Source organism: Centroberyx gerrardi, chromosome 21 (assembly GCF_048128805.1).
Source record: "Centroberyx gerrardi isolate f3 chromosome 21, fCenGer3.hap1.cur.20231027, whole genome shotgun sequence".
NCBI lineage: Eukaryota > Metazoa > Chordata > Actinopteri > Beryciformes > Berycidae > Centroberyx > Centroberyx gerrardi.
Genome location: NC_136017.1, coordinates 4,329,183 through 4,390,130, shown reverse-complemented (window position 1 = coordinate 4,390,130; position 60,948 = coordinate 4,329,183). Strand labels below are relative to the sequence as shown.

At 44.9% G+C, this 60,948-nt stretch overlaps 1 protein-coding gene across 1 annotated transcript; it reads right to left on the bottom strand.

Moving 5' to 3' along the window:
* Nucleotides 1-2,411: 2,411 nt before the first annotated feature.
* On the bottom strand, nt 2,412-36,241 carry LOC139918865 (zinc finger protein GLI2-like). Its single transcript, XM_071908396.2, has 11 exons — nt 36,145-36,241; nt 31,912-32,091; nt 21,701-21,902; nt 20,635-20,827; nt 17,961-18,071; nt 15,428-15,568; nt 12,264-12,413; nt 10,184-10,348; nt 8,764-9,042; nt 5,821-6,169; nt 2,412-5,580 (listed from the first exon to the last, which is right to left on the bottom strand). Exons 1-11 carry the CDS (start codon nt 36,224-36,226, stop codon nt 3,323-3,325), a joined length of 4,110 nt encoding a protein of 1,369 aa, XP_071764497.2. The 5' UTR covers nt 36,227-36,241; the 3' UTR covers nt 2,412-3,322.
* Between the last annotated feature and the right edge of the window lie 24,707 nt (nt 36,242-60,948).

Below are 60,948 nucleotides of genomic sequence, written 5' to 3'. Positions count from 1 at the left end.
GTGACAGAGAGTAACAAATTGAGCATTTATTTATATAAAAACGCACAGATTATTACTTTAACTGCTTTGCTCAATGTTTCCCCACCCATATTTGCGTCCTGGATTTAAATCGCCAACTTTCTGGTCCCAAGCCCACTTCCCTAACCTTGAGGTGACTTGGTTCCACTGCAGCTCTTGAAACAAGTGTCAGTATCTTGAAATAAACCAACTCACTCTGCCACTTTGTTCTAATGGTGGATCTCTCATTTTGGAAAGAAACTCTTCGAATGTTAACCAACAGTGCTGGCTTGACACTCGGCCACACAGGGCGGGGCTTGTGTCACAGGGCAGCAGCAGGGGGTTGTGGGAAATCTCAGGGCGACAGATGTGTGTGAGCCGTAGAGGAGAGGAGAGGGCAGTCGGAGAGTCTGCCCATTTGTCTGTCTGTCTGTCACCTGACCTGTCAAACTGAGATCTAGAGGTGGGCTGTCACCCTGCTGTCTTTGAAACATGGGAACTTTTCATTTGGGAACTTTTCATTACCAACTAGCCTTTAATGCTCCCCCTCTTGTATTTGCCTAGCTTTATGGTCAAATGGATTATACATACATTGATAGTAAAGGGACAATAGATTTTGATTGCTCCATAGCACAAAATAGCCATAATTTATCTGCATGGGTTTGATCAAATAATATGGCCAAAAGCCTCTAAGAGGAAATACAAACTTCTTAGTTGTTGATAGTTTGTTTAATATAATCAAATTGATCAGGGCTTTCTCGTGCACCAAAAAGCTTTCAAGGGGAGAAATTTGGGTTAATAATCAGGTTTGAAAAAAGTCCTCTCTACCTGTCTCCTTAGCTCTTATTTTATTTCTTTTCCCAGCACTTCTCTATCACACATTAAAATGATTTGGTCACAGGAATATTACCAGGGCACTGCGGCTCTGACCCTTCTACTCTCCTTACTTTTGGTTGCTTGTTATTTTGGCAAACCAGGAATTCAAGCGTATTAAAGCTCCCACTGTTGCACTGGGTGAAAGCGTCAGCTGAATGCCTAAAAAGTAAATACAGGGCTTACAGACAAAGTGGAGGCACAATAGGAATTAACTGTTCCTAAATGAAAAAATGTACTAGCTCTGCTGCAACATTTCCCCCCAAAAAACGTCCAGTGCAACAGCTCCTTTTTGGATTTTGGGACATGCCTTTTAAAATTTACATGATAGCAATCTATTTTTCTATGACCATGTTACATTTATTATCTATGAATCTATTGGCAGAGTGCTGAAAACCCTCTTTCATCTTTCTCACCCAATTATCTCCATCAATAAATGGAGGTGTTGCTAATGCATGATCTTTGTGAGCCTTATCTCCACCTCTTGTTCGGGGCCTGGTTGGATTTCACACCCCGGGGCTATTTTCTCTCCCACTTCACATCTCTGAGAGAATAAGGAATTCCAGTGGCAAAAGCAATCACAAACTTCAGATCAAACGTATCCTCAGCTGAATTCCCTGACAGACTAAAATCATTTGTTCCTCTCGCTAACGCTCAGCGCTGCGTCCCTGGACCTCTCGCTCTCTTCAGCTGCTCTGTTTTATGTGGTTTCAGCAGCCGTGTCCTCTGGGCCACACTGTCAGTGCTAATATTGAAGTACACGCAGGCTAACTGCAGCAGCCGTTCTGCATGCGTCTAGCCTTTTCCCCCCCTGTTAGCGTCCTTTTTCATCAGTTTCTGAGTGAGAATTTACATTATGTCAAGGTTGTTTTTGCAGGCGAGGTAAGACGAGGTCAGGGGAAGTTATTTCAAAGCCGCCTTGAAAGATATGCGGTCGTGCAACGTCTTAAGAATGTGTGGCGCCATGGTCTGACATGCAACAAGAAAGGTTTGGGGAAAGTGCATTGTCGGCAAAGAGTGCAGTATCGTGGCTTCAAAGACAAAAGTTTTGCTGTTGAATTATTGAAGCAATCAACACTCCTACTTCTAAGGGAGCGATCAAGGGACACGCTGTTGAATAATATTTACTTAGCTACACAAAGAAGCAGGAGATGAAATGACAGCACATGTTGGAAAATAGACCATAGTAGAGTTCATGGTCCATGTGTGAATTTGTCTGAGGCAGTATATATTTCTAGAGCAGATCTACATTTAGCAAAGACCATGAACATAGGTATAAACAAAATTGATTGCATCCAGGGATCAAATTCAGGATATATTCCATATTTTTACTTATATTTTAATCATTTAACTGCCACTTTGAAAGACACTTAGACATGGCACATGATGCAGAGATTGAAGCTATGATGTTTGGTTTGCAGGACGATCTCTAACCACTGGGTCACCCTGTCAGCCCGACCCAGATACAACCCTCAAAAACATCTGTATAAAGGACAACACAAACAATATTTGTTTAAAAAATCAATGTCAATATTGTATTTCTTAAAAATGTACAAATAATATTTACATATAACCAGCACAACAAACTGGCATAGCAATGTACAAAAGAAAGCTTGATTCTCTCTTCAGAAGTTCTGCATTCAGGGCGGACATTGGAGTCTTTTGCTCTTCTCACTGCGAGAGAACGACTGCTTTTCAATGCATGGTTTCATAATTCCAGTCACAAATCAAGTCTCAGATGCCTGACACTGAGATGTCACAATTAATCTCAGCAGCAATGCAGCAATCAAATAATGGCTCGCCGAGGACAGTGACAGTAAACTTGAAATGATGCGATAGTGGAAAAAAAACTGGTTATGATTTAATTATTTTCTCCCCCTTCGCTGTTGCAGTGTTGCTAACAGAAATGAGCGACTTACAAACAAACTGATGTGAAATAAAGTTTAGCTCAAGTAATTTCTTAAAGTTTACAATGTGAAATCTCTAAACAACTAGGTGATGATAGTACATTCCAAATATGTAGGTATCAAATCGGTACCTGGTTGCATTTCCACATTAAATTGTGTCATATGCACAACATGCATATGTTTTGGCTGAGCCAGGCACTTAGTAAACTGATTTTACTGCAGATCTGTACAATCATGGCCAACTAAAAGAATTGTGCTGTTGTTTACATTGTATTTACTACCTAAGGCAAAAAATATGGCTTTTCAAAAAGATAGAAAATTGCCATTTTAAATAATTAACAAATGAGACTGTACAAGAAAACACAAGTCACACACTGCAGAGGCGTTTTGGCACACAACCATGTCTGGCTCTTCTACCAATTTTAAGTCTGTGGTCAAAAGTTTATTGTGGGGCGTTGATTCCAATCATCGGGAATTCAAAACTTCTGCAAATAGGTTAATAACTTTTCCTTCTGTCTGACAAAACGGTTGGCTATAACATGTGGCTAAGACATCAAGTTGAGGAACTTGCTCTCTTCTGCCAGAGCGGTCAGCAAGGAGCTCATGTCCCCGATGGCCATGTTTCCTGTCCCCGCCGGCACCAAGGGTAGCGTGACCGAGTTCCTGGGCGTTGTCAAGCGAGAGGAACTCTGGGACAAGCTCTGGAGAAGACCTGGACTCAGGGTTCCTGACATGAGGCTGGAGTGATCCCCATCATCCAGCATGCTGTCAAAGTCTATCTGTGTCTGCTCCAATGCCGTGTTAGAGTCTACAGTTCTGGATACCTGGCTGTCACCCGCCCTGGGAGAGGCTGTATTGTTTTCAGTGCCACCAGCGACGAACTGAGATACATTCACCACAGGAGAAGTGTGATGGTCCAGGTTCCCGTTGGGCTCAAACACTTGAATCTGCCCTGTGTAGTACATGGCATTGTCGTCAGATTTGTCATTGCAATGCTGCTCCGTAACCCTATTGTTGGATGCTTTGGACGCAGTATCTGGGTTAGCACAGCCTGGGTTTAGGTTGGACTGGACGAGTCCTGTTCGCTGCATTGTGTTTGGCCCTGAATGGCGCCTATTTAGAGACTTAAATTCTGTTGGTGGCCTTGGCTGTCGAAGTCCTTGATTCCCATTTTGCATAGGATGCTGGGAGGTCATGTTACAGTTGTGCTGATCTGAGATCATAGGTGATCCATCACAATCCTCAAGTTTGACTTGCACAGGCTGAAATCCCACATCACTGAAGTGCATGTCAACAGTTTGCATTGTCTCTTGTTTGCAGCTGGGGCTTAGCATGCTCAGATTGACTGCTGTTGGGTTATTACAAGGAGGATGATAACTGGTATTACCGTTATCATCATGAGGACTAACGCCTTGGTTGAACCTGTACTGAGAGCTAATTGCTTCATTGAGATTTGATGTCTGTTGAAACCTCTGCTGGTGGAAGCAGTTTGTTCTTGGGTCAGCATTCTGCTGTGTACATCTCTGCTGCGTGGCAAGTGCGAGGTTGTGAATCACCTGTTGGTTGGAGTTGAGATTGCTGTGGAAAGATCCAAAGTTCTGGTTCTGCTGGAGGACAGCCAGGTTCCCTCTGACCTGTGGTTGGGACTGGTGCTGGGTGGCCTCCATGGTCCCTGAAGACACTTTGTTCCACTGGACGGGCATGTTGGCCCTACTGTGCATGTGTGAAGACAGACACATTTGCCGTTGCTGCTGCTGTCCTGGGCTCATGCTGGAAGCGGCCAAAACCTGGGTGGGTGGGTTCATGTTGGCATCCACAATGGCCATCCTTCTCTGGTAGTACGACTGCTGTTGGAGATTGGGGTTTCCTTGGAGGCCTCGTAATTGTTGGTGATTCGCTGACCCTCTGTGGGCCGTGTCACCATTCTCTGTACTGAGGTAATGCGCCATGCCATCAGGCAGCATCATGTCTTCCTCAGGGATGTCGCCTGCCATGGTCTCCATGGTGATGTTCTCTGAAATGCTAGGCGGTCGCAGGCCGTAGGGGTAGCGGTGAAGGCTACCGTCTGATCGCACGCAACCTTGCTGGGCTAAATGTCGCCGATCTGCTGTAAGAGGTGGCTGGGGATGTATGCTACCCCTACCACCCAATGTGCCCATGCTGTTGTAGCGCTGCATTTGAGGCTGGCCAAGGGACTCTAGGGCCGACCGTCTCACAGGATCACTGGCTCGGCGGGGGACGTTAGACGGGGCCTCGTGGGGCATCATGCTACGACCTGTGTAGTCACTGCACCACCTGGGAGAGAGGCCTTTGGAGCTGTTGAAGGTGGAGTCCCCATACAGTGCCATGCGGGTCTTCAGAGTCATTCGCTCCATGTTCGGGAGGGGCGTGGGCGGTGCGCCCCCAATGGCGGCAGCGTACTTGGCCTTGAGGTGGTAGTGCTGGGCTGGGGTCAGACTGAGGAGGCTGGGTAGGCTCCCCCCTCCTCCACACTGGCTGGTCTCACTGGAGCGTCGGGAGAGGTCAGCGGAGATGGGGTCATAGGAGTCGGCCGAGCTGATATTGTTGTGGCGGTTGGCACCGTATTGCGAGGCTTGGCTGGAGCGCCGGCTTGAGGAGCAGGGGGAGATGCCGGAGGACCTGCGGCTGAGGGTGTAAACGGAGCTCAGGGTGCTGGAGGTGCTATCTCGGCGCTCTGATAGGTGGCCCAGCAGTGTCATCTTACCAGAGCCTAGATCACCCAGGCCGGAACCAGGGAAGGGCACAGGACCACCACCCATACCTGGACTCTCCAGGAGGGACCCTGAGAAACGCAAAGAGTGAAGTCCCCAGTGAGAATTAACACAAAAAACAGAGAAAAATAAATCAAAATATTGGGATTTAAACACATGCTAAAAACCTTAATGCCTCTTAAAATAATGAAGGATAACACAAAAAGGCAAAGACTTATTGTCTTAGTCATTAGTCTTCTTTAACTTAAATATCCTCAGGATGATGATGTGACCACCATAGGTGAAAAAATCCCACTATTCTGTCCACTCACCACTTGCTGGTATGGGTGGGAGCTTAGTGCCGTTGGTCAGGAGTGTTGGGTTGCTGGCCCACAGGCACGAGTCCCTCACCGTCTTCAGCTTCTCCTTCTTCAGGTGCTCCAGGCGCTGGCTTGTGCCCAGCTGCTTGCGGAGGTGGAGGCCCACTACCGCGACCCCGCAGGGGGACTCTCGGTAGCCCATGGAGTCCACAAAGGGCAGGTCGTCCAGGGTTGTGAGGTCCCCCAGGCTTCCCCCGCTGTGCGCCGCCATCTCTACTCCACTGTCATTGTTGGCGGCACTGCCAAGTGGCGATGGTTCGCTGCTACATGATGACTGACCGCCAGGGCTGGACTGATACATCTAGAGAGAGGGATGGATGGAGGAGATGGAAAAAGCAAGAGGGGAGGAAAGGAAAAGAGGATAGGAAGGAGAGGGAGAGTGGTAGAGGCCAGGCAAGCAAGATAGGAGGTATAGAATGGAAGTAGAGGGTAGGCAGAGAGAGAGAGAGCAAGAAAAAATGAGAGTGAGAGAAGCAGAGAAACCATGACTGTTTGTCCTAAGAAAACATTTTTCTCTACCAGGACAAAAGTGGAACAGTGGTTAACATGGCACGAGGAACAGTGAATCATGCAGACTTTTATCCTCCCCCAGCTTAATTGTAAATAATGAGTGTTTTTTGGGATGGGGGTGAAGGGGTGGGGGTGTACCACAGATTACAGACCGTCTTAGTCTGTCTGTGAATTAGAAATGGGCAGGATGAAAGGGTGCTTGAGCCAAAGCAAGAGCGCCGGGCCAATCGTCACGAGATGTTAGATCATCGTTGCGCTTTTCCCTCTCTAAAAACTCAGCTGAGGGTAGAAGTTGTTTTTACATTTAGGTGAGTATGTGTCTTTGCTTGTCACATTGACTTGTTTCTGTTTGCTTGTTTTTGGGGTTTGTTTAGAGGTGATTTTTAAATAGCCCTTGGGGTTTTTCTTTCACTCACCTGCAAAACTTGAATTTCTTTCTTCTCTTTCTTCCTTCTGTGTTTTATCATTCATGTGAGAAAATAAATAAACTAAACCAAGCTAAGCAAAGAATCATCACCCACAACTTGGGCTAGCTTAGAAAGCCTTATCTGGATAGTTAAAGGGGTGGTAAAAACACATTTTCTCCTACTAATTTTCATTAAAAACTTGGATGTTTTGGATCATCTCTGGCCATCCTTTCCTCAAAAATGTCAAGACATGTCAAATTAATTTATTCATTTTAGTAAGCAGGTTTGTCACAAAGTGCTTTTAAATTTCAGTTCAGTGTTCAAATCAAAGTTTGACAGCTCATAATTCACCATTCGCCGCAGTCATCTTCTTACTAATTACATATGCTTGTGTAAATGTGAGTCAGTGCTTTGTATGTTGTCCACCGCTGTAGATGATGCGCGCTATTTTCTGTACTGGCTTTGAAAACTGAATTTCCCACAGGACAATAAGCGGTATATGTATCTCTCTGAATCGGCCCTGCCCAGGTCCTCGGTTTCCCTGACGACACTAATTTATTCGGAGCTAAAAAGCCGTCTTGATCACAGCTTGATAGTTGGCACTGCTTGCTCAGCGCACCAAAACCAATTCCCAATGTTTGAATATTAATCCTGGAGTGGCTTTTATCATGTTTAGGCTCTCAGACGTGTGTGTGATAGGTCTGTTTAGGTTTCGATTGCATGTGCAGAGCAAAAGGGACAGATCTGCTCTCATGGGTGACATGCGTAGGCAGGATCAGTCGATGTGTTATAGCAGCTTTACATGACAAAAATATCTAGATAAATCAAAATTTCTAGAGTATGACCGAGCAATAAGTTTAAAATGGACACTTATCAATGCTTTGACTGATCAATATGGGCTTCTAGCACAAAATCCTTCTACACCACAATGAAAGGAGTTGATGATGAAAGAAGAGGTGTGTTAATATAAGAAGGCTTTGATTCCAAAATCATATATCTACATTTTGAAAAATAACTGCCACCTGGAATTCACAAGTCGATAGTTAAGGAAAGTTGATTTTATCCCCTGAAGGGTAAATTTAGTCTACTCTCAGCAAAGGTTTTAGGTTGGCTATTAGCTTCAGTAGTATCCCATAATGAGTTATCTTTTTAAGTCAGCATTCATTTTCTAAGAGAAGGTGCCCATTATTTCAAATTGTGGATATCTCATTTTGGAATGAAACCTTTCATTTGATGAAAGATGGCATAATAAACTGTAGCTGGGCTCACCTTAGCAAGGTCTGTCCTTAAGGAAAGTTAGAAAAGGGAGAGAAATGAAGACAATCAAGCAGCAAGCAGAGGCTCTTAGAGAGGAAGGTTAGCATTTCTCAGAATAAAGAGGCATGCCATTGTTAGTTGAAGGAGGACACAAATTGTTATTTGACTGACTAAAGACTACATTGCATGTGGGTAAATCACAACAGTCTGCCTGGTGGTCTGTTGCTTAACAAAGAGTATGGTTAGAGGTTGTTAGAATAAAGAGGCATTGTTAGTATGGAAGAACCAAAGCATGATTTGATTTGACCAAACATTCAATTCCATGTGAGTCACAATCACAATCCATCAATCAATCCGTCTCTGTGTTTTATTCTGCTACATTTCTAAGACTCGGTACATGTTAATGCACAGCAGCAGCCGCTCCATATACTAACAGTGCCAAAAGTGCTACAATATTGGGGGTCCTGGTGTCTTTGTACGTATGTTTGTCAGTATGTACATGAACCTCGACAAGTAGTTCATGTCATTGCGTTAATGTCACCAAGACAAACATTTGTGCATTTATTGAACTTAGCGAACAAGGCGGTTTTGATTTTGATCTGTTAGGTACAATACAAACACAAACATAAATCCAAACCTCATTCTTTGCCCATTTCCTTATTTAACTCCAAAGCATCAAGTTTTTCTTATTTCTTGAAGGGAATTCTGATTGCGACCTTACCACAGAGTTTTCTGTCTTGATGGATTTGACGTGCAGGTAGTCCTCCATGCCTCTGGGGGAGCTGCTGTCTGACATCTTGTCTTCCCTCTGGATCCTCTCCCTGGGACCCGTCTCGTTCTCGCCGTTCTCCCTGGGCGCCGGCGGCCTGGGCGGCAGGTCGTTGCGCTGCTTCTTGGTGACGTGGGCGTCCGGTCCGTGGACGGTCTTCACGTGCTTCCTGAGAGAGCTGGGGTCTGTGTAGCGCTTGGTGCAGCCGGGGATCTTACATACGTAGGGTTTCTGCAGAGGCAAATGAACAAATGGATGAGCTGTGCAAGTTTATTGATATGTGTAAATGTTATACAAACAATCCTCTTTTTAGTTATAAGTTATCTTTAAAGCTGCACTAGGCAAGATTTTCATGCCAAAATACACCGGTCTTATCAGCCTAAATTATACAGCAACGAATGAGCGCTACATACAAAGAAAGCTGGATTCACCAATGATGGCTGAACCATCATCTCCAACCCCAGCAGACACTAAGTAGAAGACACTTAGGTCCGAGGAGTTTTCTGATGTCACGTTACATGATTTCTGGGTGTTGAAGTCAATCAAAATTTGAAATGTTACCTCTCACTGCCATGTGGGACGGCAAACGTGCCTAGTGCAGGTTTTAGGTCAGCTTAAACAGCTTGCTTTATTGAGATACGTGTGTGTGCATATGTGCCTGCATACAGGTATGTGTAGGTGTGTGTGTGTGTGTGTGTGTGTGGCTTCAGTGCCTCGGTGTGTGCGTGGGATGTTGCCGTCACGGTGAATTCCCACACCCGGTCCCACTGATGGATAGGCAGTGAGGCTTCTGAAACGCTTCCAGGTTTCATTTTCTATTCAGCGTCTGCAGGTGGTCCCACTCGGCGGGGGGGTGAGCATGATTCGCCCTAATGCATTGTGGGCCGCCGCGCTCATTAGATCTACACCTCATTATTTACTCACGAGCGTGTGCAGACACACAAGGGTACTGAAGTAACACACACAATTACTCCACACGTACTGTACATACACATTCGCACAATATGCACACAGACACCTGTATGGAGGCGCACACATGCTGGAAACAGGACAGGAATTACTTTCATGCAACAATCCCCCTGTGCAACCTGAGACTGTAAACAGAAACCGTCTCGACACTAAGGAAATTTGGGACACGGTGCTCCGCAGACAAAGGCAAACCCCCGTCACTTTCCTCGCCGCCGCAATTTTTCAGCTCGGCCACTTCAATCGCGAAACCTCGTGCAGATTCCTGCTCCGAGAAAGTCTAAGAGAATTTCTTATGGAGCTCTATAAGGGAGTCTGTCTGAAGTCTTGGGCGAGCAGGGACGGCGGTGGAGTGCAGCGTTGGTGGAGGAGGAGGGAGGGCGACGATTGCGAAAGCCTGGCGTACCTCGTTGGAGTGCGTCCGGTTCTGGTGTTTGGCCCGGTCCGAGGCGTTGGAGAAGGCTTTGTTGCATCCTTCGTGCTCGCAGACGTACGGCTTCTCCCCCGTGTGCGAGCGCAAGTGGGTTTTGAGATTCTCCAGACGTGAGTAGGCCTTGGAGCAGCCTTCAAACTGCAGGGAGAAAACAGAGGCGACGTTAGTCCGCTGCGGCTTCTGACTGGAACCGTTTCAACATCTATTATCACAATTCCCTTGCAAACATTCATTTTTCATCATTCGAAACTTCATTACTACTTGGTCTTACTGTTATTTGTTAAATACCAATAAACAATAATATGTTCCTTTTAGGTTTTGAGGTGAGTGTTGTTCTCATATCTAAGTGTTGTGTACATTTAAAGGCAGTAGAGACATTCACGTATAATTTGGATTGACTGTTAAGCTGCTAAGTACATCAGATGTTCAAAAAATAAATTAAAAACAGGTTCTTTTAATGCTCTCCTACGTCACCATCAACCCCCCCCACTCTCCTCTCTGGTTATATCAAACACAGTCCAGTGGGGGTGTTTCAGCACAGCCTTGATCTGACATCGAGAGCTGAATTCATTCTGAGAGCCCAAGATGTTGCTCAGTTATTCCTTATCCATTCCCTAAACCCGCCCTCATGTTTTTCTCACTCTTATCCCAATACTAATATGAAGAATCTTGAACTGGCCAAATGGAAGTAGGATGATCGTTCAAAAAACCATTAAAAACAGACATACAGGTCTTCATCTGAAGGGTCAGTTGGATGTCAAGGTTCCCTAGTGGTTAGAGAGACTGTCCCATAACCAAAAGGTCTTGACTGCAAGAGCAAACGTATCCAACAACAGTGTGTCAGCAGCTGTTCTGAATGGCCAAACTCTTTGCGGAAAGTCTTTACGCCAACTTTCAAAGGATTTGCATGACCTCGCCTACAAGTAAATATTATATGGGCAAAATAATGACATTTACATATAATGTACTCATGCATGACCATGACAGATGCAAAGAGGCTTTATTTTATGACCACTGCTTCCAATCCTTGTGCGCAGTTAGTGAATAGCATGGCATTCTGATGATTAATTTGGTGATATAGCGCACAATCGTCCCAGTGCAAACCATTAGTGAATATGGGCCTGAATCTCTACCTGCTTGTATGTAAAAGGTCACTTTAGACAAGAGGATCGGCTTAATTCCTGAAATCAAAGTATTTTGGAATCCTCCTCTGATCTGTTTGGTCGGAGACTGATGATTTGAGGGCCGCATTGTGAGCTTATCATTGGTCGAGGAGAAGCAAATACTCAGAGGTTTTCATTAGGGCTTCCTTAACAGCTAAAGCCATACGGCGGGTCTTAATAAGGACCCAGGGCACGTTCTCTCCTTTAAAGTCACAGATGTAGTCCACAGCATACTTCTCATAAGGAGGTGAAGAGTTTCGTTCCAAAATGAGGCCTAAACCATTGGATAAAAAGTGGCAACTACTTTTGCAATATGACTGAAAATTTAAACAAATTATGGAATAGAAAGTAAGTAACTTCAGTACCAAGTGATGACATTTTTACACGTCTTCTGTATTTTTTAGAGATACTGAATGATGACACAAGTCAGGATTTTTTTCCTCCCCAAAATGGATATAGAGCATTTTGGAAGAGAACTTTTCAACTGCAATCTCAACGGGAATTAAAATACCAGTACTAAGAAAGTGAAAGAATCGGCCTGGCAATATTTTTATATTTATTGATATTTCACTTATAACACTGCAGATCAGATGGTTGCTGTAAGATTTATGTTTATGTGTAATGGGCAATGAGTACAAGAAGCAAGAAAACTCCTATCTTGCCATCCCAAGGGGTAGCGTGTGTGTGTGTGTGTGTGTGTGTGTGTGTGTGTGTGTGAGAGAGAGAGAGATGTATATGTCCATGTTGCAGGCCTGCACTTACATGTGTGAGTATGTGTGGATTTATGTACGTGTGTGTGTGTGTGTGCATGTGTGGATGTATGGGCACGTGTACAGTGTTTAGAGCGTGTGAGCGCCCGTCGGGGCCCGCCGTGGCCATCCGTTACCCACCGTGCACTTGTGTGGTTTCTCCCCTGTGTGCCGGCGCATGTGAACCACCAGCATGTACTGCGCTTTGAAGGGCTTCTGCTCCCGCGAACACTCCTCCCAGCGGCACACAAACTCCTTCTTCTCTCCGTGGATGTGGTCATTATTGATGTGCTGTGGACGCACACGCACACACACACACACACACACACACACAACACACACACAGAATTGAATGTCTTTCTAGAGGAAGGTTGCCAGTAAGAGGCTCTCATGTTGTACTTGTTCAAGCTGCACTAGGGTTTTTATGAAGATTTTTATGCAAAAATACACCCGTCTTTTCAGGCCAAATCACAATGGGAGGCTGCAACAGTCGAGAGCGCCCCATCTCTACTAATTGAGGCCGCGTAGACTCTGCCTGTTTGCCCAAATTCTGGTGTTCAGTGAGGTCACGTCTCCACCCACAGGAGGTGATGAATCAAAACTTAAGAATGAAACACAAACTGTCTCCTAAACAGCAGTGAGCAGCGCTCCGTCCAGAGAAAACTGGACTCACCAACGTTATTTTTTTATCTCGATTCGGTGATCAGAACGCCCCCCAAAAAAGAAAACACTCATGGCCAAAATGTCTAAAGGCAGATTTAAGACATACGCTATATGACCTAGTGTTTTAAATACTGCAAAAAACTGGACTCCCACTAGAAACACTAAGAAAACAAAGCCGTTGCAGCGAGCGACGGCCTGTCTTATCAAAGAAATCAGCGGTAATGCCATCAATCAGAGTTTGCTGTTTACTCTCCTCATGCCAGACAAGAAAGAGGAAGGGAGATGTGATTGCTCTCTTGGTATGTAACAATTTTGAGTGTGTGTGTGTGTGTGTGTGTGTGTGTGTGTGCATGTGTGTGTTTGTAAGCCTGCAGTCTTTGATAAACGAATTCCGCCTCTTTCATGAAAGAATCCACCGGTCGACACAATTAAGGTCAAATCAATCGTCTGTCAGAAGGCCTGGTCCTGGCTCTGTTTGTATATACGTCTGGGGTGGAGCGCCTTAATTTGATGGAATTGCAGCCGTCTCAAGCCTCTCTCCAAAGATTGATGTGGTGTCCCGCGGTCTTGGCCCCGAGGCCTTTAGATTTGAGCAGGTAGCAGTGCACTTTCAAGCGTTTCCTCATTAGCGGCGGTAGTGTTTTGAATGCGCATGAGGACTGTGTCGCGGCAAACTGTGGCGGGATTAACCAAACGTTACTGTTTCCCGGGGTCTCTTAAGTACTTTTATTTTGTAGTACTTCACCTTACAACGGCTGTATTCTAGTGTACAAGCTATCTGTGTTATCACAAGTTTTAAAGCTGTATGAGGCAAGATTTTTATGTAAAAATACAACAGTCTCATCAGCCTAAATCACAAAGTGGGGTTGCAGTACAGAAGAGCGTCCCATCCCCACTAATTCAGACACTGTAGATTTGCTCTATTAGCCCCACATTAAATTCTGGTGTCAGGTAAGGTCTCCTCTCCGCACAGACAGTTGCTTAGTGACCCAAATGTTAATACAGATTTATCACATGAGTAAGTGAGTAAGTGTAAACCCATGTAAATGTCTTTCCAAGAAACTTCATGTCCTCATCTCCCATGTCTTTCTCCTCTAGCTGCTTTTTACCTCTCTAATTTCCCTATTCCCTATTCTTAACACTTTCTGATCTCTTCCCTATTGCATGTATTCATTCTAAGGTTGCAGGAATATTGTCAAGGTGACTTTGACCTTTGACCTCTTTACTATTGGCTGCTTGTAATGTTGATCTACGAATTCCAGCTTTCAAGTTGCTCCGGATAAAAGCGTCAGTTAACTGCTTAAAATGAGCCATGTGAAAGTGCGGAGGTGTACTCTGAGGCACACACACACACACACACACACACACACACACACACACACACGTGGCATGCGGTGACAAGAGCCGTCATTGTGGCAGAGGAGAGCCGGCCAGCACTGCCTTGTTATTTTGCCCTCACGCTAATCAAAGCTGAATCACACACCGCTGGTTTAACATGCTCTCATATTTAAAGAAGTCACGTTTCTCATTGCCTTTAACCCAAAAAACTTTGTGCTAAGATCATTCATTCTGTTATTCAAATGTTAAAGTTAAAGGACTAAGGTGATCTTTAAGATTGAGTATTGAAAAATGTCAGCACTGTATCGATTTTAAGGCATCGCAGGCTATCAAAAAGCTTCCAGATGTTGGATTCTTAAAATACAGAATTGGAGTTTCTTCTGTTTTTTTCTGGGAATTTGTACTCAGGAAATCAACTGTGTGGTCTAGTCTTGACCAATCGTCTCCCCCATGGTCTTATTTGTTTATAGAAACTGTACCAAAGTATCACAATTAATTTGACAATGAAATACTGATGTTTAAAAATGCTACACACAGCTCCTTTAAACTTAGTTCATACTGACTCAATAAATTGTCACGGAGGCGACTTGGTGTGCGTGGGACTTTCTTCTTCTGTATCTTTTTAGACAGAAAGAGGAGTCTGAATGACAGACAGCAGCCCCCAGCCTCCCAACCCGCACTAATCCCCCCCCACCCCGTTCCCACCCCATTCCCACCCCTCTCTCTCTGTCTTTCTCTCTTTCTCTTTGCTTCACTGGAAGTGTGGAATGCCGAAGACCCGTTTCACCAAGACTCTGCTTGTTGTGATGGGAAGCTCTGCACAGCCTGAACTGGCAAAGCCCATAATTGATAACTATTTGCTGTGCTGGCGTGTGGAGTTAAGATCGTCAAGCGGAGGACGGGATCCTCCGAACGCGGCTAGAAAGACGATTATCGCTGTTGTCGGACAAAAATAAAACATGTTTCTGCAAGAATTACGTTTTTTTTTTACGTTTCCTCACTGACGCTCATGTTCCTTTGAAGTTGCACAATAGGGTTTTCACGGGCTCACGGATCATGAAACTCTCTCAACACATACATGACCCATATAAACTTTGAATTCAAGTATGAAAAACGCCAATATTGACAGAAATTACTCTTGCTGCAAGTGTCTTACCCAGCCGAAAATAGTTTGACAAAAAGTTTTCTTTGCAAGCTGCTGGTTTGCTTTTGCCACCGTCACCGAAAATCTCATACACACATACACAAAAGTACCCCACTTCACCTCCACACACACACACACACACACACACACACACACTTACATGAACCAGCTGGTCCTGTGTGTCGTACTCCTTGGTGCAGCCCTCCCAGTGGCAGTTGGTCTCATACACCGCCTCCGGCTCCTGCTTGCAGTCGTCCCGGTCCACATCCTCCTTCAAGTCCATCATGCTACCAAGATGGTCCTGTGGAGAGCCAAGACCCAAACATTAGGGAAATAAATATCAGTCATAAATATCAGTGTAGTAAGTTAAATTAAGTTAAATTGATTTCTTGACCCTGCAGACATGCATTTGGATTTGGATTTGGATCTATCTCTTTCATAGTTATGGCTAAAAAACGATGATTGTCTAATGGCAGAAATCACCGAAATCACAGATTTGGATCACCACCAAAATCTACTCAATTGTTCCTTGGCCCAAAGCCGATCTGTCCACCAAACTTCATGGAAATCTGTTCATAAGTTTTTGAGATATTCTACTGACAGACAGACAAACTAACTAACAGGGACAAAAACATAACCTCCACCAAATGCTGTGTCATATGTCAAATTGCAACTATTTCCAGAAAGTGAACTAGAGAAAACCTCAAAATGAGATGAAACCGAATTGATTTTCTCATTGACTCCCATTCATTTTCTTTTGTTGATGCTCACATTCAGCTATTTCTTCACGTGTTCTTAACTGGATTGAACACCAGAGAAGAAGAGACAGACGAGTCCATCATGCTGAGCTGAAGTTACAGGGACTGGAATCAGATTTATTATGGTCATCCTCCCACTTGTGAGTCACGAGGCTTCTGTTTACAAGCCCTGATCGACTTCTAATTAGACTGTGTGAACCTAAACAAACCAAACACAAAACTCCAACAGAGTAAACTTTTCAACTACGATTCAGACCAAAGAAAACGATCTCTAAGTGTGATCACACCCCGAGTCAGATTCCAGGTTCATGAAACATTTCCAACAGGTGGGGGGACCGTCACCGGCTGTCAACACTTGTAGTAAAAAAAAAGTTCCATAACAGAGACCTTTGCTCTACTAAAACCACAATGCACTGCAAAACTCCAGCGGTGTGTTTTCTCTCCTGCCAGTAAGAAATAAACACACACAAACACACACACACACACACACACACACACACACACACACACACACACAGATGCATTGTCTGAGACACAAGCTGATCCCGGTCTCTTATGTTGACATGTAGCCTGTCCCACCCGGCTTTCAGTGTACCCACACAGACAAAGACACACACACTCACACACACACACACACACACACACACACACACAACGTGCTGACTACAGCATGTTTGTCTCTGCCCCACGCACGCTATCTTCATCAATTCTGGTGGCCCCAAGACGACTGCGCACACCGCCGTCCCCATGCATCAAGCCCAAACCTGCCTCGCTATCGGAGAGGAGCCGCAAATTTGTCAAAAGACAGAGAACGAGGCGAGAGAGAGAGAGAGAGAGAGAGAAAGAGAGAGAGAGAGAGAGAGAGAAAGGGAAAGGGGGGGGGGAAAGGCTCCTCAGATGACAATAACGGCCAGCCAATATTTCATGAAAATGAAGTGCTCTGGCACAGTTTACAGTGGCCAGGGAGAGAGAGGGAGAGAGGGGAGAGGGGGGACCAAACGAATGGATGCAAAGCTCTTATCATGTAGAGTTTTTCTTTCTCCGAGACGCACTTTAGAAGGGGGTCATGGGAGTCTGCGGCTCCCTGGGGCCGCGAGCCACGCCATTGATCAGGACAGAGGGGTTGGGAAGGAGTGCGATAGGAGCAAGATACAGAACAGCTGATGTTTTATTAATTATACAGTGATCTTTCTTTTTTTTATTTTATTTTAAGTGTTCATTTCGATAAACGTATAAATCCATTTCGGAAAAAAAATAATTATCTTATTTCTAAAATGATTCAACCTTTAAAAGTCTTATTTTGTCAACTAAGGTCTCAAGTTACCTTCCATCCTTGTAAAAGTGATGTAATTTTTCGCTATGAGTCATTTTCTTAAGAGTCAAATGGTGTTTCTGTCTTTTTCAAACAAAACTGCACGTAACTTCTGGGAGATTTTATCAAATGTTCAGACTGACATAGTAAATAATTTGGGACACCATCCCGTAATTGAGAGCTCACAGGTTTGACCCCGAAACAGTCAACGTGTGTCCATCAACTCCCATAAATCCTCTCAAATGTGACTCTGACGCCCTATCCGCTCACACGTTGAAAATCACCCATAAAATGTAAATGTAAATGTGTAAAACTGTAGTTTACCATCCTGAATCTGTCCCGCATTGCTGCATTTTCTTTCTCAAATGCAGTAAAGTAGAATTAAAATAAACTACTGATCACCTCCCGATGTTTTACCATATGCATAATTCGCCCAGTATGGGTACAAAACAGTAGTGATGAAATGGAAAAATCCTATGCATCTGGCCTCAATAAGCTCCTCTTTATCCAATTTGCCGAAGATGATGTTAGTACTGAGTTGCTTTTAAGAATCGCAGTGAAACATTTTTGATCTTTGATGTGGGTGATTCAGTGTTTTTTCTTTTTTTCTTTTTTTGTCTTACCGGTGAACAAGGAGATACCGGCCTCAGTCCCTCTGCTTCCATCTTAACCTTTGACCTTTTGGTGATCATGGGGTCAACTGTGCTGCTGACTGCTGAGTCACCACTGGGGATCTGGGGAGAGGAGAGGAGAGGAAAGAGAGAAGAGGAGAGAGAGAGAGATTCAGTCATGGTAAAATAACAATTTAAATCTATTCTGTGACATCCAAGTACTTAGATGATCTGGTGTCTCAGTACCTGTAATGCACTTGTGACCTGCAACACGCACAGCTTGTCACATCTCTATCTGCCCACTATCTTGTCTCATTTCACTGTATCCATCACAAAAAGGCAGCGGTGGCCTAGAGGTTCACAAAGCGGGTTTGTGACAGGAACGGCACAAATCCGAATCCCCAGACAAATCAGAGTGGAAAATAATGCGAAATCCTGTCCTTTCATGAAAACAACTAACACCCCAACTGCTCCAGTGGAGCTGCTCAGTGTTCAATAGAAGACTGTGGCTGCACTGGGCAGCTAAATCTCCATCTCCACAAGTCATTTAGTCTATTATTGAATCCTAAAATCGTAATTTTCTTAAAACAAGTGAATAAGGCCAGTGGCGTTAGATAATTTCACTTGTTCCCAATGCAAATCAACTTTTTTCAAGAATTTAGTAGAATCAAGAGTCATTTTCTTGACAGCAGTGCAGTGATCTGCCTTATTCTGACACTCATTTCTAGAAAACTCCTGAAACAAGTGAAGCTGCATTGGAAACAAGTGGAGTTATCTCTCCTCACTGCAGAATGTTTCTCTTGGTTTAAGATAAATCAGATTTGAAGGCTGAATATGAGACTAAATGACTTGTTAAGATGGAGGTTTTTTCGCAGTGCAAGGTGTGAATGAGTGTAACTCCATGAGTGTGAAGCGGGACAGTGCTGGAACACAGCATGCACGCTCAGCAAACCTTCCCCGGATAAATAAAGGTTTAAAAAAAAATAAATAAATAAATAAAAAGACTCTGGACAGGAGACTTCCCACGCTCCTTAAAAACAAAAAGAAAAGGCTCACTCACCCTTTGTGCTTCACTGTTTGCTGATGAAGTCAGTATGTGGCATTGTAATTGGTTCCTGTGTAGCAGTAATGCTGACTCTGATTGCGCAGAGCCGCAAATATTCCTCCTGGTCAAAGGAGGAAGAATCCGGCTTGTCCCTCGTGTCCCTACGCTGCAAAAACTGTCCCTGCTAACAAGTCATTTACTCCAGCGTTAAAATTATACTTCTCTTCAACCGAGTGAAGAAATATGACAGTAAGGGAGACAGAAATTCAAATCTTTCCAATCCGGTTTCTAGAATTCTTCTGAAATAAGTGACAAAATCTTGAAATTAGGAAGATCACTCCACTTATTTCAAGATAAATTCCTGGAACGAGTTGATTTGCACTGGAAGTAAGATTAAATGACTTGTTAAAATGTACAGTTTTAACACTGTAGGGACAAACTGGGTCAAGCTGGATCCCCCCTGCCTCTGCACCCGTTGACCTTTTGCACACATTTGTGTTCCAGGGCTCAATAAGAGATTAAATTACTAGCTAAGATGTTTTTCTTGTATTGTAGTGTTTATCATGGAATAAGAGAGAAAAACCGCGCGTTGGGACTGCGTGGGTTGAGGCAAATGACGGGTCTCCCTGCGAGCCTGTCTCCCCCACTAAGAGTTTACCTCAGAGGGGACGTTGCACTGTGATTGCGAGTGCGGAGGCAGACGCCGCAAATCATAACAGACGTGCGCTGCGGCCGAGGGAAGGGGGTGATAATACTGACATCAAACGGAGTGATGGCAAACAAAATCTGCTGCGAGAACAAACAATTGAAGAATTGCAGCGGCGAAATGTCAGGTTCTGCTAAATGGTTGTTTCAGGATTTGCCAACGCAAAAAAATACCTGGAAAGAAACAGAGGGAATTTCCTTAGGCCAGAATCTAGGCCAAAGTCTTTCAAATGACAAAGGGAGGATTGAATCATCCCAAGAGCGTGAAGTATACAAACCCCGAATTATCTGACAGTCTTAGCGGGTTCTCAAACCTACTGAGGAAGCTGAAAAGAAAGTATTTAAAGTCGGTGAAGAAGGTATGGCAGACGCTCCTCTTCGTGTCACCTTCTAGCTGGGTGCCGTGCCAAAAACTGAAAAAACTGGCTTGCAAGAAAATCCATGGAAAACAAGGGAATGGCGGCACTCCAAAAGACTTTTTAACACCAGAAGCCGTATCAAATGACGCCTGTTTTGAAGTTTAGAACTGAAACATCTCCGCTTTCAAAATGTTCCTCCATGAATGTTTCTACACACACTTTCCGTATAAACCAGTGCTGCAAGATTTTCAAAATCATGCAAGAAAATAGTAGTTATAATTATATTTATGCCATTCAGTTGACAGCTTGCTGGCTTTCTTTTAGACCCCCAAAATCCATTGGCCTTTCAACTATTATAAATATGGCAAAACTCACCCTCATTTATATCATATTTTTTATTGATGGCCACATCAGGCTAACACGTTTTGGCATAAGCATTAATGAAAGCATGATGTGGCAATCAAAAACTGTATTTGCCCTATTTGAAGACATTTCATCACTCTTAAAAAGGATGCGTCGTTTGAAGCCATGTTTGTGGGCCATGTTTGTCGGCCATGTTTGTGGGCTATGCCTCTACCTTGGACGGCAGGTCGCTGTTGTGGGCGGAGGTGGGCAGGGTGGTCAGGCCGAGGCCCGGCTGGCGGCTGGAGAAGGTGGGCGAGGGCTGGATGAGGGGCGGGGTGTGGCCGAAGGCGCTCAGCCCGCGCTGCTGGGACAGGAGCTGCTGGTAGGCCATGGGGTTGATGGGGTGGGGGAAGGGGAAGGACGGGCTGCAGGGAGCAGACAAGAGCAAACATGAGGACGGAGATGGAGGCAGTCAGATGACCTCCATTACTGTTCATTTCTTTGGATTAGACGATTATGAGACTCTATGTGACACACTTTATCTGTAAAGCCTGGGAAAATGTCAGCTTACTTTGGTTAAAATCTTAATTAGTGTTAAGTTAGTTGTTTCATTAAAACAAGTGAAAGAATCTGCCAATGGGGTGAGAATGGGGTGTCTTGGGAATTTTCTTGAATCAAAGTGAAATCAAGTGAATCAAAATAATGAATCAAGATTCAAGAAAAATTTTTAAACAAGTTAAATGATCTCACCCCACTGGCAGATTTTTTTCACTTGTTTTGAGAAAAATATGATTTTAAGACTCATTACTAGACAAAATGACTTATTAAGATAGATATTTTTTGTCGTTTATAGTGTTCACAATTTCATTGTGATGTATGGATGTAGAGTGATGTTACGTCATGTCAGTGATAGTTTTCAAATACTAGTAATAGTAGCAAAATTGATTGATTATCAGAAGAGGAATCTGACTTTACTTTGTTTCTGCACTTTATTTTGTCATTTCTAATGTTTCCAGTTAAAAGAATCTAGTTTGAACTCTGTCCTCTCTCCTGTTAGAATCACATGGAAAAGATCACAGCTGACAACTTTGTCTTTTCTAAAAAGAAGGAACTTTTACTCTGAGGACATTTTAAATCAGACACTTCTTACTTTTACTTCAGTAGATTTTTACAGCAGTACTTTGACTTCTACTTAAGTAAAATATCAGCACAGTCACAGTACTTCTACTTGAGCGGGACATTCTAGTACTCCTACAAACATTGAATTTGGGTTTTGCGGTGTGTTTTCAGGACAGTACCTGATCCCGCCGACGGACAGGTGGCCGTAGGAGCTGCTGGCGGCCGAGCTGGAGCGGGAGTTGTTGATGTAGGCCACCAGGGAGTTGGGCGAGGTGCGGATCATGGTCTGCAGGTCGATGCTGGCGTCCGACAGCGGGGAGATGGACAGCGCCCGCTTCCTGCTCAGCCTGGGGGTCAGTCTGGGGCTGGAGAACCGGGACACTGCGGGACACACACAGGGACACGGGTAAGGAAAAGTGGATCTGACTATACATGCATTTGTATTGTGTATATTTACTTTTCCAGAATAACATATGGATAAGCAAAAGAGCATTTACTGTGTAGTTAAAGGGAAACTCCTCTAACACTGTTATCAGTCTGTGATGTTCAATATGATGAAGTGTTGCTATTTACCGGCTTTCCCTCAACCTGCCTCGTCTACTTCTATGGCAGTTAGTGATTTCCTACGTTTCCCAGAATGCCTTTCGACAACCCCCAGAGTTTTCTACATTTAGGTGGAGACAGTTTTTTCCAGTTTTTCCAAAGTGGTAATCTGCAAAATCCTCATTTTAAAGTTTAGTCTCCATCTTTGTTGTTCAGTGCTCATTGCTGTGGTGTTTCTGCACTGCACTTCCCAGAGATCACCTGTCAATCAAACAATGTGGGCGGAGCTTGGATTTTCTGTCGATGAAGTGCCTATGAAGTGCTTATGTGACATCTTACAATATTAAACGGGATCAATATATCTCTGCTGTTGGGCAAAATTGGGTAATTAAAGTGTGTTTTTTCTGAATGACACATGACCCTTGAGCCATTGAAACCTGTTAAAACCCAGTGTATAGTTTCAAAATATCTTGGCCGTCAACCAGAAAACAAGCGCTGTCTTCTTCACCTTCATGAAAAAACTTTTTACAGATACATGGTTTCCATCCGACAGCGGTGATATATGCTCTACATCCTCCTTCCTGACCCCAAACCCCTTCTCTTCAGATCCTGTGATCCAAAGCCAAGACAGCAGCACCCCCCCCACCCCCACCCCCCTCCATCCACTCACCAGCGGGACTCTAAATATTTGCAATCTAAAAGAATGATTCCCCACTGCAGAAATCTATCGAGTCACTCCTCGCCTCATCATTTTGTTGTTTTCCCCGTCCCGTTGCCTGCGCTATTTCGGGAGCGGGGCGTTGAGCGGCGGGGAGAGAGGGAGTTAGAAAGCCCTAACGGTTCGCTCCGCTCCAGCCCGGGACCGGCGTGATTGATGCTGGCGCAGCCTCCCCACGACACTCAAACCCCATGGATATAGAACAACCCTATCAATAAGTGCTCAAGATTGATTCACGGCTAATACAGTAAACAATTTGTACACGGTGATGGAAAGCGAGCCTGGCAGAGGATATTGTGCGGCGGAGATAAACTTGTCTCTCGGAGGCGCTGCGGCACAAACAGCAGCCTCCGCTCCGCTGACGTCTCAGAGAAAGGGAGTGAAATTTACAAACGACTGACCTGGAACTGCTTGAAATCCGTCCCGGTGACACAAATTTTGAACAGAAGCGGGGTCAAGAATTGGGGTTTTTGTTTTAGCGGTCGAATCAAGCGGGAAAAACCAGGTTTGATCCCGGGAAAACCGAGTAATTCCACGTTTTAAACTTTGCTTTTGGTTAGAGAGAGCAACTGGAAAGGCCGGGTTCAAGCCGCCATGTTGGCTGCTGAAGTGTCCTTGAGCAAAACACTGTCCACTCTCACATTATAACCAATTTCTCATACTCTATTGCGACAAAAAACCTTATTGCGGTAAGGTTTCCCGAGTTCAGCCTCCACTTTTGGGCCCAAAATGAGTCAACGGAGTTCTGTGGCTCTGACATCTTCCCACATGTGGCGACCCCATTAAGATTCAGACATAACCAATCAATCTTTCCACAATAATTCCCCGTAATTACTTCAGATAAACATCAGAGAGTCTGGGTTGTACTTCACTATGTTAAATGAGGGCAATTTACAGAGAATTGATTTCAACTGCGAGGAAATGTATGCAGAACGATCTGAATCGATCTTGCGCTCGCGGTCTTAAATGTAAATTTGGTTAAGTACCTGAAATCTAAACTCTTCTCCACACAGCAGATGGGTTAAAGACGTTAAAGACGACATATTTTCTGTTCAGTAGTGCAGTGCCAGTCTGGTGTTAAGTGTGAGGTGAGTGGAGACTTGAATTTACTTCATGCAGTTTGATGAAGACCACAGCATGGCCGAAACTGAATTTTATTTTGAAAAAGCCATGAAATAAAGGCTTTTTTTTTAATTTATTTTGGAACTCCTTTTTTCATTAAGCAACAACAGCAAGTTTCCAGCAGTGGGAGAAAAGTATGGGAAATGTGGTATATTATGATTTAAAATAAAACAAGTCTTACTGGTAGAAATTGAGTTTTTACAATTGAAAATGACCAAAAAATGCCTCTAAAAATAAAATCAAGGGTGCAAAAAAATTCCCTCTGAAACAAAAAGTGAATTTCTTCCCTCCATTGTTCAGTGTTTTCCTCAAAGACTCCTCAGCAGGACACATTGACTGTTTTTGGGGTTTGTGCCTGTGACTTTTTCCTTAGAGGCCGGTCTCTCTCTCAACACTCCCTTAGCATTAAGATAATCTTTTCCGATCAATTTGCACAGGAACAATAACACTCCCGCCGTCGAGTTAATTTTTGGGAAACTCAGACCGGGGAGCCAAACCACATCTGGCGCGGATCAAGCTCCAGTTCCTGCCGCAGATCCTCTGAAAAGCGAGCGGCGAATAACGCAGCTTTACTCCAGCGACAGGGAGAAGCGCCGCATAATCTCCCCGGCCTATTAATTCTGCTTTGTTTGCTTTTACTGCTATTCTTAATGGCAAGGGGCTAAAAGGTTGTTTCTAAGTATGTCCTCCAATACAAATCTGTAGCATATGTTATCTGTTCAGAAATTGGTGCTTTGAGACTTGTGTGTGTGTGTGGTGTGTGTGTGTGTGTGTGTGTGTGTGTGTGTGTGTGGGGAGGGCATCTTGGGAGATTTAGTCCAGGACATATGGAATTTGAATGATGATATAACAAATCCACGGAAGAGAAAAACATCAACCCTCATTTCTCGGGGGATATCGCTGCTATGGGAGGTTTATTACGTTCCCCATGAGCGGAAGACATTACCGTTGAGTGTGTGTGTGTGTGTGTGTGTGTGGTGGTGATGGTGGTGGTGGTGGGGGGGGTGTGTTGCTGTGGCGTAGGATGCTAATTTGGACATTTAACTAGCTCCTAACAGGAGATGTTCCTTGGGATGAAGGGTTGGGTGGGGGGGGGGGTTTGGGGTGGGGGGGGGTTTGGAGGGGGGTGGGGGTGGGGGTGGGGGTGGGGGGGGATCAGGTGTGTGTGCGTGGCGTTATCGCAGAACACGGTGGCTTGACTTGAGCGGGACGAGCCATTCACAAATGGCAGCCTTATTCATCTCTGTTACTTCCCCTCACCTCTGGGGAGATGTGTTTATTAATGTGCCACTTCCCCTGATAAATGGACGAATGGAAAAGCCCCGGCCCGACTCGCTCGCTGCAACCCCCCTCCCCCCCTCAAACTCCCCCTCCGCCCCCCTCAAACCCCCCCCTCCGCCCCCCTCAAACCCCCCCTCCGCTGTGATTTATATCAGTAGCCGCCACTGGGAGGGCTGGATGAGAGAGAGAGGGAGAGAGAGAGAGAGAGAGAGAGAGTGTGTGTCTGTGTGTGTGGAGGTGGAAGTGGAGTGGAGTACTTTTGGGTGTGAATGTGTGTGTGTTTGGAGTTGGGGTCAGGTACTTTTGTGTGTGTGTGTTTGAGAGAGAGAGTGTGTGTATAGGTGGAGTGCTTTTGTGTGTGAATGAATGTGTTTGTGTGTGTGTGTCTCAGTGTCTGTGCATGTGGATGTGTGGATGCGGGGTGGGGGTACTCATGTGTGTGAGTGTGTGTGAATGTGGATGGAGGTGGCTTGAGTGTGTGTGTGTGTGTGTGTGTGTGTGTGTGTGTGTCCAAACTAGCCAATGACTGCTGGTTTCCCTGAGGCTCTTGGTTCCACTGTGGTTTGTTTGTATCTGGACTGTTTATAACCAGACGGTTGCCGGTTCAAATGCCAGACCAGCTGGGAAAAATGTAGAAAGTGAATCAGAAATACTCGGCTTTCATTCAATATCTGCCATCGGTTTGCTCTTGAGCAAGGCACTTCATCTGCAACTGCTGGTGTTAAAGGAAAACCACACTACTGTGTCCTGAGTGACTGAACGCACATAGTGATTGAATCCTGAATGTATATTTGTGGAATGCAACACAGTCTTAAATAGCTTTTGTGTTTTGTGAAATGAACACAAACTCTGACATGCAGATTAGGTGTAATCCTGACACAAATAATGTTGAAATTGCATTTCTCCATCATGAAAGGATGATGGGACAATTGGACATAACATTTTCACCTGTTCCTTAGCTCATGGTAAAGTTTATGCAAGGAAAACAACTTTGGTGAAGGTTGGGGTTGAGGCAACAAAAATGACAACTTCCCTCACAGTATTAAACTCCTCCATGAGTTGGGAAATGAACCCAGGACAGCGGAGATGAAGGTACGTTTGTCGCTCACGCCCCATCCACACCCCTTCACTTTCCACCGTGCAATTTCAGTGTCAAACTACCTCCTGTTTCCAGTCGTGTCTCCTCTCTGCCTGTAATCCTTTGCGTTGTGGGGAAACGTATTGCTCTCTCTTCGCGTGCATGGAGCTCGTTATTTGCATTTAAAGCCTTCGTACTCATTTCACAAAATCTCACGCGACCAGGCTGTGGATTGACATGTATAGTCTGCTGCCTGCTGCGTGTCTTTGTTGTCCCAGTACCATGTGTGCCAGCATGTACTTGCGTTGCCGTGTCAGTTATCAGTATGTCTTTGCAACAATGGCACAAACTCAAATTTCCAGACATTCACTGCACTTGGCGAATGCAATTTTTCTTATTCTATGTGAAAACAGTGTTCAGATGCAGAGTGGCTTCGCTGCTCGCTCTCGGCACTTCTCACAGCCACATCCAACAGTTTCGGCGAATAACTTAACAATGACATTTTGGCTAGACAAAACCAAACGTGCTTTCCATTTGTTTTGGCCGCAGCGCCTGCACAGTGTACGGGACGGCTGGAAAGTAAGTTATGACAGCTTTAGTGTGCCTGGCTGGCCGGCTGGCTTCATGCTTTTGGCAGCCTGCCGTCCTTCTCAGCAGCGCAAGTGGAGCCTTGGCCCCCGACACCACAACACAGCGGGCCCATTCACAACGCTCCGCTCTGTCTGGAAGTGCTGCAGCGAAACCCACAGCCTGCGGCGGGAGGAAAGGGTCCACCACCCCCCTCAACCCCCCCACCTCCACCCCTATCCCCCTCAAAACAGTGAAAAGCCACGCTGACCAGTATTTCGACCATGCATGTAGACCATGGTAAGATGCAAACTTTTCCACTGACCACAATGCCTAATGGATTGCAAAAAAATCCACCAGATATTTTCAGGATTACAAGCCAATTTGATTTTTACACTATAAAGGGACTTCCGCAGTTTGGTTGGTTACCTGCAGAAGCGGCTGTCAGAGCAGACTTGAAACTGCATTCACACTGCAGCTCAAAAGTTTCCCAATTCGGATTTTTTCCCCCTCAACTCTGATGTTTTCTAATGAGTATTAACAGTAAAAATCTGCTCAGAATTGCATTTTTTCCACTTCTAATCTGGACCACATCCCGAGGCCTACGACCTGCATCCCGCTTGTATCGAGCGCTCAAATAGTAAAGTAAATCTTACGTCATTGAACTGAAGTTGTCATAATTTTGGTGCCATGGCGACAACATGGAGGACGGCGAGACATAACAAGGGAAAAGGAAGCCAAACGGCAACTTGATTGGTGTTTGGGGAGACGCATCAGTCCAGTCGAAACCTAAAGGCACAGACTGTAACAGAAATGTGTTGACAAGTGGGAGAGGCCTAGGTACAAAAACAGATGTGCCGACTTTTGTTATTGTTACTCTGCACGCATGTCTTTTTGACATCACTGTTAGTTCATATTAGTGTCAGATATGGGTTACACCTTAGAATAGATATAAACAGCCATCCAAGGAAGACCCTGCAGAGTGAACTTAGCCTAACTGCTGGTAGAGTGGACAGAAATTTACCAGCGTTTGACCAGAGACTTTAGGTCCAAGTGGTCAGCCATGTTTCTTTTGGTGTGTGTGTGTGTGTGTATGACTTAAGTCACTTTCAGGGACACACACCAGACTTAAGACCAGTTGATTGGGGATGGCTTGTGCAATCGGGGACAAAAGCCGTGTCCCCAATTGGTAAAAAGCTGATTTTTGGGTCAGTGGTTAAGGTTAGGGTTAAGGTTAGGGTAAGGGTTAGGTTTAGGCAAGTAGTGGTTATGGTTAGGGTTAGGGTAAGTCTCCAGGAAATGAATGTAAGTCTATGTAAATAACCCAAAAGTGACTTAAGTAAGACAAGTAAGTAGAGTGAACTTAGCCTAACTGCTGGTAGAGTGGGCAGGAATTTACCAGTGTTTGGCTGGTGGTTGTGAGGCTGACCAGAGACTTTAGGTCCAAGTGGTCAGCCATGTTTCTTTTGGTGTGTGTGTGTGTGTGTGTGTGTGTGAGAGAGAGAGAGAGAGAGAGAGAGAGAGAGAGAGAGAGAGAGAGAGACAGAGACAGAGACAGGTACACCTTTCACACCAGACTAGTGATCGGGGGTTGAGACTCGGTCAAACTCTGCTCCGCTTGGTTTAAAAGTTCATTGCTTAACCCATGTCAGCAACAACCCATGTTGTCCGCCATGTTGAACGCAGAATGTAAACACGTCCGCTTTTGATGACATCATAAGGCGACAGGCCATAGGACATTCCTGTGTACGAGGCCTGGGTGCGAATTGCCTTTTACATGGGATGGACCTCTATCAGCACACTGTAATATTCACAGATTGTGTGTTTTGAAATGGATAATCTAGATAGAAAGAGAGAAAGAAAGAGAATAAGAGAAAATCAAAGGGAAAGGAACAGATGGACAGACAAATGCACCAACAACTGTTTTAGACAAAAGCGTCTGGACATCCAAGCCTTCCTGCACACTGTTAACTGAAAAGACCCTGTATTGGTGAGTGAATGTAGTGTGTGACAAACATGCAACAACAATTTTACTGTTGTTGCTTGAATTGAAAGTAAGTTTCATGACTCTCGGATCTTTGAAACCCGTTAAAACCCCTTTTGTGTAGTTTAAAAAAAATCTATGGGTGTCAATGAGAAAATTAGCACTCTCATCTTCATTCATGAAAAGCTTTTTTTTTTTTTACAGATGCGTGTTTTTCCTAGTGATGGATGGGAGGAGTCCGCCTTGATGTCTGATTACTGTGCGGGAATCAATCCCCCATTATCTGTCAGTGTGTTTTCTGACAGCCTGCTGAACGGCTGTCAAGATCGGCGTGTAAATGTCCTGAGAGGAGACGCCGGAATAATGAGCCGCACTTATTTTCCTCTCTCTGTACGCCTTATCAGTTATTAGTGGGAGAAGGACGTATGGTAAAAGCGTACGTACAGGGACTGGAGATATAGAGCGCTTTTTCCATTTCTGATATCGATCATGTGAGCTGAGCTTTGCTGTCCTGACCTGGGATTCTTCCTCAGAAGGTCTTGGACTTTAGGAATAAACACCTTGAAGTAGGACAAGGTGTTTCTAGAGGCTGCAGTGGCTGGTACATCCCAAAATTCACCATCCGCTGACACTATTTTACCAGACGCACTGATCTGCTGTCTGTCCGTCTTCGTTCATTTCAATTCATTTTCAATTAGAGCTGTTCCTTGTCCGGACAGGACTGATGACGCTCCGTCTGTCAGATTTCCATCCGTTTTGACTGAACTTTTTCTGGACGAATGGATTAGTCACCGTCCGTTTAGCCAATTAGAGGCGTTCCTATGTTTGTTTTGGAAAAAATAGCGGCAGACACAGACAACAGTCCGACCAAAAAAAGAGATAAAACGGAAAAAGATGGGTAATGATTTTATGGTTTTCCAGCTCAGTTTCTTATTTAATTTATACTGTGGAGTCTGTTTCTCCTTTTTTCTACAAAATAGCTCCGTCATGAGCAAAGCCTTCCTGTTCTTCTGCCTCGCCGCCATGTTGACGCTCCAAAACAAACCAACAGACACAAATCTATCGGTCAATTATTCTGTCCATTTTCTGATGGATCAGTGTGGCCGCCGCCTGAAACCTCCAACAGCTGAATGCCTGTGGTTGGTAGGATTTATTATCAGGGAAAAACTTCAACATGAAAACCCAGCAGTATTTTAGCCTGAAAAGTGTGATGACCGTAACCTCTCCACTCCGGAAAACGATTTAATTTTCCAATTATTTGCCTACCGATATTCGAGTATCAGTGCATCCCTTCAATGTGACTTCAGCGGAGGAGCAGAGAGGGAGCGACAGCATCCGATGGTTTTAAGGTGGCATGTTGTATCACACAACCCCAGATAGACGACGCTCCGCTCTCTGGTATTCATCAAGGGGAGATCCCCTCCGCCATCAGTCTCCCTCGCAGACATGGCTACCCTTTTAAGGTGTCAAGGGAAGCGCGGGATGAAAGTAGGCATTCATTACATTAAATATACCTGCGACCTAATGTACCCCGCCTTCGCGCACACTGTAAATGTCAAGGCAGTACAATAAGTCCTCGTTGTTTATGGAAAAGTGCTGGCAGAGGCTGGAGAGGGAGAAATATTGTGCAGCGCGTGGCCGACACCTGAAGGCCCTCGACCGTTTGAAGTTGTTTGACATGAAAAATGTATACAAGCCTCGTTTTTTTTCTCACACGCCTCGTCTTCTGATCTCGGTTTCATCATCCACCTGCAGCCAATGCCCTGATAGGAATTTCATTCTCCTTAATGAGTGTCAAACCAGCTCAATGGACTGCAGGGTGGCCTAGTGGATAGACAGGCTTCCTTCAACTGGAGGATCTGGATTCAGACCCCCATGCTGGCAAGCATCCTCTCTGCCTTCAGTAAAACACTTATGCCGCGTTACAGAGACGTCTGGGAGTTGTACATTCTGATTTCTTCTGGGACAAATGCAGTGAAACGGCCCTTTAATTCGGCCCGGAATTCTAACTAGGAAGCTCGAGAGGTTTTTGAGATGCAGTTATCTGACTTCACGTCAACATTGTATACCAGTGGTTCCCTCTCAGAAGACTGCTGGTTTTCTATCCCACCAGGTAGTCAATTGCATCACCTGGCATCCCAAGCAGGGCCGGCACCAGGGTTTTGGTGGCCCTAAACAAGAAATTTGTGGCCCCATAACACTAAAAATTGTGCTTGTATAGAGCTCAAACCTGGCTAACCGAAGTGTAATTCAGTTTTATCCGTATTATTCACTATACTTTCTATGCCTGTTCATTATTACGTTCCATATTGAGTTTATTGATAACCTCTGGAGACCTTGCTTTCCTGTATGATTTCACTGGAACAGTAGATCTATATACAATCCTGAGTCAACACTTACAGTCATATCAGTGCTGTGTGTAATCAAATTGTGCACAGTCAGCACTGTCAATAAACTGAGATGAACAAACATTATTTAGCCAACTAAATACAGTGAGAATAGAAAATCACAAAAAAGGAGGGAAAAAAAGTGTAATCAAATATGTATTTCTTCTTATGGCGATCTCAAAATACACTAAAAGTTTGATTTTCAGCACCTGTGAGGTAAATAGTTAAGCTTGTAAATTTGAGATGCTTCAGTTACAGTTGCTAATTCTAAGCTAACTGGCTCGGTAACATTGCTAAATATCATTGACTTAACATTAGCTGTTGCATGGGGAACAGGATTTTCCTCTGGACAAAGAAAATCTCTCAGGCCTCCGTGTTTCTCTCCTGGTTTTTCCGAGCTGGATCACTGGAACGCTCTGAGATTGTAATTACGACCCGCTGGGAATTTCCGACTTCCGACTTTGAATGGAACGCAGCATGAATCCCTACCAGCTCCAGAGGTGCTGTTTTTGTAGCTGACCCTGACCTTTGACCTCCCTGTGGAGGGGGGGGTGCATGCATAAGGCGAACTTCCCTGCGGGGATCAATAATGTATCACATTATTCTTCAATGCAGATCCGCAAAACGTTTCACCTCTCAGTGAATATCGTGATATAAAAGTGGCGTCGCCTCAGCAGTCGTGGCGTGTTTTTGTCCCCAGAGTCACTCACCGTCGATGGGGGTGATGTAGTCGGGCAGGTGGGCCCCGGCGGCCCCGCCCCCCTGCATCAGCAGCTCGCCGTACGGGCTCCGGTGGCTCGCCATCAGGTGGTAATACTCTGCCGGACTCGCCCCGGGAGGGGGAGGAGGAAGACCAAATATCCCACGATCCTTCAAATGCTCATGGGCCACTGTGGAGGAGAGAGAGGAGAGGGAGAGAGTCAGTAAAGAGGAGGAAGGAGGGAGGAGGGACAGGAGAGAGGAAGCAGGGAGAGAATGAGTAAGAAGGGAGGAGGAATGGAAAGCAGGAGGAAGGGATGTAGGAGGCAGGAGGGAGAGGAGGAAAGGAGGAAGCGAGGAAGGAGGGAGGGAATGAGCAAAAAGGGAGGAAGGAGGGATGAGGGAGGAAAGAAGGAAGGATGGAGGAAGGGAGCACAGAGGAAGGAGGGAGAGAGTGAGTAAGAAGGGAGGGTGGAAGGAGGAAGGGTGGTAAGGAAGGACATAGGGAGAAAGGAGAGAAAGGATGAGTAAGAAAGAAAGGACAGAGGGAGGAGGAAAGGAGGGAGGGAGAGGATAATCAGTAAAAATGGGAGTTTGAGAGGAAGAAGGATGGAGAGGATGAGCAGGGAGGATGGAGGGAGAGAAGAAGGGAGGATGGAGGGAAGGATGGAAGGAATGAATGAGTAAGGAGGGAGGGTAACAGGGCTGAATTCCTGGTAAGCCTCTCCTCATGCTGCAGAGCTGAATGGGCCGAGGGGCCAGCGGGACGGGACTGTCCAGCAGAGACACTGAGGCAGACCGGGCGGTGGTGGGGGTGGGGGTGGGGGTGGGGGGGTAGTGATGTGCAATGGCCCGTGTAGGTGCCCCCCCCCCCTCCTCTGAGAGAGAGAGAGAGAGAGAGAGAGAGAGAGAGAGAGAGAGAGAGAGAGGAGGAGAGGGGCCTCTGGTCTCTTCCACATTCCTGCATTTCCTTGGCCTCATAAACAAAGTAGTGGGACTGCTTAGTGACATTACTTCTTTGAGCCCCCCCCCCACCCATCCCAAGGGTGTGTGTGTGTGTGTGTGTGTGTGTGTGTGTGTGAAAACATTAAAGAAAAATTGCAAGAATGTTCTGTCACTCTCCTCTCACTCTCTTCAATATACTTTATTGGCAATATACAATATTACAAACATGTCTAAATTTGCTTTGTCACTCTCTCTGCCTGATAACCCTAACCCAAAAAATGAAGTTTGTAGAAATAAAATTCTCTTTCTGCTTCTTCCCTCCTCTCTCTCTCTCTCTCTCTCTCTCTCTCTCTCTGTGTGTCTCTGTGTTTCTCTCTCTTCTCCCCCTTACAGTCTACTTTATTGGCATGAATGAGCAAAACGATATTGCCAACATGTCTAAATACAAAGAGAACTCTCTTTCGCTTTGTCTCTCTCTCTCTGTCTCTCTGTCTGAAAACACAAAAATGAAGTTAGTATAAATAAATTTCCATTTCTGCTCTCTCTCTCTCTCTCTCTCTCTCTCTCTCCCTGTGTCTCTGTTTCTCTCTCTTCTCCCCCTTTCATTCTACTTTATTGGCATGAACGAACAATATTGCCAACATGTCTAAATACAAAGGGAACTCTCTTTTGCTTTGTCTCTCATACATTTCTCTTTCTGTTTCTTCCTTCTCTCTTTCTCTCTCTCTCTCTCTCTCTCTCTCTCTCTCTCTCTGTGTTTCTCTCTCTTCCCCCCCTTTCAGTCTACTTTATTGGCATGAATGAACAATATTGCCAATGGTTAAATACAAAGCAAACTCTCTCTCTCCCTCTCTCTCTCTCTCTCTCTCTCTCTCTCTGTCTCTCTTTCTCTCTCTCTCTCTCTCTCTCTCTCTCTCTCTCTCTCTGGGACCCCTGGTCCTGCAGCAGCAGCGCCGCTGCGGTGTTAACATCTGCACCCAGTAAAGCGCTTTTAAAAGTGTCACGGGCAATAAGAGTGAGATATGAATTTGCTTTACGCCGGCCCTGGCTCTGGAATAGCCGTTTCTCTCCCTGGAGCGTTTTTTTTTTTTTTTTTTTTTTTAGCTCTCCATCTGCTCCTGAAGACGTGGGTCTACGGGGGGAAACGTCTCCCCTTGTTTGAGGTTTTTTGGGGGATTCGGGGAGATGTGGACGGATTCCCCTCCCTCGCTCGTCACCTCGCCCGGCCTAAGTGATCTTTCAGACACAATTAGGGCGCACACCCGTAAAAGAGAACAGACGTGCGCTTGTGCTGACTTCATAGCTGAACTAGCCCCCCCCTCCTCCCCTCCTTTCCCTCTGCGCTCTGTCGTTCCCTTACAGGATCACATTTCCACCTTAAAAACTTTTCTGAATGGCCCTCGACGAGGCCGGAGGAGGCAAGATAAAGGCCAGAGCCATTTTCTTAATCAAATGAAAGTGTATGGAAAATGTGATGGAGAGCAGAGAGGGAGCCAAGAGATTAAAAAAACAAAAAAACCAAAAAAAACCATCACGGGTCGCTGTAGTAATGTGGAGGTTGTGTGTTTTTGTAAGGCTGTAATCTGCTGGCAAGTGTCCCAGTAAAAAAAAAAAAAAAAAGACTGGAAGATGTTTATTTAACGTATCAAATCACATTGATAAAGCAGCAGCTAATTCCCAAAACAAAACTGCAGGCCATGACAAAATGTTATCCTATCTTAAATGTGGAGTGCAAGAAAAGGTCACCTGGAACACATAAAAGCCAGCGGCCGCTATTTCCACAAGGCCCCCGTCTTTCAACAGCATATTTGCATTCCCTCGACCGAAAATAGCCTCCCCATCCTTTTCCCTTTCGCGTAGCTTTATCACGGCCAGATCTCAGGCGCGCCGCTTATTTAAGTTTAAAAGCAAAGCCACATTACCAGTGACAAGACTGTAAAAGAAGATTTATATCCCGTCCCGCCAGCCTCGCCCCAATCTGTTATTGTAATTCAGCGCTGAAGAAAGAGTTGTCATCGCATCCGGGGGCAAATTTGGGGAAGGATTACTATTTCTTTTATCAATTTCCTGCAGATTTTTTCTTTTTTTTTTAATAGATCCCCTTTCAGTATCAAAGCACCTGGGAGCGCAGGTCAAGGTTTTCCCACTGAGTAATCTGTAGCATGCAAGGCCAATTCATGTAATAGTGTTTGTATGTTGAGACGCATTCGCCAGCAATCACTTTATTCAATTCCCTGCTTCCCTGCTGAATACCATTCTTTTTTTTTCCATTGGCTTTTTTTGACTGAGGTTCTCTTAAGGTCCCTGTTCTTGCAATAGGTCTCTGCTCCTGCAAGCATATTATTATAATATATTTAAAGAGTTTCATTCCAAAATGAGATGTCCACCATTTGAAATAACATCTATTTTTTTAAGGATACAGCAGTAGGGAAATTAAGTCCTGGGTTGACAAAATGAAATATTTTAGAGGTACTGAATGATGAAGATTGGGTATTGATTTAGATTATTATTTTTTTTTTTTTTCAAAATGGATGTATAGTGTTCTGAAAATTAACTCTTTAAGTGAATTTAGACAGAAGTTGCCTCAACATGTCTGTATTTACACTGCTGACTAAAAGGAGGTATTAATGGAGAAAGGCAGCATCCACACCGGGGTTAGGGGTTCGGTTCCCATTGGGACCCTCATTAACAATGCATGACCTCATAATGCTGTAAGTTAGTTACTTTGAATAAGAGCACCCTCTGAATCTGCTCTACAATGGAAAAAGTGACAAAAAAAACAATTTTGATAATCACATTTTGTTACTTTTTTAGTCAGTTTTAGGTCAGAGGAGGATAAGAGGATAAAGACGAACCTCTGAGTCAACAAATCCCTTCATCTTCTAACATCTAAGATCTTCTAACAAGTCATTTGGCTAGGGAGTATTAAAAATAAATAAACAAAATAAAGCAGAACTTAAGCCATTTTTGACCTGGACCCTGTTTTCCTATTGTTTTTCAATCATACAATTGATTCTGACAAAAATCTTCTCAAATGCTTCACTATAGAGTCAATATGATAAAAAAAGACATGCTTTGGGTGCTTTAGGGGTCGTTTTTCTTTCTTTTATTTATTTTTTGAGTATCCATTGGCCCATAAGGACTCTACTGGAGAGGCAAGCAAGATGTAAGCAGTTCTACAGTGAAGGAAATGGATTTCAGTCAGAATTGATCGTTATGATTGAAAATAATGGGAAAATACGCTCAAGTTATGTTTTAAAGACATTTTTCTCAGTGTCACACTCAGTGCATCAACTTACAGTCTGCGGGGCTGAGGCCCCTGGCTGCTGAGATCATGGACAGGGTGGGGCTGCTGTGCATGGAGCGCAGGTAGTGCTCCATGTGGGGGTTGACGTACGGGTGCGGCGGGCTGAAGGGAGAGTCGCCGGTCGCCACGGCGGCGGGCGACAGCCGGATCAGGGAGATGTCAGAGATGACGGGGCTGCCGGCCAAACCTGTGGGGCTGGAGGGAGGGAGGGAAGGAAGGAAGGAAAGGAAGGCAGGGAGGAAGAGAGGGAGGGAAAGGAAGAAGAGGAGAAACGTAGAGAGAAGGGGGAAGAAGGGAGAGAAAGAGGCAAAAAGAGAGAAAGAAAAATCAAGCGATTAGTGAGTCTGGAGACACTGGAGACAAGGAGCAGTGTGGCGTAATAACTTGGGAAACTGTCCTACAACCAGAAGGCCGGGGTTCAAGCATCCACCCTGCTGAAGTGTCACTGAGCAAGACACTGAACCCCTACCAGCTCCAGACCCTGACCTCTGACCTCCCTGTGGAGGGGGACAAGAGTAAAGAGACTCAATAAAGTATCACAAAAAAGCCAAACATCTTCAAAATGACAGCATTATTGCTGGCAAGCAATGAAAACAGGCTCCTTTGAGGCAATCCATGGCCTTAAAGTAATAATCTGCGACATTTCACATAAATAAATGTCAGTTTTTGCCGATTTCTATAACACAACACTGATTCAACCTATATCCAGTTGATGAAATCTTCTCCTCTGTCTGTTCTGAACAGCCGGTGTCTGGTAGCTCTTTACTGGGAAAAATCCTCAGCTGCACAGGAAGTGATGCGTTTTACATTTCTGGTTTGTTTGGAATCAACAGAAGAAGAAGAACTGGGTAGTTAGCATGAGCAGTGATAGCCACCATGGCTGAACAGACAAAGAGAAGAGAAACTCAAACTGCATCAACAGAAAATCCAAGCTCCGCCCCCACACTGTTTGATTGACAGGTGATTTCTGGGAAGTGCAGCGCAGAAACACCAACAAAGATGGAGACTAAATCAAAACAAACAGGAAGTCATGGATTACCGCTTTAACCACTGTGCACTTTCTCCTGTAAACTCCTAAGCAGGCTTTGCCACCCGACACGCCTTCAGAATAAACTCCTCAGGCAAAGCGTCTGGAGTAATTCATCTGCAAATCCGATCCTCCGCGTCTCCACCTCTGTGTGTGTACACAGACGGCGTTGAGAGTGAGATCACGTCTAACACGGTTCCTCTATCGAGCTTTTGATCTGGAGAAGGGTGAGGGAGGGAGGGAGGGGCGGGGGGCGGGGGAGTTGTCGGGTCTCCGGTGAGATCGGGGTCAGGGAGACAAATAGACGGGGCGGACGTACGGGAGGGAGGGAGGGAGGGAGCATCGCATGGCACGCAGCCGCCTCTCCACATTACACATCTATCTATCCACGGGGCATTTTGTTGGTGTCGTTTATCGCTGTTACCTCATCTGAGAGAAAACACGGCAAGACCAGAGCGACCGCAGATCCTCCGGGTCACCGCAGGGACGAGGAGCGCTTGTGGGTTTTGGGCCTGATGGAGAATGTAAAGCTGACTCTGCACACTCTTTAAATGGAAGTTTATCTGTGTGTCTAGTTTGGCACGTCACACATTTGTGTTACACTGCAAAAACTGACAAACTTTTATCCAACTGTAACAGAATCTTAACATCATTTAGGCATTTTCTAGTTTCAACTTCTCAACTCAACATGTTAATAGCAACACATACTGGTATCATACGTTGTCAGCAACATGTCAAAAAGTGCACTGCAAAAAATTAAGTTGTCAAGTGATTTTAACTTGTTTCCAGACTTATCAAGCTTATTTTAGGATTTTTTTTTAGTGAAATCATCTCACTGCACTGGCAGATAATTTTACCACTTTCAACAAATTTGACTTTTTTTTTCAGGAGAATGTAACCAGCAAGATTATCTGCCAGTGCAGTGAGATCATTTGACTAAAAATATCATGAAACAAGCTTGATAGGTCTGGAAACAAGTTAAAATCACTTGACAACTTAATTTTTTGCAGTGCACTTTTTGACATACGATACCAGTATGTGTTGCTATTAACATGTTGAGTTGAGAAACAGCTAGTTGAAACTAGAAAATGCCTAAATTATGTTAAGATTCTGTTACAGTTATTAATTGTATTAAAATGTGCTGATCTCAGGTTTTGGCACCAGAAAGATTTTTATCAACTTCAAAAGTTCTTTCCAAAACCATTTGCTTTTGTCAACAAAAATCTCTCATCTGGAGGAAGAAAGTTTTTCAGGAGTGATGAAAAGAATTTTCTTTTCTTTCTCACTGATGCCCATGAATTTTACTATGCAATGGGGTTTCAACAGATTTCAAAGGTAGAAGTCCTGAAATGCACTCAACATATAAATTACCCGATAAAATGACATTTCAAGTAAGCCTCAAACCATTAAAAATGTTAAATAACTTGGACTAAGATGGATATTTTTTTGCAGTGTAAGAGTCTTTAACTCTTCTCTCATGTTGACAGTGAAGGAAGCACTTCACTTACACAGGCAGTTTAACGTAACACAGCCAGTGTTTAAGGTAATAAACCTCCTAATTAGACACAGACTTCTTCACAACTTTACCCGATCTGGTCTAGGCCTTTCCTTCATGTTTATCCAAGCAACTCTGCCTCTTACTTGTCTTTTCCATGAAAAATACACACAATACCGTTCAACAAAGGCTTTATTATCTTGTAGCCAGATTGTGGGATTGCACCACAAGTGAGGCAATGTTTTCTGCTGGAGATAGAGATCAAAAAATGTAATCAACCCCTCGCTCCTTTATTAACTATTAATGCACAAATACTGGACTGATAAGCTCTCATCATGTAACAGCCTGCAGGTGAGTTCTGTCTGTCTTTGAATCCAATCTAACAGGGTTTGTTTACCATGATAACAGGGGAATCGCCGTAACAACTCGTCCAGCAATCACAGTCCGGCTCAGATTGAGCTACGCCGGCCCTTTAAATATGAATCATATGAATATTTCTCTCTTCATTTCTATTTATTGGTCTCTTTCTGCCACAACGTGCCCGAAACGTTTTGCCCAAGCAAACGGCCGCTCCGTAAAGCAGAGGGCACACTTAAAAACCGATGCCCATCGCGCTGAATAAGTAATGTAATATTCAAATGTGGACGGCTCTGCCTGCGGTTGGTTTTCTGGGGGCGGCTGTGCGGCGCTGGGCGAACACAATGCCAGGCCTTTGGAGCGTATCCTGGTTTGGCGCCAGGCAGTGGGCTGAGACCTGGGAGAGAGAGAGAGGGGTGGTGGGGGTGGGGGGGGTAGGGGTGGTTTGCGGTTCTCACCTCAGCCGTCCTGGTGAGAGGGAAGCAGACCGTGACATTAGGACCCGAACCCAACAGGAGCGAACTGGATCCAATGGTATATATGCTACTACTTCCGATCAAATCTGAGTATTAAGCGGAATTGGGTCCAAACCCTTTTTGTCCAGCTGGGTCCTGGTCCGGTTCTGATGATGTTCTGATGTTCGGATTCATTTGAAGTAAATTTTCCACTTAATTCCTCAGGTTTAAGTAGGAGTAGCGGCAACATATTATTTCAAATTTATCAGCAATTTGGGGTTTTAGTTAAAGCTGCACTAGGCAAGAGAAGCTAATTTAGATGCTGTAGATTCGCCCCGTTTGCCAAAAGGAAATTCTGGTGTTGGGTACGGACACTGGCAGGAATCAAAACTTTAAAGTGAAATGCAAAACTTTCTCCTGAGCAGCAGGGAGTGAGCGCTCCGTCCAGAGAAACATGGACTCACCAGCGATGACTGAACCTCACCGCTAACAGACACTAAGAAGAAGATTTAGGTCTGAGAAGTGTGCAGCTTACTGACATCATGTTACATGACTTCTGGGTTCAATTCAAACAGATACTTATAGTGTACCATAGCATGTTCAAGTTGTTGACCTGAACTCTGTAGCCCTCTGGCTTGGTTTGGATTCAGTTTTTCTCAAGTCTGAGTCGGGCCAAGCTCAGTTCAAGCCGACTTTGGCGTGAAATCCTGAAGGTTTAGGTTTATTCTGCAGAGTTGCATACATACGCTGTTAAATACGCTGTATGTATTTTAACCCAGTTAGGATCATATTGAAATGCCCTGAACCCCTACCTGCTCACTCATTGTAAGTCACCCTATATAAGACCGTCAGCTTAATTTCTAAAATCTAAACGTCTGCTCTCTTCAACACGCAATGAAACACTTGTGACTGATGTGAAGTGCAGGCGCAGCGGGCCATGTGCTGCTCGACAGCTGAAAACTTGAACGCGCTCGCCCTCATAATAAATGTATTTACTGGTGTGACTTAAAGGAACCTAATCGGGCATGACGCCTCTCACACCTCCTGGCAGACATTACCTTATTCTATGTTCCCTATGCCTGCGTTTACATTTGTTTTTAATGGCTTGGATTGCAGCAGGTGCTAACATGATATCAATACCATTAACGAGGTGTACGACTTTTATTGCCTTCTTTAAACACACACTCAGCTCATAATAATTACAGGGACACAGGAATATTTGTTACATCTATTGTTGGGGCGCTGACCTATGCAGTCCTTAGTACTGGTTGCTTGTAATGTTCCCTATATAAGAATTGAAGCTTATTCTACCGTTACACTCTCTGGAGAAAGGTGTCAGCGCAGCAGCTAAAATGTAAAACTGTAACGCCAAAATGACCAAATCAGAAAGCCATGCTGTTCACTTAACACTGTGCAACTGCATGTGTTTTTAAATGTGTGTTATTTTGCCCACATTACATTTAGGCGAGGCCATGCAAATTGCGCCCAATTGACTATAACACACATTCACAACACCAACTAATTATTACAGCTAAATTATTGTAGCACATATTAGATCCTTTGAAAGGTGTCATAACGACTTTGCGTAGTTTTTTGCCATGAAGCAGAGGAGAGGATTTTTAGTACAGAACGCTCCGGTTATAAAGGGGCTTTAGGGTGCCGGGTGCAGCCTTGGTGTTACAGTCTTAAAGCTGAAGCAGTTTGTGCTTGTAATTGGTGATGAAGGGGCTGTTTGCTTGTGCAGTGCTGCTTGCGAGGGCTTGTTTGCACGACAATTTGATTTGCATAAGTTTCTTAGTAAATAAGATGAAATCTCTGCGCTCTTACCTCAAGCAACTGAGGCGTGAAAAAAATCCACACACTGCCCTCACAGTGCAATCTTAGTGAATCTGGACCACAGTTTCTATTCTACTCTACTCTATGTTGTGATGTCACATCCGTAAAAAGCCCTGATTTGGTTTACTCATTTTTAGAAATCTGCCCAATCGGTCGCCTGTATTTCATGTTGACCGGGCTCTTACCGGGATTTTTTTATTTTTTAAGATCATTTTTGGGCTTTTGTTTTGCCTTTTATTAGATATTTTTGAAAATGGAGAGAGACAGGAAAGAGTGGATAGAGAGAAAGGGGACCACGCCGGATTCAAACCTAGGATGCTGCAGTTACACGATACGCGCCTTAGACCACTGATCCAGCGGGACGTCCTGAGCCAGTGAACTGTGATCTGGCTCTAAACAGCAGCTGAAGCAGGTGGTGACATAATATTACATTTCCAACAGCTATACAAGAAGATAAAAATGTTTGGCATTTGAGATACGCACTGTGCTGCATTTGTGGTATTTGAACCGCGTGTGTGATTGTGTCTGCATGTGCAAGTGTAACACATACATGCATTCCTCTGCATGCATCTGAACTGTGTGGATGTGTGCGTATAAGTGTGTGTGTGTGTGTTTTTCTGTGTGTGTCTGTATGAGTGTGACTGTACCTATGTACGTATATATGTGTGTGTGTGTGTGTGTGTGTTTCTGTGTGTGTCTGTATGAGTGTGACTGTACCTATGTACGTATATATGTGTGTGTGGGTGTGTGCATGCAAGCGTGTGGGTGCCTCTATTTCTACTTGTGCCTATGTGTGTGCATGGCTGTGCCTCTGTGTGTGTGTGTGTGTGTGTGTGTGTGTGTGTGTGTCTGTCTGCCCGGTCCGTCCCTGCTCTGACTTGCTTCTCGGCGACACCAGAGATGAATTACAGTGTGACAGTGAGTCTCGTCTCCAGTGTCGGGCTAAGGGAGCTCTCTGATTTAGATAAATCACGCCGTCCAGCGCGGGGCTGGAATAAACTCCCACTGTAGGTTTATGAGACTGCTGCGTGAAGCGGATGGCTCAAACTTAACAGGCAAAACCCCCCCCCCTCACCCCCCTTCTCACCCCCCCCGTCCCCCACCCCCCTCCTCCTCACACCCGCATGCAGAGGAAGATATGACCTAGATACAAACAAACATATCATGGCGCTAGTTTGCAACACTGCAAATCATGGCCACCTTAAAAAGTCAATTCATCTTGTTCCCGCTCTTAAAATCTTGTTTACCTTAAAGCTGCACAAGGCAGGCAAAAAAAAAATTATGTAAAAATATACCACATCCTCTCAGGCTAAATCACAAAGTGGGGCTGCAACAGAGAGGAGCGTCCCATCCCCACTAATTGAAACACTGTAATTCGTCCTATTTGCCCAAATTAAATTCTGGTGTTTGGTATGGACACTGCTCCACTCACTGGAACTGACGAATAGAAACTTAAAGTTACAATTACTTTTTCACCTTGTTAGCTGATTTTCCAATTACAAAATTTAGATTTTCTTGTATTTTATATATGAAAATCCTGTAACATTTACTTCCTGGAAAACAGTGCATCTTTAATGGTTCATTTTTTGAACAGTCCCGCGCCTCCCATCAAATAAAACTGCCTTTGTCTCCCTGACTGAAATCCCATTGGATTACACTTTTGAATGATCCTTCCCCACATTATGTCCTGCCCCAATAAGCTGTTTCAAATGCATCAAACTAAGGAAGCAAGATGCTCTGAAATGCCGTTTCGCTGAGACTTTAAGACTTTAAGAAATCCCAAACTGTCTCCTAAACAACAGCAGAGAAAGCTGGACTCACCAACGTTAGATCTTCTTCGTCTCTTTGGTTTCTTTTGGTTTAAAGCAACACAGACCGGCCGGTTGGTAAACATGAGCGAGCTGTGAGGCAATTACTGATGTCATATTTAACACTGAAAACACGATTAAATGACTTGGTAAAATGGACAGTTATTACAGCAAAAGCTTATTTAACAATTTATTTATTGCAGCAAAAGCTTCTTTAACAATGGTTTACTTCTTTTGTTTAAAGAGTGCGGCAGTTTTCCTTATTGAGACAGTGGCAAAGCTGAGACTATCTTTGAGCACTTTATCTGAAAAGTTTTGTTCCAGAAAGAGATGTCCCAAAAAAAAAAAAAAAAGTGACACAAAATGATTGAAAACACAAAATGAAAATAAAGTATGGTGTCTTTCTAAAGGATCGTAGGTTAGGGTTAGGGTTCGCTAAACAATAATAATAATAAAACTTTTATAACCTGGCCCATCTGTGATTTAGAGATACCGAATCATGAACTCCAGGTAATGATTTGTTTTTCCCGTTATGTAAATCAACTCTTCATTTATTTATGTCAGATAAGTTTGAAACTTGCAGATAGACAGCACAAAGTAAGTGATATTGTGTCATGGGTCTCTCTCGCCTGTCCCGTCCCGTCCCGTCCCGTCCCGTCCCGTCCCGTCCCGTCCCTTCAGGCCAGGTAGAGCTTTAAGGATTACCCAGAGTTCTCGGCGGAGCGCTCGCAGACAGCGCTAAACAAGCAGCCGGAGCGGGCAGCGATTCCTTTTGAACTCTGCCTTCGAGCTTCGCTGCAGGGAGCCGGAGGCTGAGGGTTTGATGGACGGGGCATCAGGGGCTTGATGTGTTAACGCTCAGGTGTTTGTGAGGCTCGACCGAAACGAAGCCTGAAGGTCCTGCCTCCGCTAACAAGTGGCAACTAGCTGAGCAGGAGCTACACGCCTGCCTGCTGTGAGCGTCGGGGTGAATAAACTATAAGTGTGTTTCTGTGACAATATGAATACAGACAGCAGCTTTAATCTGTCAGCAACAACTCTTATTGAGACGATAAAGGCTCAAAGATGTTACTTGTTAGTTATTTGTTTACAGGATTACAACAGGCATGGATGACATCATGAATACTGAGTCACCTGATTAATGTAGAATAATCTAATTTATTAAAATGCATTTGAAATGTTAGGATTATTGTAAATAAATGTAATAAAAAGTGTGTGGATGTTTGATCATAAAATGTGTTTGAGGAGTTACGTGGGTCTTCAGCCTTCATTATAAATAAAGTACTTGTAATTTGATGAGAGTTTAAGAAATTTAACTAGTTCTGATTGTAAGATACATATTTTGTTTTGGATAATTCATGCTGGAATTCTCATTATTTTTTGTGAGCAAATTAAGTGCCAAGTGAATTTACTTGATTGCATATATTTAGTTTAATTAGGGTTAGTATTAATATTTTGTTGAATAAAGACATATTTAGTTGAATCAGGCCTTTGATATGTTTGAATCCTCAATCAAGCTCAGTCAGTTCCTCAGTCAGTTCCTCCAGGTAAAAACTTGGGATATTATTAGTAAGAAATAAATGAAAAGGATATTTACAGGTAATATGTTATTCCTCCTTCAATATGCAGACTTGTTATAGACTTAATAAAGGATCTGTATTGCTCAACACTCTGCCTCATGTCTCAGAGAAAAGGCTGGTCTGGTTGCATTGGCTCTATATATATATTAACTTATTACATGTGCATGTTTTATAGCTATTGGCAGGCAGTTTATGCAACTCAAGGCCACATTTTACATGTCGTTCGCACAAGTTATTCTTTATTACCGCAAAATACAAAATAATTTTCCCTGCAGGACATCCACACCCGGGCTGCATAGCTGGTCCATAAAGGTTCCTACCACAGGCGTTCAGACAGGCCCAGTTCAGTAAGGACCTAATAAAAATCAGCAGATCTAGACCCAGCATCAGCAGGTTAAAGGTGCATACCGTGTACATGCAGGTCTGCATACAGCTCCGGACCTTTGCTGCCTGTCATCCTCTCTCTCTCTCCACTGCAAACTACTGTCTAATAAACTAGAAACACCTTTCAAAAAAGTTGTAATACGCTAAAACTCTGTAAACTCAAGATAGGAGCGGCACTAGTTTGGTATCAATCCACAGGACAGATCCCTCTCCATGTAGGTGGCTTACATCCCCCAAAGGCCTCTCCCTCTCTGTGCAGCGACGGCGTCACGGAGGAGGAAGTGTTTCCCCTGTGAGCTCTGTCTGCCGCGGCCCACAACTTCCTCGCCTCGCTGTCATTTGCGGGCGACGGGGGAAGAAAAACTGTCCTCGGTATCCGGTGGAAGGAAGAAAAAAGAGGCTTCCCCTCTGCTGCTTTTTATGACAGCCTTGACAAAATAACCAGCCCTCTCATTACGGTATATGCAAACAATGATAAAGGGGACGGCGCCGAGATGTCATGTTAGACAATCAAGGAGGGGACCTCTGACACGCCGCCACGAGTGTATAATAAAGTGCCGCACCAGGCGACAAATGACACCGCACTTAATTTGCTGCGCAATGTTCCTGTAATTAGGTGAATTTGGCACAGGCAGGGGGGAGCGACAGCTAGATCAAGGTCGTGATGAATTAGGGGTCCACTGTCAAGATCAAATCACATTAATCAAGGTGGCCGAGTCCGCAGACAGGCCCCCCCCCCCCCTCCCCTTCCCCTCCCTCTACTTTCCCAGCCGGCGTGATGAATAGCCCTGCTTCCGCCAGGCGCGAAGTATGCATCACCATCAAATCTGTGAATTTAAATGTAAGAGTACTATTTGGAGAATTCTATTGACTTTTTTTGTCCCGACGCCAGTTCTTTTTTTTGCGATAAAGTAACTTCAGCGTCGCGGCGAACTCTGGGAAAGGAGCTCGATGTTCTGCCTTAAAGTGTGCCACGGCCCCGGAGCGGTGGCGGCGGCGGCGGCGGTGGCGGCGGCGGTGGCGGCGGCGGCGACCTGGCTGCTGTCCACGCTGCGCTGGCTGCACTACACACTGACCAGACTGATAATTTAACTCCGGACGCTGTTTGCCATGCTTCCCGTCGATGTGCATGCTGTGCTGGCCGCTCTGATAACAATACTGGGGATTTTGTTCCACTCATGAATGTTGTTTTATATGCCGAGTATGTCGCACGCTTACTACACAAACCGGACTAATGATTAACCTGTGAATGCTAATTACTAGTGAATTTTGTACAGTGTTTGATTCACACTATTTTCATTACAGGCTGAATTTCCCTCAGGAAAATAAATGGCATTGCATCTCTTATTGAACCACACAGCAAGGAGCCTGAAAGTTGAACTAAGCACCACCGCTGCACCGCATGCTGCCGGTACCGGTGACCCCCCTCTGCTATGGGAGTTTAATTACGGCGCTTGCTTGGGGGCAACATGGCCTGCACCGCACAGATTAGCTCCACTGCAAGCCATTAATGAATATAAAGAGGCGCTGGACGTTGAGGGGGTGGGAAAGGTTGCATGTATGTCATTTGTGATGGATCCAGCGCCGCTAATAGAATGAAGTCCAGATTGATACGAGCCAAAAAGCAAAGCTGGCCCCCCGTATGTGTTTTTTTTTTTAACCGTTATTTATCCGGGGAAGGTTGGCTGAGGGAGTGTGCTTTTTTTTTTTCATGCAACAACCTAGTTCATATTCACAAAATGCCTTGCTCAGTGGCTCCTCGGCTGTAGCTATCGAAGGACGGGGAAAGCGTTCGGCGTTCGCTTCTTTCCCGCTTTGGATTTCAGAGCGATCTTCACACACACACACACACACACACACACACAAGCTCGCTTCTCTAACTGTTAGCGTACTTCATCCCCCCCGATGGTTCGAGCCAAAAACAGCAAAGCCTGCCCACATAATCAAACAGTATCGGAAACAAGGGATGCAGAGGGGGGGAAATTTTTAACTAGCATTGATTATTCACTTTGGAAGTCGGCGTGTTGTCATCTGCTTTTGATATTGAAGTTGGCGAACGCTCAGCTCTCATCATTGCCCCCTAAAACAGTGTTGCGAGCCAATCCTCCGGAGTTAAAAAAAAAAACCCTCTGCCTTGTACAGTAGTAAAGTAAGTAGGAAATAACGATTTGCATCAAAAAGATCTGACACTTTTCGCACCACTCAGTTCTGTACAGAATCCCCTCAAGTTGGTTCAACCTGCGCCTTGAGGAATCGCTCCTCCGACTTAACACGCCGCTCTGACACGTAGAAAAAAACCCTCAGGAAAATATTTACTCACAATAAAGAAGGCCACTTACCCATGCATGGCGTGGAGCGCGTGGGGCTCGTAGTGGTACCTTCCCTCGTGATGGCGCATGTCAATCGGGATAGGCGTGTGAAAGGTGGGGAAGATGTGGTGGGGGGCTGCAAGGAACAGAAAAGCAGAAAGAGAGAGAGAGAGAGAGATGAGGAAGAGAGAGAGAGAGAGAGAGAGGGAGAGGGGAGACTTCAAAAAAGAGCTTGTCTTTCAAAAATAAAAAAAAAAGAAGAAATTTCAAAGGCAAAAGGGCTACAATAAAGCAACATGAATTTCAGAGCAAGCTGAGCAGTTTCGTGTAAAATATTGGCACTATCACACAAGAGAAGTGGAATAAATAAATAATCAAAGTCGTCCTAAGAAATCCTACATCTTGAACATAAAAGATATCCAACCGGGCTTTTGACAAAGACCTGCAGCTAGACACTCTTTGAACTAGGCGAGATGATGGACCGTGCGGAGGGAAGCCGCGGCCCCCGACCCAAACTGGGACTGACAGCGTTGGGAAAAGCTTTCTTCTTCTAGCCCTCTTCCCGTCCAAACAGCCTACTTCTCCTTAGGAGCAGAGGAGCTGTGAGTGCAAACAGCACTGCCAGGCACGTACACAGCTCACTCACACACACTGATGCTCTCGCCTCAGCAACGCCGTAATCCAACGCCAAACAAAAGGCCACAGGTTGACTCAGCCGCGGCGCCGATCCATTTTGTCCGCTCGGGGGCAAATATGCAAAAGAACCCCGATGATAAAGCCCAGGTCGTGCGTCTCTGCTTTCAATTTGCATCTACGTTTACAGCCATCGATTTTTATTAGGTTTGTGTGTGTTTCATCATGCGTTCTTTAATGGCCTCTTTTTCATTAAAGAAGTGTTTTCCTTTTTAAGAAATCTTTTTGGATCTGGGAAGTTTACCCAAAAACATCAGCGCTAATTAACTGCTGCGATAACACAAAACCACAGATGATGTTGGAGCGAAAGGCAAGGTCTTTATTTTACCACCACATAAATGAAGCCTTTTGGGGTCTTTAACTTTTTTTTTTTTTTATGGAGTTATGTTTCTCGTTAACATTTTTCTCAGGTTTTGTTGCTTTGGCCTTTTTTTTTATTTTGGATGTGTTCCATGAGGGCATTGCCTAACTCTCTCTCTCTCTCTCTCTCTGTCTCTCTCTCTCTCTCTCTCTCTCTCTCATCCCTCCCCTCCCTCACTCCCAATCCAGGTTTCAGGTTCTGTTAATTGTAACCTGGTGTAACTCGTCTCCCTGCTGCTGGATAGGAGCGGACGAGAAAAAGGAGACAAGGGAGAGGAGGGAGAGGTGAGCCAGCTGATCTCTGGACTGCATTAAAATTCTTCAACTGTCACACACACACACGCTCGCACACACACACACACACACACACACACACACACACCCTAGCGGGAATCTGGGGGTGACCTGGGATTGTGGAGCGGAGGGGTCAGGGCCATGGATCATTATCTGTACTCGGGGCCTCCCGGGGCTCCCAGGGGCCCGGGACCTGAGTGAGTCAGCATTCCAGGTCCATTCCTCTCACTCTGCACCCTGACAGCCTGACGGACAGGCCGGGTCCCAGACGGCCGCCGAAATGCCCCTTTACTCCGCTCGGCCTGCGCGCCACCGCTGCCGCCGCCGCCGGGGCCCGATGGAACGAGGCCGGCTTATTTCAGGTGACGTGCTTTGTCTCGACGTGGCCAACGGTTTCACTTGTCACCCGCCGTCTGAGCTTTATTTAGTTTAGGAAGAGGCAATGATTCAGAGGTGGGGAGCGGTTTTCCCGTCTCCGAACGCCGCTGACGGTGAGGTGAAGGCTGAAACAAATGAACTCTCTTCCTCATCTCTCCTCTCTTTTGCAATTAAAATGCAAAGCCTGTGGCTTTTGGCACTCTTTTTAGTATGGAAACCTTTAAATGTAAATTATGGACTGATGTGCTGTTGCAGTACAAACTAGTCTGAAGTATGGAGCAAAGTGGTAACGGTCATTTATTTATTTGACGATGCTGCAGATTATGACTTTAAATTCAAAGATTGCCAACCAGTAGCAAGGAGTGCAGGAGTCAAACCACAGCGCCCTAACAAAAGGTGCAACAAATATTTCTCTAGAATGCATCAATACACAAACACTGAGCTCTTGCTCCATACAGGCCTTCCCATAGAGCTTACCTGACATCTTACAATAGTAAAAGGGATCAATAAATCCCTGCTGTTGGCTCCGACTCTTACAAAATGATTGATGGGAATAAAAAACTAAAACATGAACATTTGATGAACAAACATTCTAGGGTCAGAGGAATATTTTGTTGCATGTACTGTCAGCTACTGTGACTCCTTACCATTAGTTGCTTGTAATGTTAGTGATGCAGGACTTGAAGCTCAATTGCTAAACTTCATGTACTGATTTTTCTTTGTTTGCCAAATGGACATATTGCGTTTCTAGAATGAAACTCCTCTGTAATCTTCATGAATAGGGCAGCACAGCAGTTCCTGTGTCCTGGGTTGTGTTAGAGTCGTGAGTGACTCATGCTCAAGTCATAACCCCCCCCCCCCCCCCCCCCCCGTTCAAAGTGTTTGTCATGGAAAAAGCCCCGGGGTTGTGTGTTTAATTGATCTGAAACACTGTAATAAAGGCGCCACACCTGACATTCAAAACTCAGACAGCAGCGCAACTGTAATGCTGTGCAGCTGTTTGAAACACAACATGGGAACCAGAGCAGCGCTGCGGTTTCACCAGAGCAAAGAGGTGGCGTGACGGCTTACAGGACAGCAGAGCGGTGGCGAAGGTGTCCGTACCTTATCTATCCATCTATCCATCCGTCTGTCTGTCTGTCTTTTCTACACTGTGACCGACTTGACCGCACTCTCTCCGTCCCAGACATTCTCCATTGTAATTTGGCCGAGTCTAGTATAATTACCCTCTGTCTGACTGCATAGAACTGTGTAGGCTGAGTGTGTGTGTGTGTGTGTGTGTGTGTGTGAGCTAAAGGGCCCCCATTCAAAGAGCAGCTCGAGTTAATGCACCATTCATAACAGTTGGGGGTGAATTATAAGAGGGGGTCATGGGGGTAGAGGGGCGGAGATGGGTGGATGGGGCAGGAGACAAAGAGCAGCAGAAATCTAGGTCACCAAAACATGACGGTCAGAGCCGCCCCGCAGTGAACTGTGGGTAGAGAAGACCACACACTGCAAAAAATGTCCATCTGCACATGTAAGTTATCCTGGTATTGAGTCTTAAAGCTGCACAAGGCAAGATTTTGATGTAAAAATACACTTGTTTCATCAGGCTAAATCACAAATTGGGGCTGCAATAGACAAGAGTGTCCCATTCCTACTAATTGAGACTGATGGATCCAAACTTCAGAGTGAAATCCAAACCAAGCAGAGAAAGCTGGACTCACCAGCGTTAGATCTTCTCCTCTCTCGTCTCTTTGGTTTCTTTGGTATAAAGCATCACAGAGCGGCCGGTTGTGCTGTGTGATGTTTACTGACCTCACTGTGCAGGATTTCTGGGTACTGAAGTTCAAACAGTTACCCCTCGCTGCCATTTGGAGCTGCTACCATGTAAAGTTGCCTAGTGCAGGTTTAAAATCTTGTTTTCCTTAAAACTAGTGGAAAAATCTGCCAGTGGGGTAGGATACTTCTCCTTGTTTCCAATGCAGTTTCTAGAATGTTCTTGAAACACGTGATATTATCTTATAATGTCGATTTGTTTCAACATAATATTACTTGGTTCAAGAAAATTCTTGAAAGAAGCTGATTTGCATTGGAAACAAGTGAAGCTGGCTGATTTTTTACTGTTGATTTTAAAACTAAATACAAGATTGAATGACTTCTTCAGATGGACATTTCTTGCAGTGCAGAAGTTCCTGAGCTCGCATTTCTCCACAAAAATGGCCCTTCCACTTTTGACGTAATGGATTTCGGGGGAGCCCCATGATAGGCAGTTAGTCATCCAGTCATCCAACCAGTCGTCCGCCAGTCATCCAGCCAGTCATCTAGTCACCCGGGCTGAGGTTCTCTCTGTGGGCCTGGGCGCGGGCCAGTCAGCACGGCCCCGGCGTCCTGGCGAGGGGATTGACCGCGCAGGCTTATTCGATCACCCAGACAGCTCCATTGTTCTGCCGCCAGAGGAAGAACAAAAGGCGAGCGCTCGGGAGAGTTCAAGAGGCACATTTACCTGATTCACTGGGCCCCGATCCCCCCTGGGCGTACGCAGTGTCAGGCGGTGCCGCCGTGCCCTCGCTTAGGCTCCAGCCATCTATTAGTCTTTGCTTGATAACATTTGTTTTAGCGTCTGGCGGAGCGCTACAGCGGGCCGGCAACAGTTTTTCATAGTCAGCCCCCCTTCCTCCGTACGCACGCAGCAGAACCGCTGTTTTCATGTATCGCTGTGCCACGCTACCTCCGAGTTTACCATGATCTAAATTTAGTTATAAAATTGCTAATAGGGCATATGGTAACAATGCTGCAAGAGGCGTGCTTCGCCGAAAAGATTACTTACTGTGTGCACAAGCTCACATATATCCCAAAACTTGTATGAATACTTTTGAGAGAAAATAGTTTTGCATGAATTCCTTTTGTTTGAAAGCTTTTGAGAAGTTCTGAGTGATGTCATCCATGAAAATGAGAAAGAAGTATAGTTTTCGGCGAGTATGTTGTTTTACTTTTTACAGTGAATTCGGCTTTTTTGAAATTCAAAACAAAATATTACCACCACATGTCTAGCTAAAAACCGTAGCAAAAAGCTTTCTTGGTGAATCCTTTACACTGAATGCTGGGAGTTTTCAGGTGTATTTTGGGTGAAATGCCCCTTTAAGTCCCTCGTACTAAAGACTTAATGTGTATTCCTTTAGCCCTCAGGATATCTCATTGTTCGCTGATCTTCCTGCAGCAGCCTGGTGGGATATCACCACATCTTTTGTTCCTGTATTCAGGTGAAAGTTTAGTGAACTCAAATCGGGTGTTGACAGTCCTTGGACTTTTAAATGACGCTCTTACCCAGAGCGAGTGAACAGTGACTTCCAATTACAGAATGGCATCTCTTTGCCCAGCAGATCGTCACGCTACCCAGCCCATCAGAGGCTAACGCTATTTAATGTCTAAAGCCAGCCTTAGATGACTTAGTGCTCTCCCTGGATAGAAGGACTCATTGGCAGAAGAGACCGGACCTCTGCTGTGAAATTAAAAAGCTTTTGTGTCTTACTCACAATATAACCAGGGAATCTGAAGATCCAAGCAGGAAATTGCAGCAGAAAAAACTGGCATACGTCCTAAATACACAAATTCGCACCATACTGCTACACACAAGAGAATGGCTATTTAAAGTGATAATCTGCGACATCCGTGGGGTTTTTTTTTGGGTGATATCTTTCATTGCTGCACTGCACTTCCCAGAAATCACCTGTCAATCAAACAGTGTGGGTGGAGCTTGGATTTTCTGTTGATGCAGTTTGAGTTTTTGTAGGTGGCGCTAACTACCCAGTTCTTCTTCTTCTGTTTATTCCAAACAAACCGGAAATGTAAAACGCATCACTTCCTGTGTGTCAGAGGATTTTTCCCAGGAAAGAGCTACCAGACACCGGCTGTTTAGAACAGACAGTGGAAAAGCGTTCATCATTATTGTGTTAGATCAATCAGTGTTAAAGTAGCAAACAGACAATTATTGATCAGAAAATAACATGGATTATTACTTTAAGGCTTCAAAAGCCAATCCCTAAGCATGCTGTACTATTACAGATAAGTGGCAGACTATAAGTCTGCCACTTATCTAAACGGTGATTGATTGGTTGTTGATGGACACATTGGCTGTTATTGGGGTCAAACCTGTGACTTTTCAGTTAAAGGACAGTCTCTCTCTCCACTAGGCCACCCTGCTGCCCAATTACCCAGTCAGCCAGTCATCCACCCAATCCACAATCCACAACCAGCCAACCGGCGATCCATCCATCCATGCAGCCGGCCAACTAGCCATCCAGTCCGTCCCATTGTGTGTCTGTGGCGAGGTGGCCCCAGTGGCAAACCGCCGCGAGGGAGAGTTATCAGCATTCGTCAGCTGGGCTTAGGCCACGTGCTAATAACCTCCATGCATCACCGGGCTGAAGGTGAACACACGGCGGCTGGCATTAACAAAACGAGGCAGGGTGCACAGTGGCGCTGATGGGCTTCCTCGACTCGCCCTGCGACAAGCAGCATGTTGTTAGCATGCTGTTTGTGTAATTTAGGTACTTAAAAGACTGCGAGGGTCCAAAGACTGATTGCGCCGTCGAGTAATCACCCACCTCCAATGCATGCCTGATTTATCACCCCCTCGCTTAATAGCACTGCTTAACACACAGGTTTGTCCAGATTAAGTAATTACCTTAAAGCAAAAGTTTATTATCTTCGAGACGGGCCAATGATAAAAGGCACGCTGTCGAGAGGAGCCCGAGAAAGGGCTTGTAGTTGGTGAATGAGAGCGATAATTAAAATACAATGAATTAAATTGTCGCTTCTGGGGCTGTCACCATGCTCCCTTGCTAACATCCATATTACCCCGCTGGCACCCTTGCTAGGGGGGCGCCTGGGATTATGCCTCGCCCTGGACTAGTCTAGCAGCTGAGTGGGAAATTACTCCAATGGGCCATCTGTAAATTAAACAAAGACCTAGTTCTTCTCCAAAATGAGGGGCGCGGTGGGGGGAGGGGGGGGTTAAAGAAACCTGCTTGTGCGCTAAGAATAACACCTGAGCACAAGCGAGTCACTTTTACACATTAGCTCTGCAAAGGTTCTTGTTGTGATGTCTTAATGAGGCAGGCGCAGTGGAGGCCTCTCTGGATACAGATGTTGGAAGAGGGGAAGCACAATGAGAGAGAACTAACGCAGGGCGATGTTTTTGAATGATGCGCCTCTTCTTCTCCTCCTCTCCTCATTGTATTGGTTGGCGGCGGTGATGGATGCATTGCAGGTGGAAGTAGAGGAAGTCTCTTCCTGCTTCACGCCTCTCACCTCACCGATCCCCTGATCCTCTCCAAGGAGGCCCGGACCTCCAGTTGAACCAAAATAGATCGGGGTCCTGTCGCGTCAGCACTCCTCAGCCTCCCATGTCGATAAATGGTACACTGCATGCCCGTGACATGTCAAGTGAAATGTGCAACCCGGACAAGATTTGCTGAAGCAGGACTGCCTCTATTTTTTGACCCTGCTTTTCCCCTGGCTCCACTATCATCACCAGCCTTATTTTTCTGCTCGCTATGTTTGTTTGACACTTTGCTGTTGTACATGATGGAAAGCAGGCCCCCAACTGACTTCTCCACGTTTGACAAGAGTCTTCTAAAGATGGGCTGGACCTCTTCAGCTTGACTAAACGTCTTCAAACGGACCGACGAAGGGGGCGGAGGGAGCCGAGAGGATGGAGAAGCTTTGGCCCAGGTGGGAAAATCTAGGTGGGGAAAGGGAATGAGTAATGCGCTCCACTCCCTCGAAAACTACTATCGAGGTGCTCTTGTGCAGGGTGCTTGACCCCCAGCTGCTCCAGTGGAGCTGCTCAGTGGCCACCAGTAGGAGACTGGCTGTACTGGGCCGCTTCCAGGTGTGAACATGTGGAACATGTTGGATGTGAAAGAGGACGTTGCAAAAGAGCAACAGAGCATGTGCGCTCAGCAAAAGCCCATCCTGCATAAATAAAGGATCAGGGGGAAAAAGTGTGTCCAGATCTGGAGATGACTCTACATAGTGATTGGAGAGGGAAGAGCTGCAGGGTTTCCATCAAGATGCTCGGTCAAGTGATTGGATTGTCCTTCTCTTCCTCCACCCTCCCCCAACACCAACACCATCGTGGCCTTTGACTTCAGAGTCTGAGCTTATCCGACCGCTGCTCCTGCCTCCACACAAAAACCCCTTTACAAACACTTCAGAATGACCTTTCCTCAACAATACTTTTCACTTTTCTCTCAATCTCTTTTCTCCGTTAAAGAGATGCGTGAGAGACACAATGAGGGAGAAAACAAGAAAGAAAGAGAGGCAGAGACAAACTTAAAGGGAATTGACTTTCTAATCCTTATTACCTCTTTCCCACTACCTAAGTCTGCTGTTTTCCCAGTCAGCTTGATTGTACCAGATGTTCCCATACACACACTGCTAAACAGATACACAGGACTTCTATAAACTGCCAACATGCTCTAGACACATTCGGCTTCAATCTCACCATTTGGCCCTGCAGTGAAAAGGAGGCTATTATTGCTAAATCATAGAGTTTCTCAAATGAGATACCATAAATCATTATCTCACTCAGTACTGTGACACTGTCAAACACTAGTAGTTATCACATGGAACAGTGGAAAAGACGCTGTCATGCTGTAAGTACACCAAGCATGTTTGGATCGATTTATTCAAACTCAGAAGCGTTTTGAAACCAACAACCGGCGCCAATAAATCTCTAATCTTGCAGGATGACAGGTTACCAAAGCTCTGTCCAACAAACAAGCTACGGCTAAACAAGCTGCAAAAACTTTTCCTCTGTGGTTCGGGCCAAAGCCGACGCACTCTTAGGTGTGATGACTCCCTAAGACACAAGCAGCTTTACCTCAGTTGACATGGCACAGCAGTCCCTCAACATGCTCAGGTGGATCTATCTGCACCAGGGAGTTTCTTGTAAAAGCCTGAAATGAGGAACAGCCGTTGGGTGCGGATATGCCTCCTGTGCGTTTGGATCCTGGCGACTTTGCAGGGGATGGAGGGGTGGGGAGACGGAGACGGGGGGACTGAGGAGGTGGAGAGGGGATTTGTCCCAGCTGGAGATTCCTCTCCATGACTGCCTGCTCAGGCGCCCTCAAATTTGTCCCGAACAGGCGTTTCATCAAGTATACTTTACTCTAAATCGCCTTGTTCCTCATAAAAGCACGACTTCTCCCTTATTTTTCCGTCTTGGGGCAGCTGTCTTCACTCACTGTGTTTGCAGACACAAATAGCTTAATGACAGCAGGATTTGCGTGCTTTGGCATGGTGAACAATAATAGACACGGGAAGCTGCTTTTAAAAAAAAACCCTTTCAGTCATTATGATTACTTGGATTCATTGGCACAAATGACTTCAGTTCATTTCAGCTCATCTTGGTACAGTTCTGCTCAGTTAAAAGCAGTTCAATATGATTAGCTTGGCTCAGTTCAGTTCAATTCAGAAAACCACATCCATTTTTTATTGGCTGATACATTACTATTAGAGCCAACCTTGGCAGAGCTGGCCAGGCATAGTGGTTAGAAAGGCTGTCCTGTAACCAAACGGTCTCATGTTTGATCCCCACAACACTGAAAAAGTATTCTTGAGCAAGACACTTAATCTAACCTGTTATGGACAAGAGCATCGTCTGACTGCATGTAGCGTGAATGGAAAGTCTAGACTGAAAACAAGAGCTGATCAGGCTGATTTAACAAGTTGGAGCTTGTTAAATCAGTATCATCCTTTAAATCGCCTCTTAAAACTCATGTTTATGTGAGTTTTTATGTAATAATCTTTAATTAATTGCTCTTGACTTCCCTTTTTTTACTTCTATCTTCTTGCAAACAGAGCAGTGTAACCTCAGCCAGGAGGGCTCTGGGTGGGGCAGCAGGGTGTCCTAGTGTTTAGAGACACTGTCCCACAACCAAAAGGTCACAGGTTTGATCCCCGGGACGGCAAAATGTGTCCATCAACAGTCATGTTTCTTATCAAGTGATACTGAACCCCTACCTGCTCAGTCATCTGGATATGTGTGTCTTACCTAAAAATGTGTAAGTGTAAATCTGCACTCCAAAGACCAAATCAGGGACAAGAGAGTATCTTTAGCTGATTGCTGGAGCCTGTTTAAATATATGATGCTGAAGTAAGTCAGACTGAACCACTGAAACAAGACAAAGATATAAAAATGAATCTTTCTGATTAACTCTGATCAACTCTGGTCCACTTTCAGGGTCATTAATTTCCCTTTCAGGGTCATGGGGGTCTGGGGCCTATCCCAGCATGCATTGCGGTGACAGTCCTAACCACTGAGCCATCGTGCCTTCCATTAACATACACTGCTTTTGTCAAATAAATGAATAAAGTCTGTAACTGATTTGGCAAAAATCTTTAGGATGTTTAGCCGCCTGTCCAACTTGCTCACAGTCACACAGTGCAGACTTTCTCTGGCAAATATTGTCAAGCTAGCGCAAACACACAGCAGTAACAATAAGCTGGCACCTCCTTAGCAAAGTGTAATATTGATCTAGCTGTGGGTGAGGGGGGCACAGCGGGCTTCTTTCAGACCTAGAGGAGCGGTGGCAGACCACTCCAGCGACCCCCCAAACCCCCCACCCCCCCACCCCCCTCCTCCAGCACATCCCCAGTGAGCCACCTCTGACCCGCGCAATTCAGCCTCTGAATAGGAACGGTAAGGGCCACAAAGCCCGGCAAACAGCGCAGTGTGTAATGATAAAGTGCTTAGTTGAGGAGAGAAGAGGCCGCCTCACACAATGAGAGCACAGCACACAATTAAATGCTGACTCGCACCTCTCGTCTCATCTCGGCGAATCAGAACGGGACAAAAAGCGTTCGTCGAAAGAAAGAAAGAGAAAACGAGTGACACCGATGTCTCATAAGCATGCTCTGCAGCGTCTTAGGGACATTTTTTTATTTTTTTTTATTTTTTAAACTGTGCAGGGATCAAGCGCAGGATTTCAGACAAAAAAATAGTCCCCCTGAAATAGAACAAAACATTAAATATGAAGCGCCTTTCAACTTTGTTCCCTCCACATAATGCTGACCAAAAAAATCTCTTTCTATGAAGCATCATTACAGTGATTCATCTTAAAAGTCCTGTCTAATGACTTTCTGGTGGCTAGTGTATCGACTTATTAAGAAAGAGATGGCATAAATGAGAACAGCCCTAATATGCATATTTCCTGACCTTATTTCAGTCCTTGCTTGGCCTGGTTTGGTGGCTAATTAGCTTGTGCACACACCACCAATGGCTTGAAGACAAAGTACATCACACCAACAATTAGTCTATAAGAGCCATTAGCCTCCTGACGAAATTAGAGCCACTGCAGAAACCGGATTGCGGCATTAGAAGCAAACATTGGAAAGGTCTTTGCAGGCTTTAGTATAAATCACAGTGTTTCTGACAGACAGGAGATAAACAATGTCACTTTTCAGATTTAAAAAATAAGTAGATCAATTTTTTCAGGTGAGATTTTAGAAGCGCCTTGGGGATTTTTTTTTTTTTTACATCTCCTGCACAAATCGGTAATTTGCATTTCTTCTTTCTGTGATTTTATCATCGTATTTTATCCCTGTTGTTTATAGCACTTTGTTTTATCTAAGTGCAAGTAAACTAAATATAAATGGCAAGAAAATTGAAGAAAAAACAAAGTCTTTCTGAAATGTGCTGTTGGTGTTCCTCCCGAGACCGACGCTGTAAGTCCCTAAATTATGCCGTGCTAATCCTCCATCAGTCACTGCGTTCCCATGATTGATTCTCCTGACAGCAGAGAGCTGAGGGGCTACAGTAATTTTTCCTGCAATTTGTGAGACGGAGGGGAACCCCTTGATTAGGAAATGAGAGCCGGGCTGAGGGGATTGTTGAAAGAGGGGAGGCCCGCCCCCGCTCTGACGGCCCAGCTGGGACCACGGGGGCGGCGCGGCCCGCTCGGCGTCGCCGCTTCACGTCGGTCCTCATCGTCGGCTCGGCTCATGTTACCGCCGATGCTGGGCGTGTTTTCTGTGCAAGTGGGCTTCACTGCTCGCCCAGCAGACCGCTTGTCAGCTGTGATCGAGTTTCCCTGTCAGTAAGAAATGTGTCATTACACCCACCTCCCAGCAGTTTATACGTTCTTCTCGCAGCAAAAAACGCAGCAGGACGCAGTAGCACGCGTCCTGCTGTGTTTTTTGATGTTCCAAAAGCTGTGGGTGGAAAAATAGCCTCCAAATTAAGGAAAACGCAAGTATTTTTACAGTTAAATCTAGACTTAACTTGAAAAAATATTGGTTTTGATCGTTTTTGGGCTTTTTTTTTTAGGGAAGCAAGATGGCGTAATGAGTAGCGAAACTGTTCTTCAACAAGAAAACCCAAGTTCAAGCCCCAGAAACCGTCCTGCTGAAGCATCTTTGAGACAAACAAAAGATCATTTCTATAACGTCAACTTCTAAACATAAAAGGCAAAGTCATTTTCCCTTAAACATCATCAGATTCAACTAGGAGAATTCTGGTTGGTTCCTATTGGTTTTTGAAGATCCTGAGTACAAGCCACGGAGGAGAAGTCTGCATTGTGAAGCCTGTTTCCAGCTTGTTGATGGTGTCATCTGAACGGTTGCCAAGTCATTAGTGAAAACAGATCAATCACTCGCTGTTTGCTCTCTATTCACTCTCCATCCCCCCCACCCCCACCCCCCGACCCGCCATGCCGTCAGCGGAGGCCCCTGCCACTTCACTCAAGTGCCACGCTGCAAAAAAAAAAGCCATTTAATCTAATATATAGAGTCTTGAAATCTTATTTTTCTTAAAGCATGTGAAAATTACCTGCCAAATGAGTGGGATAATTTCACTTATTTCCTATGCAGATCAAACTTTTTGAAGAATTTTCTCAAATCAAGTGACATTATCTTAATACGACTGGAGTGATTTCAAGATGCTGTCACTTGTTTGTAGAAATTCTTGAAGTGAAATGGCGTTTAAAACAAGTGCAATTATCTCACTCCATTGCCAGTTTAAAGAAAAATAAAATTTTGACTAAATGACTTGCGACAGGGTATTTTGCTTTTCGCCTGGCCATCTTCCAACTCAGCTGCATCTGCCCATCCCAAAATTCACACACATCATTAAGTCACATCTTTTAAGCTTAAGTCATCCCCTCACAGACAAAATACTGATCTGATCCAGGATCAATTTTCCAGGTCCTGTATACCACCTCATTCATTTGATACTGACTAGGCCTATGTCTTATTTAAAGAGTTTAATTTCAAAATGAGATATCCACCGTTTGAAAGAAAATGGTGACTCAGAATGATTGCTGGCATGAAAATAAAACACATTGCAGGCTGCTATTAAAGTTGTGAGTCATCTTTTGCTTTTTTTTAAGATGATCTGTGTATTGACAGGAATTTCAGAGCAGATATACAGCGTGTTGAAATGAAACCCTTCATCTGATAAACAGCTTGTCTTGGGGAAGTCAGTCGATGGAAATATAGTGAGGAAGATGATAAGAGACCATCTTCCTCCCCTTTGTAAAAGTACAATGAGGTGGTTCTTCTGTCAAGCAGAGGAGGAGAAGTCTACAAGTGGATGCAACACTTTGACCCTGTGTGGGTTCAGTGTTGTCAGACCCACTGAAGGCAGTGGGATAACCCAACTGGGAACAAAGTGAGGTTGAGTGGGATCAGTTTCAATACAGCCAAAGAAACCAAAAGAAAAGACTGAAGGGTTGAGACTTGCGCAGGGAAGTGGCAGACTGGAGTTTTAGTTCTACAAACATTTCTCGGAGGCAGAAATAAACTTATTGGTTGAGTTAAACATCAGTGGGC

Coding starts and splice junctions, on each gene's coding strand:
- LOC139918865 (XM_071908396.2), bottom strand. CDS start 36,226: ATGGAGCACTACCTGCGCTCCATGCACAGCAGCCCCACCCTGTCCATG. Junction 15,569..17,960: donor CGGTATCTCCTTGTTCACCG/GTAAGACAAAAA, acceptor GGCTCTCCACAG/GACCATCTTGGTAGCATGAT. Junction 10,349..12,263: donor AGAAACCACACAAGTGCACG/GTGGGTAACGGA, acceptor TTCTCCCTGCAG/TTTGAAGGCTGCTCCAAGGC.